General features: G+C 39.3%; 3 protein-coding genes across 3 annotated transcripts; 1 reads left to right on the top strand and 2 right to left on the bottom strand.

Annotated features, from left to right (window-relative positions):
* Positions 1 to 324: 324 nt before the first annotated feature.
* Positions 325 to 41007, bottom strand: pgbd5 (piggyBac transposable element derived 5). Its single transcript, XM_041788908.1, has 7 exons — positions 40356 to 41007; positions 28899 to 29329; positions 22458 to 22592; positions 15642 to 15822; positions 10172 to 10369; positions 8200 to 8305; positions 325 to 5728 (listed from the first exon to the last, which is right to left on the bottom strand). Exons 1-7 carry the CDS (start codon positions 40726 to 40728, stop codon positions 5533 to 5535), a joined length of 1620 nt encoding a protein of 539 aa, XP_041644842.1. The 5' UTR covers positions 40729 to 41007; the 3' UTR covers positions 325 to 5532.
* Positions 41008 to 43277: 2270 nt separating this feature from the next.
* Positions 43278 to 56336, top strand: cog2 (component of oligomeric golgi complex 2). Its single transcript, XM_041790175.1, has 18 exons — positions 43278 to 43421; positions 43850 to 44011; positions 47194 to 47259; positions 47354 to 47434; positions 47659 to 47762; positions 48122 to 48230; positions 48458 to 48637; positions 48739 to 48863; positions 49173 to 49299; positions 49449 to 49588; positions 52042 to 52103; positions 52181 to 52332; positions 52467 to 52652; positions 53184 to 53256; positions 53667 to 53809; positions 55061 to 55200; positions 55410 to 55593; positions 55709 to 56336. Exons 1-18 carry the CDS (start codon positions 43365 to 43367, stop codon positions 55805 to 55807), a joined length of 2190 nt encoding a protein of 729 aa, XP_041646109.1. The 5' UTR covers positions 43278 to 43364; the 3' UTR covers positions 55808 to 56336.
* A 4396-nt stretch (positions 56337 to 60732) lies between these two features.
* agt (angiotensinogen) lies at positions 60733 to 66725 on the bottom strand. Its single transcript, XM_041788884.1, has 7 exons — positions 66540 to 66725; positions 64918 to 65361; positions 64255 to 64621; positions 62392 to 62516; positions 62154 to 62302; positions 61439 to 61595; positions 60733 to 61355 (listed from the first exon to the last, which is right to left on the bottom strand). Exons 2-7 carry the CDS (start codon positions 65335 to 65337, stop codon positions 61182 to 61184), a joined length of 1392 nt encoding a protein of 463 aa, XP_041644818.1. The 5' UTR covers positions 65338 to 65361; positions 66540 to 66725; the 3' UTR covers positions 60733 to 61181.
* Between the last annotated feature and the right edge of the window lie 5364 nt (positions 66726 to 72089).

A 72089-nucleotide genomic window follows, 5' to 3' on the forward strand; every position in this document is an offset into this window, starting at 1 on the left:
CAATCAATGGACTGTGTGCTGCTTTGTTGTGGCTCTCCACTTTAGGATCAGATAGGTAAGTCTGGTACCCCTGAAAAATAGTAGGATGGTAGGGATCGGGTGTTTTGAGATTCTTCTAATGTATTTGTGCATATCAGGCAGAATGCAAGCGTTTGCCTGTGTTTTTTGATCATCAAAAATTATAAATGACCAGCTAATGGAAGCCTAAGACAATCAAAACAGATATCAATATTTTTTACTGAGTTTTACTGGAGTGAACAGAGGCAGAAAGAACAACAGACTCTCAAAACTCTTTAAACTCCTTCAAGAACTTTTCATTCATGTGGAATTTTCCTTTAATCACTCATACAAGACAAATGACGTCTATCAGGCAAGATGGCTTTAAAATGTCTGAGTCTTCTCTGCATTTCCATCAAATGAACCCATACACTTCATCCTATCTTACGTTGTGTATTTAAACCGTGTTTTTACAATGATATGACAGGATAAGGGTGCCTGCTAAGATAAGAAGTGTTATTCCAGGGTGAACAGTGATTAGACAACATTCAATGGTTCACACACACAAGAGCAACAACAACAATAACAACGATGCTTTGGATTAGTGAAAAAGTTAAAAAAATCACAATCTTGAGTCTCAGTGACAGAGTGATTATGGAAATACACTCACAGTAATTTGTAAACAAAATATACACTTAGATATTTGACCTTGTACTCTAAATCTACAGTGGAAATCTTTCAGTTTTGGTTGTTCATTTTCAGCCTTATTTCATCGGCTTTTTTTCATATAGTCCATTAATGATCTATTATTTACACAACTTACCATGTCATATTTTCCATATTCTTTTGGGAGCAGTGTATAGTATCATTGGCTTCAAATAAAAGCTAAAAAGATTATCTATTAAACATCTGCCTAACTTTACAATCTTCTCAAAGTGCCAGACTGTGATGGGGAAAAAAGTGCATGAGCCCTGCAAGCAAATCCCACGAAAACCTTCATCTTACACACAAACCATGCTGATTTAGCGGGCACACATTAAAACCTTTCACTTTAAATCTTCACAACATGATTTCAGCATTACAACAACAAGCAAAGTGGACTGTAGAGTGGGCGTTAAAGCCACAGACAGCAGTGTGAGGAAGTGTTATCTGAAATTGCTCTGTTGATACCTCTATTGGCTGGACACAAATGAATGGGCAGCCATGAGTCTGTTACTTGGCAAAAAACCTGCCTCTAGATCACTGGCTCCCAACCACCCCTGGGGAGAGCACCAAAGATCTCAGGGGGGAGCAGAGCACTGTCTGCTCTGATGTTTTCAAAATTACATGTGCATACGTTTTAATGTACAATGGCAGGACCACCTAAACGATAAAAAATAAACAGGATTTGTTACTTTTGTGAAAAAAGTCACAGTCTTTGCTTTTTTTTTAAAGAAAAAAGCTTGAATTTTTGAAATTATACAGTTGGAAATGTACAAGAAACCAAACTAATTATTTCAGAATTAAAATGGTTATAAATTTATGAGAAAACTCAAAATTTCCAAGTTTCAAAGTTAGTAAATTTTTACATAATAAAATCAAAAATTAAAAGTTTTTAAATCATAAATTGACAACATTATAAAGTTGTAAATTTACAAAAAACCAAAGTAAAACAGTTAGGATAGCCCTAGTTTACAGAAATGTCTCTTCTAATCCAGATGATGATGACAATGTGATGATTCTGGGCTAAAACCTCAAGTATTTCCTTATTGATCAGTCCAAGTAAAAGTATAATTTGGTTAGGCTTTCAGCTGCAGTACTATTGCCCTTAGCTATTTTGACTTTATATTCTCAAAAATTCTAAGTTTTGATTCACGTGAATATACAACATTTATAGTTTAAAGCTGCAGCTATTTAAACCTGAAAATTTTGATTTTTTTTTTTCCTCAAAAATTAGCAGATCCTCTTTATTATTTAACTCTGTGGCACTAAGGCAGCATTGTAATAATGGATAATTTATTCACATGTCCTTTGACAAATAAATAGGTCCATTATGTTGGGATTGTGTCAATGAAATCAGTTTAAATTGATGTTTAATTCTTCCAGATGGGCCCTGGAGAGGCTGAGCTTCTCTCAGATTTGAGAAGGGGGCCCTGAGGAAAAGAGGTTGGGAACCACAGCTCTAGATGAGATCATCATTCATGTTCAGACCAAATTGCATCCATATAATCCATATAATATTTGTCATCTAGGATTTGCTTGTTTTTGCCATGGCATCAAAGCAGGTATCAATACCATTTGATTTTTACTAGTATCATATCTAAGTTTAAAATTCTGTTATCATGACAACCCTACTGTAAATGCATTGTTCTACTCTGAAATAGAAAATACAAATAATAGGGTTAGGGGTGAAAGATAAGTTTCACTTTAAAAAAGAGTTGCACTTTTTAAAATAAGCAAAAAAATGAATAACTGATTTTGCATCTAAAGGTCCTGATGAGTTTCAGGTCAAGGCAGGATCATCATGACCTACATCTGTGAGACAGCTTACAATCCGACACTGATTTTACTTCCTGGACATAAATCTTGCCAAGACATATCATTTGAAATCCTTGCCAACTGGCCAAGATTAAACTTGTTGCTTAGCAACACCAGATTACTGAACTTCCAGTCAAGAATTTCTTTAGTTTCCTGCCATGCAAAGCTAAAGTACAGTGAACTATACGAGTGATAAAAAAAAAAAAATCTTCTGGTTGGGCTGAGGCTCAGGTGCCTTTATTTATGACCTTGTAAACCTGTTTTCTAAGTATTGTTGAATTCTTTTGACACTTTTTGGTAGCAGCTGCTAATGCTGAAAAATGAGGCCAATGCAGAAGTGCAAAAAACTGCAGTTCCAAGAGCGTCCACTTGAGGCTGACTGCAAAGACCCTGAAAGTCTCACACACTGAACAGTTCACATCTGGCTCACATGGAGAAGGATATTTTTCACATATTGCTTTTCTTTTCTTTTTGCTTAAGTTATAAGTATTTTTTATAACTGGGGACATCACTGTTCACTGTTTTATACAAAATATGGATACTAGGAGCTTCTAAATGATTCAATCTACATAACTTGATGAGCATTTGCATTAAAGAACACAACTTCAAGTAACTACCTCTATGGATCTATCAGAAATTGCAAACTTATTCTTACACACTGTCTCTGTTATAAAAATACATTGTCAGAGTCAGGAGTACGCTTGCAAGTTTTGATCATTTTACAGAAGATAGATATTGTTTCTGTTCTTGTTCGCGGTATTGTAATTGTTTGATTATCATCAGTACCACACTGCAGTTTAAACGTCTGGCTATTAAAGCACATGAGTACAATATTTCTGAAACATTTAGCAACTACTCATTGAGTCTTTTTATGGTTGGGGCTCTCTCTTCACCCCCTCAAACTGGTATGTTTTCAAGAACTTTTGTGCAACTGTTAAAATATCTATTTCAGCTCTGTCTTACTGAGAACACATTTTTAGGTTTAAATAAATGGAACTCAATCACTTTAAGTATTTTGTACTCAATTTTTTACAATAATTCCTTAATCTGCAGATTGTTTTCAGAATGCCTTTAGACATTAGACAGTTTTTCACCATGAGTGAAACTACTGACTCAATTAGAGAAGTCCCACCTGTAGAGAAAAACCTCAACATAACAAGGATAATGATACAGAATTTTGTGAAAGAACACATTCTGGATCAAAGTGCACCTATTGGACTTTCCCTTTAAAATTGAGCAGTTAACGGTTGCTGAAATAAAAATGACTTTTGTGAACTTATAATTCCAGGTAGTATTTCAGTTCTATATAATGCAATTGTTACTTTTAGGGAAACACCACTCAATCACTTAACATATCTTATACTCAAATCTTTGACAATTATCCTAAATCTGCAGAGTTTCCCAGAATGCCACTGGGCATTAGACACTTTTGCATCATGTGTGAAGTTACTGACTCAGTTAGATAGCTCCCACCTGTGGGAACCAACCACAATACACAATGGACAGTATACTGAGGGGACTTCCTGATTCAGTGTGCCCCTTTTAGCTGTTGTCACTTGTAGTCTCTTGAGTCGGCTTACCTTGTGTTTAAGATTAAAGCACATGATAGAAACAAGGGAAAATTGCAGTGGATAAAAAACATGTATCTTTATGAAAAGTACTTAAACATGTTGATTTGTATTTTGCAGTGTAGTTTAACTTACCAAAGTTAAGCCAACCCAACATGAATCTGAGTTAAACTGAACTTCAATAACTTAAAAAGGCTAAGTACCTGATTTTGTTTTGATCTGTTTTTTCAATTACTTAAAACTTTTATGTAATCAGTGGCCTCTGATGTTTCAAGTTCTTTTAACTCATTGAAGGTGGAAGTTTATATATTTAAACTTGAGTCTACGCAAACAAATCATTTCCACCAAATTAAAAAAAAAAAAAATCCTAATCAGTTTCAACAAGAATTTAGAGTGCTGCCGAGCATGATTTTCAATATTTTCAGTAAAGTCTGATGAATGTTGTGGTTTTAAGTGGTTTCCATCTTCATGCAATCTATCAGATCTTATCAAACCACACCTATAGATAAGCTAAAACTTGTTTCACTCTTAAGCTGCAGTGGGCGTCGAAACGTTTTGCACCCTAGTTGCACCTTATTAAAACTTATTAATGTTGTCTTTTATTGAGAAATACCCAAAATGGCACAGAGTCTGTTTTTTATTTTTCCTTGAATTTTTTCTGAGAGGTTTTGAATCTGTGCTACACTGCTGGCTGTGGCTTTACATCCCCTGACAGTCTTCCTTGAGCAAAAATGTTAAACAACAGCACAACCCATCCCGATCACAATAGCTGTACATTTACATCCTCAGATTCACAAATTTTCAGGTCCACTTGCTAAATACAAACACACACCAAACAAAAATAAAAGTTTTAAAACCCACCTTGAGCAGAAATCATTTTCACACTGAACAACTGAACACTACAATCCAGATTCTTCATGCATGCAGCGTGTGAACACACCAGAGTCCTGGTTTACTAAGCTTTGTTACAGGTGTTTCAGCAGAGTGCAGATATGGAGCTACATGTAGCCTGTTGACTACATATTTGAACTCTCACAGTGGAGATTCAGGCTCATATCAGGGATTTCACTCTGTGATAGGAGTTAACTTGAAGCTGACATCATTTAAAGGGTGAATTTATCCCTTCTTCATTGTTCTCCATGTTCCTCTGCATGTGAAATATTCCTGCTGACAAATCCTTAGTAAATCTGTGTGTAGAAGTAACAGTAGAGGCATGTGTGAACAGTCCCATGGTTCATGATTCTCTATTGCGTGGTGTACAGTGGTGTGAATGAATATTTACAGTACCACAGAAACAACTAGAGGAAGAGAGACATCAGCTTGGCACTGCTTTAGTTTCATCACATAGACACAGACTGCAGAGTCTGTACACCAGTGTATATGTGTTATAGTGTGTAGGGGTTGTGTTTGTGTGTTTTTGTGTGTGTTCCTGTAGTCCTCGTCCTCCTCCTCACTGTGTGGGGGAGCAGTCGTCTAAATCCAGCAGCTCCCTGACCAGTCTTTCTCCAAACTGCGCTCGGCTGTAGCGTTTTACCGTGTAGGCGTCAGACATCTTGTAGAGGATGTATGCGTTGTTAATGGCGATGCTGATGCTCAGCCAGAACACCTGCTGCCAGGTCTTGTTGGGTTTATGGAAGATGAAGTACCTGTGGGAGGAAACAGCTTCTTACTACAGGGAATTTTAAGTCAATGACTTTACAAGTGAAAACAGCCACTTGAGTCTGAATTAAATTCTTTAAGAGGGACCGAAGAACTTGCAATGGATGAAAAACACACCTGTTACTGAATTTGTCAAAACTCTCAGGTGTCTGTTGCTTTTAAGGTACAGTTCTAAGGCTAGATAGATAGGACCAACACATTTTTATGGGGTACTGTGGGGTAACAAAATGTAACATTAGTGAAAAAAAAACATGAAAGTGGTAAAAAAAAGCACATATTCCTTTTGCTAACTAGGGATGCAAGACACTAGATTTTAACTACCTGCAAGACAGCCTGGCTGCACACTGTTCAATTCTGACAGCCAATCTCACAGACCATTCATCTGAGACAACGTATATCTCAACACAGGAATAAACTTCTAAATAAAATCAGATTTTACTTCTGCTTAGGTTTATGGTAAGTTTTAAGTTAATGGTTAGGATACCAAAAGTTTTAAGTTATAAACCTGACCTGCAAAACCTAAAAACAAAATGTTTAATGAAGCCGAGTATACAGTCTGCAAACAGGAAAAAAGCATGTCCTCCATGAAAACATTCCAACACAGCTAGCATAGTTTACGTAGCTTACGTAGCTCCATTAGCAGTGTAAGCTACATAGATACCGGAGCTGATGAGCTAACGTAGCTTAAGCTCAACTAACATCATTGCAAACGTTTTTTTGCCTATTTTTACCTTAAACTTGCTAAATTATGTAAGGAAACGACACCTGTCTGCTATGCTGTATAGCCTAGCTTCTCCAAACTCATCCTGTTTAAAGGGGAAATGCTCACTGAAATCACTGCTACTAAGGTACTTGCACTACCTTTGCCAAGAACCTGTTAAAACCACCGAAATATCCCTTTAAGTTGAGAAGAAAACTTTTAAAGTCATGTTTTCTGAATGTAGTTCAGCCCTTTCTGATGCAGTGAGGGAATCTAACCATGTATCACACAAAGCACCAAACAGATTTATGGCTGAAGTTAAAATGTTTAATTTATAATTGATTGTTAGCTGTGCTTTGATTCAGGGTTTTGTTTACAGAGATGAATAAATCATCATAAAATTATCATTGATGGGAGCTGATTTGTCATCTGCAAGGACAAAGAAAAAGTTTTGCCTGCTTGTTGTTGAACACATTATATGTACACACCAAATCATGCCGATGTCTAATTGGTCAACACAGCTCAAACTTAAACTTGCAAAGCAGATGGATAAGCCTATTTCTGTGTTTCTCACTGGCGAATCCATCTTGCAAAGCTCCCATCTGAACCGTTTGGGCCCGGTTAGAAAGTGACAGGACCGATCAGCATCCAGGGGCAGTACTTTGAGACACGGCAGAGTCGTGACATAAGCGAGCAGCAACAGGAGGCCGGTGCAATAATTGCGGAAGATGTTAGCGTGGATGCTGCTAAAGTGCCAGTTTTATCAGAACTTGACAACATTTCTTCGTTAAAAGACAAATAAAGAACAGCACTGAGTCGTTTTCTTTTCAAAAACGACAAAAGTCGTGTACTGACATGTCTACAGTCGCCATGGTTTGCGGCGTTATGCAGTTCTCTTTGGAGGTTACTCCTTTGGTAGGGGTGCAGGTGCGCAGCTCGGTAGCAGCTACATCACATGTTTTTTGTTGCTCTGATTGGCCCGTAAAGATGTGACAGACAGAACGTTTATCCAACCACCCTCCAAGTTTTTTTTTTCAAAGGCTCTGCCCTTTCCTAAACACTGTGTACGAGTGGTTTTCCAGATGGATGTGTGACACAAATCCATCTGGCATGCTGGGTTAGCTCAAACTTATAATGTACTACAAACAAAACCAGAGCATGTAGTGTCTGACATCTCAACCTTTATGAAGAATCTGTAAACCGAGATCACTACAGCTATTGTCCTTGTCTCAAAAATCTATAACTGTCAGATGAAGACCCCAGGACTGAAGTATAGTTTGCATATAGTGATGCATGATCTATGTCATATTTCAAGTATAAGTACACGTATTTGTATATCTGTTTGTCTTGGTTTTGAGGGATCTTCTTCAACCTTTGCACAGATGACTCCTCTTGCTCAAGGATGAACTGAATACATTTGACAAGTACAAAGTCAAAGGACCTCAAATGTTTTCAGCACAACTGAAAGGATTTAGGAGAATAAAGATTGTTGTGTTCACTTCAGTTGCTTTGTAACTAAAAGTTTATTGCAAACACACACCTACGCGTTTAAAGAAATAAGATTTCTGTCAATCACACAACCACACAAAAATCACCCCTGCCCTTCTTCTTGACCCAACACTGTACCATCACTGTCCATTACTGTATGTGGTCCCTTGCAGAGGCATATAACCACCAGCTATATTAGCTCTTATCACTATAAACCTATTGCATGAAAACATGCTGAAGGTCACAAATGACTGTAAAAGTCCGACGTACTTGCTGTACTTGTCGTCATATTTGCAGATGTAGCTGAGGTGTGCTGCGAAGGCCTCAACCGCCAAGGGACACGGGATCTCCCCACTTTTCCTCTTGATGATCATCCCTGCCATAAACACAGACACAGCAAAGTGAGAGTGAGACGTATAGCAGAATAACAAGGTCCCACTGAAGGGACTAATTTTCTCTGGACTCTCAGGAGAGGATCATTGGCACTATTTATTCTCTCTGCTGGTCTTTTTCTTTTGCGGTCTCAGGAGGATCTGCTTTGTTAAAAAAGGCTAAGTACAAAGCACAGATGTAGCAAATAACAGAAAGATCACTGCATACATTTAAGTCCAAGACAGCAATAATGAAGCATGCACCATATCACAATCTTTATGCTTGAGCATGTAAATGGAAACATCAGTTAGTGGAAGTAGTCGCCTCTCTGCCCTACTTTTCTTGACTGTCACCAGCCTCTACTTCAGATTTATGAGGAAAAAAAAAAACACGCCAGCTGCTCAGGGAACCTTAAATTTCTCGAAACATTCATGAGTAAATCTGGGGCATGAATTCATGATGCAGTAACAAAATTATGCTTCATTTTACGGCTGTAATCCAGCCGTGACAGGAATCTAGACTCCAGTATACCTAATGTGTATGTATCCGCCAAGGCTAAACTGGATGAGTCTGTTTTTAGTTCCCATTAAGTCAGTTCCATTATGTTAACTTCATAATCTAATATTTAATTTTTTTATTTGACACTCGAGACAAAATTATGTGGGCTTATTTTGCTCTCCCTTCTAAGAGTGAAATGAACTTGCATAAAAACTCATTAGTGTGCACATAGAGTAGGTCAACAGATTACTTTGTTTATCTCTTCATTTAAAGAGCTGTAACACAGAGCAACCCTTCACTAGGTTTAACAAATCTGTTAAACGGAGAGAGGATTATTCCTTAAGAGGGGGAGAATATCATGATCCTGTCACCTCCTGGAAATGGATTATCTCGGATTAGAAGCTCTCATTGATTTTCCCTCCCACAAACGCTTAACAATGTGCCAATTTCCCTGCTGCTAAGTTAATCTGATTTTCACTGAAAACTGGCACATTAATGGTAACCCATAAAACATTCTTGCCTCAATTAAAAGAATAATAATTATGGATGCCCTGATGTTTTTTTTCTGCTGCCTGCTCTATCATTTGAACACATACGTATTTTTGATTTTATAAATCATAGTCAATAATAATATGGCATTTTTTTTTAGCAAAAACTTCTTTGAAGCAAGCTTTTTTTTTTAAATAAATCATGATGATGTTTTAAATACCTTCCCCAAATGTCATTTTACTAAGCCAACATTAAAAATATTATGTCGCCTCTCTATGTTTGCTAAGCAACTTTTATCCTGGCCTTTTCAACATAGATTTCAACTTACAAGGCTAAGAACAAAATTTGTGGCTTTATGCTGCTGCTTCTAGTGAGGACTGATGGGCAGTGGCCACAGCAGCAGACAATATGGCAACATTTTTTCAAGCTGAAAGCATTTCAGTGTAATTTGATTTACAACACCGGTGTGCTCATTGGCTAACAGTTCAATTATTTAACTACACTGCACACACAGTGTCTCTCTCAGCCACATAAACCTGGGTAATAATTAAGTGATTGGATTAGTGGATACAAGCGTTTAATCTGATCTGGATCAGGCATTTTCAATACAAGCAGGCCAATAATGATCAATTCTCAATAGATTCGGGCAGCTTTGCTTTTATTTACAAAAATCTTAAACACAGTAAAGAAATAATCCACCATTTTTGCCATGTTTCCTTTGTCTGCTTTGTCCTGCAACCAACCGTCACTTGAGTACATGTGCTGTGCACTGCAGACTTTGTGCTACAATGCATATTGTATTCACTTTCTTATGATATTCAGTAGCCACAAGACAAATATGCTGTTGCAGATTTAGTAATGGACATGTCGCAGCATTGTGTACCTTGTTTTGTGGGGGAATAAGCGTTGGTCAGGAACCTGAAGTGTCCCTTGTTGTACCAGCTGATCAGCGACATGCTGCCTTTCATCATCACTCTTGACTGTCCGCGCTGTGCAGGTGTCGCACCGCAGACCAGCATGCTTTGTGGTAATCCGGTACAGTCGCTCTTCCTGGTGCTCAGCAGACCACAGCAGTAGATATCTGGAGGGAAATACAAATATATGTCAACATCTGTAAAAGCAGCTCTTTTACAGAAAGACCTAAGTAGTCCAGTAGGCGAATGTACTGTAAAGGAGCCTATGTAATATAAACGAAGTATCGCTGTCTAATTTGAACGAGAGGACAAGTAGATTAATCAGTCAGACAATCATTACTAGATGGAAAACCATGTCAGCAACCGGTTAATCATTTAAGGGTTTTTAAAACAAAAAAATCATAAGAATTTTCAGGTTCTAGCTGATGCTTAATATTTTCTTTTCAAATGTATTTGAGTGAGTCACAACTTACAAGAAGATAACAGGTAAACTACTTTTGACTCATGTTTCAAGCAAAAAATTCCCTGATTACAGTCACTCAGATCTCAATATTTTTTGTAAAATTCTTCATAAAATTTAATGTTGAACAAACAAATTCTGGCTTTTCCCTGTTGAATAGATAAAAAATTATGACATCTTACTGGGCACATCAAAATTACAAGAAGCAATGTTCATTGTATTCAAATTTTTTTTTAACTTAACACTTCCAAGAAATAAATGTTTGCTGTGTTAATGGTAGTCATGGTAGCAAATGGTAACCAGTGTCTGCACAGCTGACATTGACTATCCAATGGCCCCCACACTTCTCCTCGCCTTCTCTTCCCTCCCACCACCTTAATCATCGGAGACAGTCGTCAGGAACGTCCGCTTCATCAACGCCATCACTCTGTTTTCCTGGTGCCACCGTCCCTATTATTCTGGACAAACTCCTGCACCTTCTCCCCTCACTCCCCCCCTCAGTCACAAAAATAGCTTTGCATGCTGGAATGAATGACACAACCCATCGGAAGTCTGAGGTAACAAAAAGAGATTTTAACCTGCTTTTTAACATTTTAAAGGACACAAGAGAGACTGTTTTTATCTGGCCAAATCCTCACTCTCGGTTGCGGGGCAGAGCGCTTCAGCCGTATTCTCAGTCTAAATACCTGGCTTCAATCCACATGGAAATCCTTAAACTTTCTGAAGAACAGTCTGACTGGTGGATGGCTTAAGTGTTAGCTTTAAAGCTCAGTTTGTCATCAAGGTATACAAGTATTCCTCTGTAATCATGGGGGTTTATGCCTTCTCCTCTGATGTGAGTCCTTCTTTTTATCTCTCTCAGCTCTGCTGTTCAACTCCTCATCTTCATTCATCATCTGTCTTTCAGTTTTTCAACCCATTTCCTTCCTTTATTTCCTACATGGCTGAGCAGTGCTGAAACAATCATGTGGCTGACTATGCTGCTGCTTTTTTTTTAATGAGAGATTTCTATCTCAAGTTTTTTTTGTGTGTGTGTCCATAGCGAGTGCTACGGAGCAGTTCAGCATAATTAACTCAGTTAATTAATCCAGCCTGATAAATTTGGAGGAAAACTCTTAGACAATTCCTTCATAAGCTCAGCAGTGGATATTTCTGGCTGAATGCCTTGTTGTAGCTTCATCTCATTAGGATGACACAGTATTGATTATATCTCCAGACTTGTTTTTCTTGACTTGTACTGCAGCTCTGCAAGGTTGACTTTTCAATTGCTCTATTTAGTTAAAGAGCTTTTGTGGGGACTGAAGGTTATCAAGCTGTGCAGATGAAATAATGAAAGGAGCTTGATTTATTTTGTCTTTTTGTTTTCTTCCTGTCCCCCTTAATAAGTCTTTAATGACATGATATCACACTAATATCTGCTATTATTAGCACCAAAGAAGATTGAGGCCACTTGAGAGAATTCAGATCATACCATAACAGTAGCATTGTACTGTCAGAATGTGAGAGGATTTTGATATAAAAATAAGAGATCTGTGGAAACCAGTGGAAAATAAATGATCAGCTTCCAGTATCAACCTTTTCTAGCAACAGCATTTTAAAGAAACAGGGTGTTAGTAAGTCTTAAGGGAAACTTTGGACTGTATGCTAAGATTAATGGATCCAAAGCTGCCCGGGAGTGAAGCCAAAATATTTAGAGCTCCCCCGGTTGACTAGCTGCAGTATAGCTCATAAACCCTGCCTCGTCCATGTCAACAGATGGGACATGAGTCAAACTATAAAGTCTAATTACAAGTCAAAATTTTCTCAAACTCAGATTCTTATTATAGTTAGTTAATATCATGCTGCTGAATGCTTTGTCTAAACAGTTTTGTTTTTATTAGTTCTTTAAAGCAGAAGAGCAGATGTAATGCCCTGATTGATAGAAATGTGTCTCCTAGCAGAGAGGAGGCTGAAAGGTGAGCAAAAACATAATAAAACTAACAATATAGTCATTGAACTTTCCACAACAGTGAGTGTCTGCTCCAAACCAACACAAGACTGTTCTGCTGTGGACTGAACGACCAGAGGGACCTTTGAAGCTTTATTAAACGTGTGCTTCAGTCAGTTAAAGGGTTGTTGTGTCAATATCGTGGTTCTACCAGACAGCTCGCTTCTGTGTTTGCCTCAGCATCAAATTACATTAGCAGAGCAATATTTCAGTGAACATCATGGGGTATTTTGGCTTTGCTTTTGCACAACTTAAGGAGAAAGAGATGTGAACGCCGACATTTCCACTAACAGTAATGAGACGACAGCAGCATTACCATGTGATAATGACTGTACCTCTCTGTAGTCATCATTTACTGCCATGGAGGTTACCACGATTTTCCTCTGGTCACATTTCATCATTGATTTGAAATTAACAAATATGTTTATGATCTAATGAGAGGAAAAGCATCAGCAGTGACTCATAAACCCTACTGTGCCCTTATGAGTTACTCCCATAAATCAACTTAGTAGACTGATGTGCAGAAAGAGCCAGGATAATCCAGTTGGTCCTTTGACACCTCAGGGAGGCTGGACAGTGAGCTCTGGTGCCTCAGATCAAGCTCCCTCTGTGCTGTCTCTCACTGCCCACCATATCCACACTAAGCGTTCTTTATCTCACCAACCACATGGTGCTTACAGCCCAAACAGCAAAGCCACCTTCAATAGACCCAGGCTCTGACACTGGAGGTGACAAGGCTGATACCTCCTTCTAGGGCTGGCCAAAATGATAATCAGTATTATTTTTGATCAATATTTGGATCATGATTATTATTCAGAACTAATTTCTCAATTCAAAGAATTTTTCTAAATTCATTGCTTATTTTATTTATTTTTATTAAACATTATTTCCTGCTACTAACCTCTTTCCAGAGCTACACTGAGACAAAAAATCTGCTCTGGCAATTTTGCCCCTAACATTTGGTCAAATATGGCACAGCAGCTGCCCTTGTATGCACCAGCTGCTCCCCTGTTTTCATCAATGAGAAAAAACAAGACTAAAATGATCCATATTTCTCCACTGTGCATACAAGGTTGTCACTTTTTTCATCAGCATAGTTTGAATGAATTACACTATTAGTATAGTACAGTTTTATCATTGTTAGAAATTGGTTTGACTTAAAGTAAAGACTAAAGTGTAAGACGTTTTATCGAAAAAAAAACCATACTAAAATGTTTTTGAGAATGTCAACTAAAACTAGACAAAAACTATAGTGGTTTAAAATGACTCAAATGTAACTAGAACTAAAAGACTGAGACTAGGACAGTTTAAAATAGCTGAAAAATTAACACTGATCAGCAGATTTGAACATTTCTGCCAATATTAACTACAATATTGTCTGATAATATCATCAGTGTGTACCAATAAGTTAGACTTAACAAGACTTATGTTCTAGGTCTGAAATACATATCAAAATATTGGTATGGATACTGGTATCAGCTAAAACGAATGAGTAAATATCAGTATATCTGATACCAGCAAAAATCCAATACTATGCATCCATAATTATAATGCCTATCATATTCATCAAATTGCCTTTTTTGATGGTAGTGGTGGGACTTTTATCCCTTATTCAGATAGGACAGCTGATAAAGTTAGAAAATGTGAAGAGAGAGGAAAATGACATGTGAGAGCAGCAACAGGCAGGATCTGAACCCTGGATGCCTACTTTATAGGGAGCATATTATGCAAAAACCCTTAATCGGGCTTACAAGCTGCTCTCAGATTTTCCCCTCATGATGTCATGTAGGGAGTTAGCCCCGCCCCCATGTTCCGTTGGCCCTCTCCGCTTGGAAGAAAGTTCTGCCCTCCTCTCCTGATCCTCCTTTCAGCTGCAGAGTCGGGGGCAGTGTCAGACAGCTCAGTAACATTTAAAGCCACAGACACAGAAACAGCTTGTTCTGAGCAGGGCTTTAACAGGGTTTTTTTAGACATGCAAAAATCCAATACTGGAGGGATTTTTTAGCAACAAACTTCCCAGGCAAGTTTTGGTGACCTCTGAGACCAATATTAACTTGTCTTAAAAGGGTAAAATATGTGACCTTTAAGGGAAACAGAAACTGCACGGGGGATACATGGACAGGTAGGTAACCACTTGTTCACCTGCACCCCATATTGTTGTTTTTAAATCCTTTTTGCTGTCTTTATTTTCCAATATCACAACTTATCCACTATATGCATATTCTTCTCTTCCTGTGAGCTGCTGTGACAAATGAATTTCCCACATGGGTGATCAACAAAGCCTGTCTTATCTTATCTGATGTTGATATACAGTTACTGGGAGAAACCATAAAACCTTTCTTAGTGTCAGTAAAATTAGTTTTCAGATGTTAAATGGCGTTCCACTGAGGTCCACATTACCTATTAATCTAATGAGCTGTGACAAGTTGAACCCCTTTCTAAAGGATTTTATCAAATTTGTCGAGCAGCAGTCAGGTACAGCAGGAAAGTTGGGGTCAAAATTGTTCAAGCAGCACAAACAAACTCAAAAAGGTTGTACCAATACATTCTTTTTAAATTAAGTGATGTTTTTCACTTGTTTTCAATTTTAAACATTCCCTCTACATTCTTGGCTTTGAGAAAAGGCAGATTAGAGTCAGGATATGTTTTTACAGATTTATAAGTGATGCGCCTCAGATGCTTGCTCTTATATACATTTCCTATGTGTATAAGATGTTTCACTGTGTGAGCCCAGATCCAGAATAAAGTCTACAAGATGCTTAAAGCAGAGCTGAGAAGTATCATCTAAAGGTGAAATGCAACAGACTGCAGCCCTCTCTGCGCTGTTTAGCCCGAGGATGCCATCACCACAACACGATTAAAGATAAATAAACAGATAAATAATGTAGAAACAGAGGGACATGAGCAGAGATTATGATCAGTACTTCAAATTAGAAATTCAAAGGGAGATGACAGGAGATGAAAAGGTGGTTGATGAGGCTTGATTGAGCACCTTGTTTGCTGAATTCAGTGAAGAGGCCGAGGCTGGTGATGGACGGGCCCGTGAAGATGATGGTGTTCTTGCCAGAGATGTTCTGGCAGAGCTGCTTGGCAACGAGGCTGTGGAGCTGAGGCTTGTTCTTCAAGGTGGCCAGAGCATCTGTACCCTGGCCCTCCTTCAGATGGACCGAGATCTGCGGAGTAGGAGTAAGCAGACGGCACATTCATCACATACACATCTACAAAACTGTTACTTCAGTTTACCTTATAATCTCCGTTTTACTGTCTTGATCAAAGAATGTGCAGCATTTGAATAAATCTTTACATTTCAGAGCCTGTAATGTCACAAAACTGTGTACAGGAACACAGAAAGAAATTCTTTAAAAAAATCTAATTCTCTCTAGATGTATTTAGACTGGTTTACAAAGATGATAAAGACTTCTGGTTGGCACAGTCTACTCCCATCAGTGCTTCATGGCTCTGCACATTGCTATGTGATACAAATCTCACAAGAGCTCTGCATCTATAGAAATCCATTATCACATATGTACAAACTAAAGCGTACACCCACAAACAGCCTGGTGTCCTTCAGGCACTTACATTTCTTCAGCTGTTCACGAGCTGAACGACATTAGCCTGATTAGTCGGCGTCTACGTCAAGCCCTCAGCTATTAGACTAAGTGGTCAGTCTATGCCTGTGTGTTTGCTGAGCTCTGGCTAATGGAATCTCATTGATTCACTCCATTAACTCATTTTATTTCTTAGATTTTTTTCTCTCCCTCGACACAATTCATTTAGAGAGAGAGGATCTGATTGCAGAAACAGCGGCATGCACACAAACACACATTGTTCGGGGGGTTTGGTAAATACAGAGTGACTGCCAAACAGCCACAGTCACCATGAATGATAATGGTTATATAAACTGTTTGCCTAATGGATGGGATTAGGACACATGGCTTTAAGTATCAGTCTGTGATGCTTTTAAAACACAATTTGCTTGATCCAAATGATGCAGGAAAAATAATTCAAAGTTGGACTCATTAGGTTAATTGAAGAAACAATACCAGAAGAAGAAAATTCTGATCACGCTTCTTCCTGTCTTTGCTAATGTCTTCCTGGACAACTTCCAGGCTAAAGATGGAAACCCTTCTTCTGCAGCACAGTCTTTGGTCTAAGGTTTTATATATTTATTTGCACTAAAAGACTATTTTACAATGTAGTATCATTGCACTGCTGTACTTTCTTGCCAATTTCTCCAAAAGCCTGAATTAAGTTTTTCACTGAGAAGGTCAAACTTCTCAACCTGACACAAGTAAAAAGAAGCAAACTTCAATAATACCAGTTTTTCTTTTTTATATCATGGAAGCATTTGATGCATATTTTATGCTTTTTTGTTTCAAGTGTCAGAGATATTGGTTTTAGCAAGAAAGCCATGAATAAACTAAGGGCTTGTTTCACTAGGGAAGGATTAGTGCAGCTGCTAGCATTTATTTCCGCTATCTGCTCAGTTTCATGGTCTAACTCAGAGAGTAAAGAGCACTTATGCTCTTCAGTCAAAAACACACCCTGCTCCATTGAGTTTACTCTTGTTTTGAGTCTGAATGTTAAAATAAACTATCTACATCCCTTGACTCTGCATGTAGCTGTGCTGTAATGCTGCCAAGGCAACGTTTTGGCCACATAAGGAGGATGGGCTTTGATTTAAGGGGGACTTAATAAAATTTATTGTGAGGACAGCTCAAAAAAAAGATGCTCCCTGTTTGCAGCAAAAATTTCTACTTAAATTAAGCGGGTAAGGACAACCTAAAGAAAAAAAAAACAGCACTCAACAGCACCATTCTTCTGCATAACATGTCAAATTGCTGATAGCCCAGGGCTAAACCAGTGTTAACTTTGGCAGCTATTTAAAATTTTAGTCTTATTCTTTATATGAAATGTCTTAGTTTTAGTTACATTTTAGGCATTTCTACCCTTTTTAGTTTTAGTCAACAAAACCTCAAAAACATTTTAGTCTAGTTTTAGCCTAAGCATTTATTCTGTGGCCTAGATCTGATACCAAATCATGGTTGTGTGTTCTACGCACCCTGCATAACCTGGGGTCCCTGCTTTCTACAGCCTAAAGGCAGAACAGCTATAGATGCATTGTTTTGACAGATTTAACCACAGTGGAGAAATAGCAAGGATTTTGAACGTCCAACGAAAACAACATTATATTATAGTCTAGTTTTTGTCATGCTGTGAAAACTAATTTTGTCCATTTTAATAATCACAGATCTATTTTTGTTAGTCTAGTTTTCGTCATGGAAAAAAGGTTGTCGACAAACATTTTTAGTCATAGTTTTTTTTTTTTTAAAGATTTATTTTTGGCCTTTTTTCCTTTATTTGATAGTATAGGACAGGGGATAGAGTCGGAAACAGGGGAGAGAGCGGGGAGAGACATGCAGGAAATAGTGCCACGGGCCGGATTTGAACCCGGGTCGCCTGCGTATATGGCATGCGCCTTAACCACTCGACTACCGGCGCGCCGGTCATAGTTTTAATTAATGAAATTAGTACTGGGCTGAACTGACCCACAGTTATATTAATAATAGGGTAACACCTTATTTTAGTGTGCCCTAATTACCTAGTAATTCCATAGTAATAAGTGTAATTATCTTGTAATTTCTCAACAATAAGGTGGTAATTACTCAGTAATAAGTTGGCATGTTACAAGTAATAACTTGATAATATTAAGGAAGTATTTACCTGGTAATAATGTATTACCATCAAGTAATTCCTTTTGATATTGTGGGATTTCTCTGGTAAATAGGTGGTATTTTACCCCACCCCTAACCCTCACCCTCTAACCCTGCTCCCTCGTGATACTGTGGTAACTCTCTAGTAATAAGCTGGTATTTTATTAAGTAATTTCTAATAAATAAGAGGATAATTTACTTTATACATTTCTTGATAATCCCCAAGTAGTTTCTTTAGTTTGGCCCACCTATTTGAAGTGAGTCCTTCCTGAATAATCTCAGTAACTTTTAGGGTTAAGGTTAGGGTAAGGGGTTCAGTTAGAGTAAAATACCAGCATATTTCTGAGTTATTACTTGGTAAAGTACCAACTTATTACTTGGTGAAAACCACTTTATTCTGGAGGAATTATTAGATAATTACCACATCTTACTGTGAAATTAGTAAGTAATTAGAGCCCACTCAAATGAAGACCATTTGCTGACTCTCAAATTTTTCTTTCATTTTTGGTCAGAAACATTACTGTATAACTGAAAATGACTTTATATCTCTCAGAGACAAGTGATCATATGCTCAGAATATTTCGGTGCTGTTTCTGATTCACTTTCTTATCAAAGCAAACATGTCACATTCAGTTTTATCCCAAAACGGGCCTCTAAAGAGTTTAACAGCCACTTGTATGCAACAATTAATGCACCATGATTGTTGCTCTTGCCACTCCAGTCCTTTATTATCTTTTGACAAGGAAATGTGGACCAGCTGAGCTGTTTCTTCAGGGTAGCAGTGGAAACAATGTGTGAGTGTGGGTGGCTGGAGGGAAAAAGTCCTGTACGATCTAAGTGTACAGAAATACAAGAATAGAGAATCACTATAACAACCGGCATTCTGGTTTACAGCTGTGTGCTATTATCACAGTTTTCTGGGTATCCTGTCCCACATATACGGGGTAGTACTAAAGAGGTTTCACCTAAATCACCTGTCACAGATTTAACACTATCGAATAAAGAACCACAGTCTCTCTCAGTTGTGGTTTGTAATGTTCTCCCTGTCCTCTGCAGTAGTCAGAGTCGGACAGGTCCGTCTGTCAGGGCTCCTGCAGCGCCGCGCTCCCGTTCAGTTGCACTGTTATATAATCATGGCAGGTTACATCAAGGCCAAGGTTGTTAGCAAGACGAGCAGGTTTGCCTGCCTGATGCGATGTCTCAGATTTGAACATGAGCTAGTAGAGAGATATTCTACTCTAAAGCAACATCAAAAGAAAAGGCTAAGAAAATACTAATGGAAATTGCATTTCAGATATCAAGATGGATGTGTTCTTTAAATACAAACTTTGATTTGTCTGTATGTAAAGCCAAAAAATATTCTAGATGGATTCATGAAATTGGGTTTTTCTTTTTTAGTGTCTGCCTGTAATAGAAAGTGAGACAAAATTGACAACCTAGGGGAGGAGCTCAAAATGTAGGCAAGATCAAAGTCTGATGTTTTATTAAAAGTCTTTTTGACTTTAGGGAATTTTTTCCAATTTTCTGTGAAATATTACATATCTGCCTCTGATTTTTAAGCCTCTGGGTCAGCAGTAGTTGAGGCTGGAGGTATTTTGTTTTCAGGTTGTCCGTCCAAGCTATTCCTTGGAACGCAATATCTCAGGAATGCTTTGAGGGATTTTCTTCAGACTTCACACAAATGTCCACTTTGACTCAAGGATGAACTGGCTGGATTTTGGAGGTCAAAAGTAAAAGGTCAAGGTCACTGAGCCCTGTGATGTTTTGTTAGTGAACACATTATGGCTTCAAGGGATTTTGTTCAAACTTTACCCAAATGTCCACTCTCACTCAAGGATAAACAGATTAGAAGTTGAAGGGCAATGGTAAATATTTCAAGGTTCTTTTCATCCTTTACTTGTGAACATGATACTTCAAGGTTACTTTTTTTTTTTAAAGATTTATTTTTGGCCTTTTTGCCTTTATTTGATAGGACAGTGGATAGAGTTGGAAACAGGGGAGAGAGCGGGGAGAGACATGCAGGAAATAGTGCCACGGGCTGGATTCGAACCCAGGTCACATGCGTATATGGCATGCGTCTTAACCACTAGACTACCGGCGCGCCCTTCAAGGTTACTTTTGAATATGATACCTGTACACCTTGAGGAATCAACTTCAAACTTTGAACAAACATCCACTCTTACTCAAGGATAAACTACCTTGGTTTTGGAAGTAATAGGTCAAAGTTTTTCGGCCTCTAAGGTTTCAACAAATCACAGCACCACAGCAACCCCCCGACCTCATGACCCAACATTGTACTTTCATTGCCCAGCATTTGTAAACCTTGCTGAGACATATAACCGCCAGGTGGTAATTTGAGTTCTAGTTTAAAAATAGAAAAATAAGTCTTATATTGTTATTACTAGAGCCCAACCAATTGATTGGTGGGCCGAATAATCGGGCCGATTATAGCGTTTCACAGATCAATCAACATCAGCCAATATGTAGCTGATATTTTAACTTTTTTGCTACACGGGGATTGTCTCTGCTCCTGTCACTCTGTGTGTCCTGAACTCAGCCTGAGTGCCCCCTCAGATGCAGAGTTCAGCAGCAGCTCTCCCCCACTCAGTGTTGCCAACTTAGCGACTTTGTCGCTATATTTAGCAAGTTTTCAGACCCCTCTAGCGACTCTGATTCAAAAAAAAGCAACTAGCGACAAAACTAGTGACTTTTTCTGGCGTTACTGGAGAGTTTTGGAGACTGACGTGAAAGCACATATCGTTGTTGCTTTTCTCAGTGAGCAGCGGGTGCTGCCGTGGGACCCTCCCTGTCCTGAAGCACTCATAGGCAGCCCCGTCCTCGCGCAGCTTGACTGCAGCAGAGTAGAGGACTAACGCCCGTTTCAGTCTGGGATCGTGTTTTGCTGCTTGCGTGTGCTGCGCGTGTCTGCTCCGGTTCCTGCCAGTGCGGCTTTCACACAGGCCTTGAGTTTTCTGCGTGTCTGCCGCATCTCCCTGCTCTCAAAGCCCTGTCCTCAAAGCGACTTGATTCAGTGTATAGAGGAAGTGTGTCGGGAACTATTCAAAATAAAAGCATTTTGTACAAGTGGATGGAGTTTCTCTAGAGAAATGCTAAACCGGGCTTTTACTATGAAAAGCACAAACCAGAAAAGCATTCATATGGTGTTTATCTTTCCTGTGACATATTCTACCAGTGTGGAGACAGAAAGTTTCACTAATAGTAGATCTTTAGAGAACAACTTTATAAAACAGGCACATTTAAGCTTGTGGCCTTCCTCAGGGTTATCAGAAAACACATAGTAAACATTTTCTATGTGCATATTTGCCACAACGATGAAAATATGGCTCTCCATTTATCATTTTCCTGTCTTCTATGGTCCACAGCCACAGTATAAGACTATTAAACAGCGTTTTAACGTCGTCTAAGTTGCATCTTTGTGAAATAAACAAAGATAAATGCAACTGTTAATTCACATGTCCACATTTGTGTTCATGTACAGTATATATCCTATTTATATCAATGTTCTTATTTCATATATAGGCCAAAATATCGGTTATCGGCCAATATATCGGATATCGGTCGATATATTGGATATCCGCTTTTTTTAGCCCCCAATATCGGTATCAGCATTGGCCCCAAAAATCCCATGTTGGTTGGGCTCTAGTTATTACTACTAAAATCTTTCCTTCAAGCTTTGGGAACTGAAACAGCCATGATTCTGGTCACTGTTGATAGATAAATCCCATCTTTAACTCTCAAATAGCAATAAAAAGTGTGGTTCTAGTGCTGATGCTCAAAGCAGGGAGGTTCCTGGTTCGACACCCATCCAGGGCCTTTCTGTGCAGAATTTGCATGCATAGGTTCTCTCCAACTTCCTCCCACAGACCAAAAACATGCTTGTTAGGTGAACTGGTGACACTAAATTGGCTGTAGGTGCGAGTGTGACTCATTTGTCTCTTTATGTCAGCCCTGTGATTGACTGCCGACTAGTCCAGGGTGTACCCCGCCTCTCGCCCAATGAGAAAGGCTCCAGCCCCCTCGAGACCCCAAACGGGATAAGTGGTGAAGAAAATGAATGGACAGTGTGGTTCTACCTGACAGATGAATCCAGTGGAGGTGCACTGTCGAACCCAGAGGCTGAACTTCCTCTTCTTCCTCTTCCTCAGCTCTCTCTCTGTACAGGTGGTGATGAAGACCGGATCCTCATCTATCAACGGCTCATGAAGAACCTGGAAACACAGAGGCACAGTCTGTGTTACTGTACATGTGAGTTTGTCTTTTTTATGTAACCATGTCACAAGTACAAGAAGACGTGTTACTGGAAAAGTAGTTGGCCTCAACAATGGAGAAAGCTGCGTTTTTCTGTGAGAGACACAAGTGAGGCTGTGAATGATGTAACATAACAATGTTAGAAAGAGAAAGAAGCCAATAAAGATCTGTACAAGTCTTCAGTGTGTCTGGAAGTAAAAAAAACACTGCTCTCAGCAGGAATACAATCTCAAATGTGCAGCTTTGTCTTTAAAGAGGGAAAAAAGCCCTCTGTTTTGTTAGTTTCATCTCTATTGTTTCAGTTTGTGCTTTGTCTTTCATTCTGGCTTTAATTTCCCTCGTAAAGACTAACTAAATCTTTTTCCATACCAAAAATAAACAAAGTCAATAAAGAGCCTTCCATTTTCTGATACTCTATTCTGAAGCTACACCAGTTAGAATAGTGAAAAATGGGGCGCAGGTGGCCTAGTGGTTTAAGGTGTGCCCCTTGTATGCGGACGGCACAGGTTCAAATCCGGCCTGAGGCCCTTTACCGCATGTCTCTCCCTAACTCTCATCCCTGTTTCCAACTCTATCCACTGTCCTCCTCAAAAAAAGGCACAAAAATGCCCAAAATAAATCTTAAAAAAAGAATTGTGAAAAATAGATCAAAAAGAAATACATGAAAACACAGACACAGCTAGACTGAAACTTTGACCTAAAAGAAAGAAAATTGTTTATTCCTTAAGATGTCTATGCATCAGAGGGAATTTGCCCAATGCACTGAAGCTATTTGTCCAGGTGGAGAAAGGATCTGTGACAAAAAGGTTACACAAACATCAGTGCTTCTGCCATTTACTTAACATGTTGATGACTGATCAAAATTTAGGCACCAACAAAAAAATTAGAGATGGCAAAAATCAGGGCCAATACTGAAGTGTTTTCAAGATTTCTCTCACATTTGAGCACAAAAACAGATCACAGTGTCATTCAGGAACACTATCATCCTACATTTAACCATCTTATTGCAAATTGGATACAGTTTTACTTGGCAGAGATGGCTCTGATATAAAGATGCTCCCTGGGTTAGTCAAGCAGCATGCTTTGAGACGAGAGCAGGGCTAGAAACTCCCATATGGATAGATACATTTATGAATGAATTAGTTTAAAAGCAAATTATGCAAAGTAGAATGAATCTGAATGAGTGTGCAACAAGCTTTATGCTATAAAGGAGGTAGCTGGGGTGGTGGAGGTTAAGCTTCGCCAGCAGCAGCAGCATGGTAGATTTGCATTAATGCAAGCTGGGACTAGTGACAAGTATGTTATATTTAGATACACAGCTGTGTTGAGAGAAAGAGCTGTGATTGGATGTGGGAGCTGGGAGGCAATAATTAGGATCAGCTGGCCATCAGCTGACCACAGCTGGGCATATAACTTCCTTGTCCTCTGTTCTACACATAAAAAAACTTCTTTAAATCAGTAGCTGTTGTACTGAATGCCATAATTAGATTGACAGGATAAAGTTAACATTTGTCACCGATGTTCCTGCATGCCACTGTAGCTATACACCAAAAGGCTGATGTTTGTCAACAGAGCCAATATTCAGCAAGTTTCAGGGAGTTGATGGGGAGCTTAGACCTTCTTTTTTGCCTTTTTAGTTTATTTTGTTTTTTTATTTACTCAGTAACTGGTACTTTTTTGGCAAAGTACATTGTTCCCCAGAGTGAAAAGTAAACTCAGTGATTTTAAAAGCTACTTAAAAAATACAAATACAGTAAAAGCTTTTCAAAGGAAGTAACATGAGTGAATGTTATTAATTACTTACAACCCATTGTTACACCTATAAACATAATAACTGCCAACAAACATAAAAAAACACAAACGTAAACAAATCTGTAGTTTTTAATGTAACAATCCCACAAATGCAATAAATGTCCCATTAACACATAAGTTCCAGAATAAATCGCTAGATTAATTGATAACAAAATGATCAATAGGGACAGCTATAACGATTTATAGTGTATTACAATGGTGTGATTATTTCATTAAAAGCTGCAGATTTGTATTACGTTTGTGGGCAGTTATTATTTTGGCAGGTGGTACAGCCCTGCCATGCTCAAGCTGCAAAGGAGGAAAAGGCTGTTTCCCCACTGATCTGTAAAAACTAAAGTTAAGATGGGTACAGCAACAGGATGGCAATTCTGCCAGTATGACTTTATAAATAAAAATACACTAATGCTTTTGTTTGTAATGACATCCAACCTACCGAATCATGAAGAATGCTGTGATTTGACAGATTTTGCATTAATGACGGTTGGTTAGATTTTCTTTAGCCCCTTAATGAGTGTTTGATTGCTCTTTGGTGTTTTTGATGTGTACTGAATTAATGTCTCAATGATTTGATTTTTGTATATTATTCATGACTGAAGAAGATCTGATAACCTGCTTCCCCTTGTTTAAAGCACATTGAGCTCACTTTTTAATGAAGTGTGCTCTACAGACAAAATGCTGTCACTAGTAATGTTAAGCCAAAATCTAAAAATTGGCTTGTCCAACTTGCCAAATGAGAAACAATGTTTTCTATTGTTTTTCTATGATAGGAAACTGAAAGTCCTAACAGTTTTTTTGGCTGTTGTAGACTGAAAGTCTGACTGGCTGTAGTCCCTGCAGCCGCCTCCTTTAACAGATGGTACAGACATCCAAATTTTCCTCATGCAATAATTACAAAAATGTCCATGTATTTCAAAAGTAGGGTAAATCATGCCATCTTCCTCTTGTACATTTTTCCACCACCACGTCTGCTCTCTTTCTCTAAATAGATGATGGGTCAGATCAGATACAGAGGATTAGTGTCCCGGTGGGGATTAAAGACTGTATTACAACAGGCAGACATCCACAAATCCAAACACAAACAAACAGAAGCCTCACCATAAAACACACATAAAACCAAATATTTTCAAACCCCTCCTTTTGGACAATGAAACCAATGCCCCACACCTACAACCAGGCCAAACTCTCACTGAGATGCTCTCAGCCACACAACTTATTTGCATGTCAAATTTGCTTTCCCATCCTCTGGAGTCTTCCCCTCCTCCTCCATCATGATTTGACTAAAGCAACCAACAACTCTTCTGCTCTATACCGGAGAGCAACAAGTCATTTCCAAGCCAAATGTTGAGTTATGGATTAAACAAGTGGAAAATTAATGAGGCGATTTAGCCTTTAGATGGATGACATCACCCAAACCATAATAGCCTTTTAAGAGATATTTCATCCTGTAGATGCCTCATTAGCACAGCGGTACACTGCTTTATCCTATCAGCCCAGGACAAGGTGGTTACATTTGTACTTGGGTGCTTCGAGTAAATCATTTGCATGGCTTCACTTATCCTGTAACCAACAAAGAGATGAAGAAAATCCATCAGAGCACTCACATGCTGTCTTGCGGTGTTTGCTCGATGATGGCTGGGACAAATGCTCCCAAAGATTTTACACTTGCAAATCAATACAAAGCAGTGTCAACAGATTATTGTCGGTGACTGCAAAACTGCCAGACAGACACAGACAATGTGAAGCACAGCTTTCAGAGGGTGCTAACAAACATGCTAACATCTAACTGTGATAATGGTCTGAATAATGCTAAGTGACATATAAATCTATGTCACACAGGTTCACATGTGAAAAATATCCTGGATTTGAAAGAACTACAGATGCCCTGATTATATTGATCACCGATCACCTTTGAATGAGATCGGCTGATCGGCAATACTGATACGGATCATATCTTGTGTTTTGATATTGCAGGTAACACATCTCAGAACATTAAATCTGTGGCATTACACAACCGATGCAAATAATTTATACTGCTACTTCTGATATTCGATCATATATTTAAAAAAAAAAATAGTGATCAGTTACAGATCAATTGGGGAATCCCTAGAAAGAGCACAATGATTATTCTGTTCCCCTCCCTTCAGGCCCACTACTAAGATTTATGGTCCAGAGAAAGGATACTGCACTAGCCCCTCCACCGAGCCTCAGCCAAACGTCTGATAAGCAAGGTGCGTAAGATTTGGTTCATCAGAACTTGCAGGTTAAGCCCTGCATGCTGTCTCTGCTAAGGAATGTATCTGTGAAAAATTTTGACAGTGTGCTGGTGTTTGCCTGCATTTTATGGTAATCAAGAACAACAAATAAATCTATATTAAGCAAGGGTGTCCGAACATAACCTTGCAAAGCAGATGGATACGCCCGTTTCTGTGTTTCTTGCTGGCGAATCCATCTTGCAAAGCTCTCATCTGAACCGTTTGGGCCTAGTGAGAAACTGTCATGTTATTTCTGTAAACAAACATTTTGACAAGAAGAATTTATTGATGTGTTGTTTTTGATGACTTAATTGAGATGACAACGATGTAACAATGTCTGTATTTATGATAGCCTGATGGATTACAGCAGTGGGAGTGGCACTCATATGCTCCTCTATCTGTTCAAACTCAGTATTTAATTTCCCCTACATGCCAAAACCAAAGATTTCTTCACTAATATTAACCTAATTATTACTGAGTTTTTGAGTGTAGGTACTGAAAAGGTCAACTTTTGCTTTTTGAATTTTTAATGGTATTTTTCTCTGTTTTCTGACATTTCACAGACTGCACAAATTAATTGTGAATACAAACAATGCATTTATTGATTATTAAAGGAGTCATTATTTGCAGCCCTATACAGTGCATTAAACTCTGTAATTTCCTCTACATTTCACAGCAAATGGATAGATAACTTTTCCATCATCAGTGGAGCAACAGATTCAGTATGTGCCACTCTCACTATCTGGGCCCGCTCTCTGCCCCCGGCACAGAAAACTAACAGATAAGACAAACTGGCCTAGATACACACAAACCCTGTCACTGCTAATAACACACACACATAAGCTGTCTGAAGGCCGGCATGCCCTCAGTGTTTCAGTTTAGTCATTTCTAGATTAAAGTTGTGACGTGAAACAGTTCAACAATCCTTTATTTCTACACAATCAAATTCATGCAACAAATTGTAGATATAGCCTAAAAAGATGTGTAGTGAAGTGGTTAAGAGCTTCTTTTCCCAGATGCATCACAGCACTGACATCATCTTTCACACTGAGGATGATGTTAAAGCAGTAAAACTGAAGAAGGCAATTTAATCAACTATTTCCCAGAAAGCCATTAATTTTTAAGAGCTCAACATCGGCTGCAGGGGTGTTTCCAGATCCCCCTGGAATATGATTAGCCATCCCTGGAGCTCTCCTCCTAACCATACTGTTAATATGCACACTTTGTCTGTTATTCTTCTGAATAAGAAACTCACTAAAATAACAGGAAAGCTGTGGGATTCAGTGCCTAACTAGACAGTTCTAGGTGAAAGGTTATTACTGTGCAGCTTTTGCGTCAACTGTTTTGTGCATCAGTGGATGATTAAAATTAAACTTAGAAAAGGCTGCGCAATCAGCGGCAAATGACACACCATTATTTCTTTTTCTATTGTGAATTGCCTGAACACTGTTGTTAATCACACATAGTTCATGCTTGATTTTCATCAGGATGAAGAAAACAAAGATGAGTGAGTTACGCTGTCTCTGCGCTCAAGAAAAACTGATTTTTTTTCCAGTTTTCTTTTTTTATCCTCACATCTAAATGACACAGTAATCAAGTCAGACAAGAATGATGTGAAAGTTCTAATTAGATTGAACCGTTTAACTTCAAAATGTCTGTGTTTTTGAATGCTTTAGAAAGTTTCATGGCTGCTGTTCATCTGGAGAGGAAAGAAAAGTAGGAGTTGAATAAACTCCAGCCCACCCAAAATAGAGTAGCAAGGCTGGCGCTCCACTGCCCCAGTTGCATTAATGTCGATCTAATGCATACAGTGCATCCGGAAACACCAAGTTAGAACTCTTGAGGGGAGGTCTGTTCAAAAAATGAGTGCTGTACAAGAAATACTTGCTGTGTAGAGGCTTTGCAGGAGCGTTGCAGGTGCTTTTAGTTGCCCCCTTTCTTCAACAGTGAATTCCTTTACATTTCAGTACAAAAGATGGGTGGGAACACCATGGAAATAGCATTTAAATGAATGCAAACAGTAAACGCATTTTTAACCTGATAGCCAATACAACAGTGATTCAAGGAAAAAGAAAAGGGAAAGGAAAAATGGTATTTGAACATCTCTACTCTTTGGGCAGGGTTGGAATAGCTTTTCTCACATACAAAAGTTTGGGAAGCCCTGCTCTACAGAGACACAAGCCCAGGGAACAGTGCACATACCTGTGTCTGTGAAGGTCTGAAGGTGCAGCCAAATGACTGCTGCAGCGAGTCCAGGAATGGCTGGATCTTGTACAGGCCCTGGTTGCTCCCCTGAGACGGCCGGAAAGCCACAATATGGAAGTACTTGAGGATCTTCTCAAAACGAGCCTGGCTCATCTTCAAGGCGATGCTTCGGTTGCTGAAGAAGCCAGAGCTCCAGATGCTAAGTACCGACTCACAGTGGTGCACACTGGTGGATGTGACGAAGCCCAGGAAGGCCTTGATCTCCTGGGCCGTGACGGGACGCCAGCCTTCATCTGAGCCGAAGCGCTCCTGGAACTTCTTGGCATACATGTTTGTCTGGGTAACCATGTTCTGGATGCAGTTGTCTGGGACGAAGAGCTGGAAGAAGTCCAAGGCAGTGGCGGTGGCTGACATCTTTTGAGCGGGGCCTGGATGAGGATGTGGGGAAAAGTGTGAAAATCGTGAGCAGACTGACAGATAGAGAGTCCCATATGGACTAACATGAGTTATTCCCAGTTCTTAAACTCTGGCAACTGGCCTATAGTTTGATTGACTTTGCTGAGAAAAAAAGCCTCTCTTCTGACATTGTAAGAGGCGATAAAATTAGATTTCTTGAGCTGTCACTGTCAAGTCTGTGTGAGATGAATAACAAACTATTTGTTGCTTATATAAACCACATTGCCATCTTGTAGTACAGAGAAAACTAACAGAGAGGACAACCGTTAATGCAGGAATTTAAAATTGTTTTGAAGTGTCAGAACAACATAACACATGAATCCCTGTTCCTTTTCATGCTGCAGCCAGAGCAGCTTTCGTATGAATGTCACCAGCCCAGGGCAGCGGTTAGATTGTTTACTTAACATGACAGCTGCCACACTGTGAACCTTGTCATAGTGAAGTGTTTTTGATGCTTATGAAAGGTTCCTGTAGTGGCTCTTTTGTCTTATGGCAGACAGTGAGTCAAAATCATGCTCTGATGGGAGTCAGTACAGCAGGGACACATGAATTAAGGGGGTCTGATGTTGTACTGTCAGTAGAAAGGACATGGCGTTTTACAACAGCATTTACACAAGCACATGTCCCGCAAAACCTGATTACAAAACGTTAAATGAAGCGGAGTAAACAGTCTGTTTACAGGAAAAAATGTTTTTCCTCCATGAAATCATGCTAAAACAGCAAGCACAGCTCATGCAGCCCAGGTAGCTCTGTTTGCTGTGTAAGCTATGTAAATACCATAGCTTTTGCAGCTTAACTCAAGCTAACAAAGCTTATGTTAAGCTCACAAAAAGGTGTACGTAGCTACGTCAGCTTTGGCTACGTTTGCTAAAGCCCATATTGCTAAAGCTAACTTAGCTACACTGACTTATGTAGGAACATTAATTGTGTAGCTAGAATAGCTTTGTAAGCTTTAAAGCTAACACAGCTAAGGCAAGCCACCATTTTTAAACTCCTACAATAGATCTATACATAGTTTCATCCCTGATTACACCTCTATATCTTTCTGTGTTATTTCTGAAATGTGTCTTAGTCTGTAATGTTTGCAATGTGGTTATGTCATGAATGAAACTGCCATACTTGGTTGATGAATAAAGCTGAGATTAAAAAAAATAAAATTAAAAAATAACCTAAAAGGTTGCACTGGCAAACGACGGCACTTCCGTTCTGAAATAGATGTTGTCTCAGATGAGCAGTCAGTGAGAGTCCGTCAGAGAAGTTGGGTCTGCAGCCAGACTGTTTTGGAATTGCGGTCAGATTGATTTTATTGGGATGAGATGCTAAGTTGCACTATTATCATACTGACTCATACTACATATTACTACTAACTTCTTTCAGATTCACTTGAAACATTCCATCTACTGACTTCTTATATCCACACACATCTTCTTCTTCCCCCATCTTTGTACACCCAGTACCGTGTCTTACCCCTCTCTCCTTCTTTTATGTGCCAACATAAAAAAGTCACATTCATGATCCTATTGTGCCATATCCCATGTATTTATGTTAAGACCTAACAGCACACTGATGCAGTGCGCCAAGTACCCAGAGGCTTTAAAATAAAGGAACCTTAGCAGGCCTTAGAGCCTGGACTGTCTGTAATGCACTTTAGACCAGTGGTTCTCAATTGGTGGGTCAGGACTCAGGACCCAAAAGTGGGTTGCAAAGCCCTTTCAGTAGGTCGCGGATGCGTGTCTGGGAAAAAAAAAACGTGCCAGATTGTCTATGAGACTCTATAAACATGCATGTTTTGCAATGTTTCATTGCTTTGTTACACCTGTTTTACTGTCCTAGACCCAAGCTCTACTATTTTTTATCAAAAACATCTGATTGACCAAAAAGATCTCCAAAATTTGGGTCACATTCCTCCTTAAAGAGTTGATGGTGGGTCCCGTTACCAAACCAGTGGAGAACCACTGCTTTAGATGATTAATTAAAGTAAAGTTTTCAAATGTTTTTGTGTCCCTTACCTAAAATGTACCAAACTGTGACTTCAAAACTGAGAAATTTTCTAAATTATTATGTACTTACATCTCTAGTACTCTCTACAACTCTATAATAGTAATCATAAGTAACTTATTATTTAACTCAGTCAATATGCTGTGGCTTACAGTGCATTTTCTATTTTATATATCATACATTCCTGTGTTGGCAATGGGAGTTTATATCTTTCATACATCAGAGTATGATTAAAGTGCCTGTCTGAGGGCCCTCTTTCTATCCTATGAACCTTTTTTATTCTTTCATGTACTGACATTTACTTGTGACTGACATTTACCTCCTATTTAAAAGCTCTCTGTGCTTTAAGGTGTGCCGTTCAAGTCAAACTGTCAGTTCACAATGCAGCGACTGTGATTGCTGTGTTAGCGTAGGTTAATAAGAGATTTACTCAAAGGTTTTGGGATCTGTGAGAGAGTATTTAGACACTGAAGTCAGATGACTTTTGGCTAAATTAAACAGCACCATCTCATTATCTCTGAACAGTACAGAACAAGGCTGCCTCTCTCCCTTTAGCCTTTTCCTAACCCTTCAGATGCCTTCAAGCAAAATAATGGAGGACTTTCACTTTTCTCTTTAAAAGTTACATGAAAGATACATTGTATTAGACTTGAACCGTCATTGCTAAAGCCTTATGTGGAGGACAAGATGAGGAAACACATAGAAGAGTACAAGGATGCCCATAAAGCCCGTGTTTGCAGCAAAGCTGCTATTAGTAGTTGGTGCAAGGCTGTCTGCTCATTTGCATACCACTGGACTAAATCTAAATCAAGCATGACATCCTTAAGAGTGAACCACTATTCGATTAAAACAGAGATTCAGATGGAAACTCCAGCGAGGATAAATGACTCACCTCCAGCACATTTTGAAATTAAGCCAAAAATATCTCAGAAATAGACCACATCATTTTTATTGGAATTAGAACTGGTTTAGTGCCATAGATTATTCTTCGCTTAAGTTCATCACAGTTCATCTTGAGTCAAGCCAACATCCCTTTGATAAAACTGGCTTAACATTTGCAAAATTATTTTTGGCTTTTCTTTTTTTCACAGGGGTAGCTTGATGTCACTCACTGAAAAACAGCACTTATGATGCATCCAGACAGAACAGAATTATAATGTACTATGAATAGACAGAAGAATAATCCCTCTTCACATTTATAGTAGTTGTATTGTCAGAGTACGAACATCTGCCAGATGGAGCCTTTATAGCCATGGATTTAACAATGAGAGATTACATTGTTACCAATCAGATCCATTTGAAGAGAAAAAGGCAGTAGCTGTGGGCGAGGTTTAGTAATACTGCAAGACTGTAAACAATAGTGGCTGGTGAAGAGACTAAACGATTGCCTGTCAAGCTACTGTTGTCCTAAAGTCTATCTGGCAAGTCAGGTTAGAAAGAAACAAGGCTGGCAATGGATGGCAAGGACATCACTCAAAATCTTAATGGCTACCCTCATCCAAAAATCATCTATTATAGTCCTGAATAATTAGATTAAAACAATGTTGCTACTCTGTAGTGTTTCTTTAGTATTTTTGCAGAAGTATATGGATTTAGGGGTGCACCGATTGCAATTTTCTGGCCGATCACCGATCACCGACCTTTAAAAAGCCTGACCTGCCGATTCCAATTTTGGCCGATAACGATTTTTTTATAACTGACAGCATACACCTTCAATGTTCCAATCTTATTTTATTGAATAACATTGAACAATACCCATAAAACAATACAAACTTGTTGTTTTAACTGCACATGAGGTTGTTCTCTCAAATATAAATAAAAAATTTAAAGCATTGCTGTCCAAACTACTAAATTATATAATTTCCTTTAGTCTTTCATTTTTCACATTTTAGTAGGTAGAGGCATATGAAACCGATCTTATCCACCGATCTTATTTACAAGGATTGGCCAATCGCCGATCTCCTAAAATTAAGGAAATCGACGCCGATACCAATTTTGACCGATCGATCAGTGCACCCCTATATGGATTCTACTGTTCAGTATCTAATGGCCCACAAAATAGGCAAGACAGCAAATTCCGTTATTGGTGTAACCCACCCAATAGACTGTTTCATAAATCCAATGCATGGATATATAAGACATTCATCTGGGAAACCTCCCACAAAGGAAGGGCAGGACTTTTCAAAAGAATTTGCTGAGGGTGATTGGTTCTGACACATTCATGACGAGCAAATCGGAGCTACAAGACAAAATGAGGTAGTAGACATTTGCAGCTCCAGCGCTAACCGCTATACACGCTAGCCATAGTGTAGGAACAACAGAGCTTGTTGGTGGCTAAAATTCATACCAAAGCCTGCTGGGAGATGTGTAAACATCTTCTCTGCTAAGAGAAGCTTTCAGTATGGCTCTTTGCTCTTGTTTTAATAGAGCAATGTGGTTGAGGTCTGATTAAACTACTGCTTTTCTACAGCTACCTCCAGGCTAATCACTCTACCAGCAGCTATTGTACCCCCATCTTTCAGTACAACTCAAACCCACTCGTAACAAACGTGAAAACTCATGCTGGCAGAAAAGAAAAAAACATTTTTTCTGCCATGAAAAGCTTCAGTGTGGCTCTTCGCTCTTGTTCAACAAAGAACTATAGTCTAGCTCTGATAAAGCTGCCACTGTGGCTACATCTGAGCTAAATGCTACACCAGCATCCAAACCTCACACCCCCCACCAAGCTCATCTCAACACTAGTGGCAGCCATTGCTATTGGCTCACAGTACAACTTAACCTCACCCATACCTACAGTCTCATTCTCCTAGAATGAAACGGATTGATCGGAACCATTTTCAGTTTAGCACAAACGTGTACATTGGAGTTTTGCAAGCTGGATACAGATGGATGGCAAATCCATCTGCTTTACAAGCTTATTATTAGTCTGCCTGTGTCTGAAAACATATCTGACAGTCATGTTAAAGTCTGCACTTATTGTGATGCCTCAGTTATCTAATTATACCTACCACCTGGTATCTCCGCCCACGGATATAGAAGAAAATTGCGGTACTCATGCCGGTACAGTCCAAGGAAAAAAAAAGGGCCGGGTGAGAAGAAGCTCTTTTGCATTTAAAGAGACACTATGGGCCACAAAGGACTCTTCTGAGTGAGGCTGTTTAGAGCTGGTTTAAACTGGGTCAAAATTTCTTTGCAGCTTAATCCAGCACTGTGTGGACAATTCAATTAGAAAACAGGAGACTGTTAATCAAGGTGGGAAAGGGGTAAGATATGTCACCTATAAAGCAATCTGATATGTGGAGAAAGAAAGTGTTTGTCGTTGATTTGTATGTGTGAGTACACTCCACACTTAAGGTTACTCTTGCAGTCAGGCACCAAAGTCAAAAAGAGTCTGGCTCTGCTATTGATTACATTTTCATTTAATCTAATTCTACCAAAGAGAAATTTTCTTAAAGACTGATGCAGGCTTTGTGGTGCTGAATATGCTGATATTGTACCTTAATTAATTATTTCTAGATGCCACGTCCATCTATGGAGGTAGGTTATTGTACCAAATGTTTTCTTTTCCTGCATTTCTTTGCTCTGGTTTTCCATTTAGATTCTAAATTAATCACATTTGAGAGTCCGGGAAGCTAATTTTTTTTCCTGCAAATGACTGCAAGGAGAAGAGGACAAATGCAGTCAAGACAAACTGTCAGAAAAACACGATCACTGAGATAACCCAACATATGGGCAGTGGCAGTAATCTATCAGATGGGTCCCGCGAAGCGAATGAATAAATAGCTCTTTAATTCCCTTTGACATCACGATAAGGTGGTTATATAATCTGAGATGTAGATCTATGCTTCATAATCCTCATCCTGATCCTACACTCCTGCCTCCATCCTCTCATAATGCAGGGGTTGTCCTAAGGTAAACCACAACTGAACGTGGTTTACATCTCTAGCACCTTGCTAAAACTAGTAGTATTAGTGTTGGTGTAACTGTAAAAACAAAATAAAACATTCCAGTTGGAATGTTTGGGAGTTTGCATGAGGTCGACTCGATGCTTTCTGGCAGAGGCTGATGATTTATGTACGGGCTGCACAGTCTCTGAGGAGTGGGGCTGTCACTTCAACACTGTGTTTATGTCAGCACTGTCACTGCTAAGAAGTCAGACACATAGAGGGACAGAGGAGTGGACAGGGAGATAGACAGGTGCTAGAAAAAAAATCAGCCAGACAGGTTTGCAAAGAGCTAGACAGAGAAATCCAGACCCTGCATGATAAAAATATCGCTGGTTTTATTTCCACTATGGGCTGACTTTGTGAAAACCTCATCAGGCTTAAGCAGCTTCTCATCCCTTGCCATTAAAAGCAGTTGAGAGACATATTTATGTAGATATGCCTGTGCTCAGGATGTTTCAGGCCTTAGGCTGATTAAATCAGAGTTCACCCTTGAAGACTCGAAGTGTGGTTACACTCCCTTGCAGTTCTGAGTCCATCTAGTTGGGCAGCTCTTAATCATCACAACCCTGATGCAGGATGGCGGGACCACACCCACGCTGACTGAGCTTGTGCAAACTGTTGCCAGCTGTATCTTTGGAAACTAGACCAGACTGTACAAAGCAGACAGAGACACACCTGCTGCCTCTCAAGCTTAAGTCAACAAAGCAAATAAAAAATGCAATACAATAGAATGGGACAAAGCAGGATATGGATGGTAGAAAAAGACATCCTGTAATCTTCCTATACCAGACTGCATCCTTATGTTACACCAGCTCAGTTTGGTTCAGATTATTTTGGATAAGCAGAGAAGGCTGAACTTCTTATCTGATCCCTGTCTCACAAAAAGCAGGATTACAGCAGATAGCCAGATAACTGGGTTAGGCTTTGCACATACTGAAAGATCTTTACTGATCAACTGATTTGAAAATGGAGCGACCTCACACATGACAACAAATAATGAGAGATTTAGCACCTTTGTGTTTATAGTGTGGTAGTGTGCAATGAAAGACCAACCATGCCCACTCCAAAAACTCTCAGTAAAATACGACTTTAATGAAAAACAAGCTAAATGTGGCTACCTGCTAGCTACCTGGTGCATTCACTGTGGTAACAAATTTGGTCCTACTCCTTTCCTGGTCGGCTCAATTCTGTTGTATCGTCACCATGGCTGTGATTGTTGTGCTTCCTTATTTGGTTAGCTTGCTTCTTGATTAGCTATCATTGGCCTGGATTGTCTTTTGAGAAGATTGGGGAGGGAAACTCACTCTTCACACACCTCAAACCAAAGGACAATCTGGCTTTGGGGGGCAAGAGTGTCCTGATTATCTTGCAGTATGTTTCCCACTTTAAATGGAGGCCCTCCAAATCCTAAACATGGACAGAGGTAAATGCTAGTCAGGGTGTTTTTTTGGTGTCCTGTGGCCTGTTAAACCAGATCCAAAGTTCAGTATTAAGCTTGGGTGTTAAGTCAACACTAAACCCTATATTGAAACTAATAGATTGTAACTTGGTTGTGCCAGTGTCTTTTTGCACCACAGGTATGCAACTTTCTTCTACACTAATAGAGTGAAGTGCCACACTACTTGATAAAATATTGGTGCTGAAACTGTGTTTTGAGGTTACCTGACTACTCGTCTAAATGCAACATTTGTTACAATGTTATCTCATATCTCAAACAGACACAAAATGTATAAGACATGCCAAAGTATCATGATAAGATTATTTAATAACCTACATTCTTAACTGAGGGCTAATGTAAAAAAACTGAAACAATGAGTTGTGAAATCTTCAACTAATCTACTCGACCAATAAATCACACTCTATAATTGGATAAATAAAACCATGTCAGCATGTCATGTCATGTAGAAACTGATGCAAAAGTGCAATATGGAGTCATATTCATACATCATACATACATCACCAAGTGCAATGCAAAGCGCCAGATGCAGTGGTGTAAAGCACGCCGCCACTGGACTCTAGAGCAGTGGAGACGTGTTCTCTGGAGTGACGAATCGTGTTTCTCCATCTGGCAATCTGATGGACAAGTCTGGGTTTGGCAGTTGCCAGGAGAACGGTACTTGCCTGACTGCATTGTGCCAGGTGTAAAGTTTGGTGGAGGGGGATTATGGTGTGGGGTTGTTTTTCAGGAGCTGGGCTTGGCCCCTTAGTTCCAGTGAAAGGAACTCTGAATGCTTCAGCAAACCAAGAGATTTTGGACAACTCCATGCTCCCAACTTTGTGGGAACAGTTTGGGGATGGCCGCTTCCTGTTCCAACATGACTGTGTACCATTGCACAAAGCAAGGTCCATAAAGACATGGATGAGAGAGTTTGGTGTGGATGAACTTGACTGGCCTGCACAGAGTCCTGACCTCAACCCGATAGAACACCTTTGGGATGAATTAGAGCAGAGACTGAGAGCCAGACCTTCTCATCCAACCTAAGTGTGTGACCTCACAAATGCACTTCTGGAAGAATGGTCAAAAATTCCCATAAGCACAGTCCTAAACCTTGTAGAAAGCCTTCCCAGAAGACTTAAAGCTGTTATAGCTGCAAAGGGTGGACCGACGTCATATTAAACCCTATGGATTAAGAATGGGATGTCACTTAAGTTCATATGCGAGTCAAGGCAGGTGAGCGAATACTTTTGGCATTATAGTGTATATCGTCCTATAACAACTGTGAATATCCACCATTATCGACTGCCAGCATCCTCCTATACTGGCTTGGCTATAAATATCAGCAGTAAATATCTGCCTGTATTGGCTGTGAATTTTAGTCTACATTAGCAGTAAATATAAGCATACATCAGCTATAAATAACATCAGCTGTAAAAGCCTGCATAAGCTGTAAATATCAGCCTATATCAGCCATAGCTATTAGCTTTAATCCGCTGTAAATATCATCCTACATCAGCTGTAAATATCTGCCTAAATTTGCTGTGATATATTAGATATAATTACATATATCATCTGTAAATATCAGCATACATTGGCCGTAAATGTCAGCCTACAGCATATCATCTCTATACATATCGTCCTATATCAGCTGTGAATATCCACCAATATCGGCCGTCAATATCCTCCTATACTGGCTTGGCTGTAAACATTAGCCTATATTCAGCTGTAGATGTCAGCCTGTCATCAGAAAATATCAGCCAACGTATATTTCTTTAATTTCTCCTATCCACAGGGGCCTACGTTGTGCCCAAGAACTACCAAGGAATCCCTAAGAAGCATCCCCAAATAAATTTCAGCCAGACATTAAACATTACCTAAAAATCCTTATTCCAATATGATTTTTTTTAAAAATTGTCAAACTGTATCCTGTTGATCCTGTTGACTAGCACCAATACGTTTCAATGTACACCAGACAGTGAGTAGTGTTTAGGTTAAAACTGTCAGTCTTGGGGGACATGTTGCCTTGTGGTTCAGTTCCAGACAGCAGTACTTCACATTATTATGGTTCAGCAGCTCCATTTAGTGATGTAAACACTTCAGAATCAGCTATCATCTACCAGGTAAAGCCCATAACCAGGTGAATATCTAGCAACCGTTTGGTAGGAGGATAAAGGACTGCCTCAGCTCCACCTCTTTTTTCTAGGTTGACCAAATTAGACAGCATTTATTGCAGCTAATATTGCAGCAGCCATCACTGGGCTCAGACATGCAGCTTTAGATGGGTGACATCACTAGGCCTAGTCTATGTTGTGTACTTTTTATACTGTTTATTCAGCAGTTAAGTATCACCAGGTCAAAACTTCTTGTGCAATTTATCTTTTACAGTAAGAACTGAGAGATGTTGTCTGTGAATGGATTGTTAGCTGCACCTACATATGCAAATGTCTGTCTAGTGATTCATAATATTAAGAATACCTACTCTTAAAATAACAGCCAATAGGTGCCAGAATAGCTTAGTAGCAGATGTGGTCCTCCTTTTTCGCTCTCCAAATGGACTCTTCTCCAGATTTAGAGTCAAAACTAGTTTACTACTTAGACTACAAATGGAAACCAGAGTGCTTCTGACAAGAAGAATCTTATCCATCACCCACAGATTCATTTTTCATGTGCAGCATCTGTTCATAGAAATCAGAGAATCTGCTGCTTTTACACAGAATGCTCCAGCGTGTGTTTCTAGATTTTGTGGGAGCAGATAAGAGCTTGGTTTCTTTCTTTTACAGCCATGTGCTGGTTCTACTCCTTGGGTGCAACATGTTGCAGTAGATAGAGGATGGCATCTCTGCCATCACATTTGCACCACCTGAGATGACAGAGGATGAAAAAACAGAGACTGACAGAAGCTTGCATTCTAAACCTGGACCATGTTCCCTGCTCTCTACTGTACCACTAAGTGATTAAACTGTTCTGCAGTGACAGTACTGACAGTCAGGGCACGCTTAGCAAGCAGAGGGTCAGAAAAAGTGCAGGAATAATTTGTGAGAAGCTGATTTTTCTCTTGAAGACAGAGCCTTGTTCTTGCTGTCACGATTCAGACACAGGCACATATTCATGGAAGGTGTGCAACCTAAATCTGGGTGCATGTGACTGCCTCTGAAGATTTGTAATGAACTTGGCGCAAGAGAGAAAAAAAGCATGTGTTCATTTGTGCACGGATTCTGCATATGGTGGGACGTTCCGTGTCTGTAGAGTCTCCATGCTGGTTCTCTTAAAAGCAGCATGTCTACCTGCTCTGCCCTGCAACGTGAACACACACAGGAAGCTGTGCACTAGAGCACTAAGGTGGGAAGTATCAAAAGCTAAGCGTTTCCATTAACTTAATACAGCATTTAACAATGCACTGTCATGCTTCAGTCACGCTCAGTGAGGATGCATGCTCACATAGGCATACTCACACAAACAGAAAATGCATCCACGCTTTCCAGAGCTGTCCTAATGTGCTGTTTTGCACATGATTACTAGCTGCACTATTTGTCCATTCAGTCACCTCACACCACCCCTATTCTTCCCCGTAGAACAAATGACCTTATTCATGGTGTAGCGTGCATCGTGTCTCACCGTATGTCTCTTTGTACGGCGGCACCGTGACATCCTGCAGAGCCTCCGTCCAGCCCTCCTCCTCCGCCTGACTCCGTGACAGCGAGCCCGGAGGACCGGTTCCGCTGCTCCCGCTGTGCCCGCTCTCCTTGTCGCCTCGTTTCTGGTGTTGGTGGTGGTGGTGTTGGTGATGTTGGTGGTGCTGCTGCTGATCCTCCTCCCCTGCCTCGGCTATGTAGTTATCAGAGTCAGAGTCTCCGGAGGTGCTGTAGAAGGGATTGTCGCTGCTGTCGTCCCCGGACTCACCGAACACGTCGTCGGATATCTGCAGGCTCTCATACCGGGAGCGGGCCGCCTCCAGGAGAGACAGCGCCTTCCGCCCGCACTCCGCCATCTCTCTCTCTCTCTCTCTGTAGTGATGCTGCTCTGCTCCCCTCTTCTGCTCCCTCCTTCTCACCCTTCCACTACTGCTGGTCACGATCGTGCTAAAGTGGGGAGGTGATCGCCTTTAATGTGGCGGGTAAACCCTCCCCCAGCTCAGGTATCTATTCTGATCCTTCTGCCCACCAGGCTCGGATGCAGAGCCCCGGCGCTCAGACGCGTGTGGACCCGGGGAGAGCTGTCCGCTTCAAGGGTACTGAAATATTTCCGCCTCCCTGCTCTGCCTACAGCGCTGCGCACTGGGCGAAATTATGGATAGTTGTAGCACAGCATCCGGGTTGAGATAGCAGCGATCTCTCCATACAGAGAGAAACTAGAGAGAGTGGTGGCTGCTGCCGCATCACCTGACACCACAGCCTGCCCTGTCGTCCAATAAAAAGCATCTCATCTCATCCAAATTTGGAGAAAAGATGCTGATAGGAGCAACTGCAGCTAATGCCACTGACTGAGAATGTGTATGCCATCCTGTCCTGTTTTATAACTGTAAAAATCTGTCCAGTTTAATTTTTATTTTGACTGTGAAGAGATTAAAAAAGGGTGCATTTGAATCAGTTTTATTTAAATAAAAATTCAATTCAACAGTTAAAGCTGGGCTTTCACAAATGGAAATTAGTTGAATTACAGTTTTCAGTGTCATAAAATCACAACACAGCACTTTCAAGAAATAACAATAATGCTCAACTGCAATGCAAGTCCATCCACAGGAAATAATGTAGAATCAAATGCACCAAAAATAAGAACAAGCACTTAACCCTTTGTTGTTAAAGCTCCTGTGTGGAGTTTTAAACTGGTAATTAAACAGGCTTAAATTGGTGCTGATGTCTATTTATGACCCTTAAAATTAAAGAGGATGATCAGCAACAAGATGAATTATTTAAATATAATAATAATAATTACTAATGCCTATGGTGCCTCATAGGTCTCACCATTCGCTCTAAGAAAAAGGCAGGGCAAGACATATTTTTTTAAAAACATGATTCAGGGGTGCAGATGGCTTAGCAGTTTGGTGTCAGCCACATGTATGCAGGCATCCCAGCAGGGTAGGGATTTTGGGCCCCAGAAAAGAATATTACATAGGGCCCCCCTTAGCCAGCAAGCCAAGCAACAAAAGTTGCATAATTTTGGCAAATATCTATGCATTTACATGTATTTCTGAACCATAATTTCCCGATGTATGAGCAGTATTTTTTACTATGATTAAATTCAATTTACTTGCATTGTTTGGCAGTGCTGGACTATACCATTTGGACATTTATAAGGGAAGAGCAGGGGCCCTCCAATCCATTTAGTTGTTTTTGATTCAATAATGACACTGATTACTATGAAAATAAATAAAAACAAACTTTTTATTGCAGGCTTCCCAAGGGCCCCTCCCTACTGTTGGCCCAGGCAATCAGTACCCCCCCCCCATGTCTCTCCCCTACTCTCTCCCTGTTTCTAACTTTATCTACTGTCCTTCTCTCTAAAATAAAGGCAGAAAAATCCACAAAATACATCTTCAAAAAAACAACAACAAAAAAGGCAGTTTCTACATAGGCAAGACAAAGCAGATCTCAGGGCCCCTCCATCAGACTGATACTGTGAGACACCACATCAGTCATAACAGGAATGCACGCAAAAAATTTCAAAATATTGCCCTGTCTGTAATGTTTGCAATGTGGTAATTTCATGAATGTAGCAGCCAGACTTCATTTATGAAACTGGAAATATTGGGTACTGGGAAATTACAGCATTTCCGTTCTTACAGAGATGTATGTGAGAGGGGGTGTCTGATACCTGCGGTCTGCAGATTGTCTTAACATGACAAGATCAGCAACAACAGCACTAATTGCTAAGTACAGAAAAGAGGTTTATCTAAAATATTTGTGTACATTCAGTGTCAGAGAAAAAAGTCTTAAAAACTTGCATATTAAATCTGCCAATGAAGTTCATCCAGTGAGATCAAAAGCATTGGGGGAAAATTGATTTGCCTTTCCTTCCAACACCCTAAAACAGAGCTATTCAGCTTAATTTAATTTAGTTCTAAAATTAACACTGATCTGTTGTCTGCATCTGTTTTATTTTCAAAGTAGAAGAAATATTTTTGTTCGGCTTCCTGGCCAAGAACATGTCTACAGTGCTAAAATGCGTGCACTTAAATGTTCGAGTGGAGAGCAGTGCATTTGTCAGGCAGGTATAAGATGATAACTGCAACACAGTTGCAAAACAAACTGGAAAATAAATGGGACTGATCATCATACAAATGTGATAAAACTTGCATATTTTGTTTAGAACAACTCGTGTGGATTATCCTTAAGCGTAAGAAGTCTGCTAAAGAGCCCTCTAAAATGACCGCGGAGGCCTGACCCGGACCCAGGGCTTTCAGCAGAGTAGCTTGCCGCAAAATATTCATTCTAACCTCAGGCTGCAGTACATCTACCAGTCACTGCCCCTAGAGTGCAGTAGAGCATCACTGTAACCCCTCTCGTGCTACGCCTGACTCTTCTTCGGTGGTGAGCTTGCCATGTTTGCGGAAGCTCCGTTACAGCAGCTAGCTAAAGACTCGTAACTGGTTGCTGTTACATTACACGCTGTGTTTAAATACCCATCATGAACCTACCTAAAGGACCAGACTCATTGTGCTTTGATAAAGACGTTTTTATGAAGGTAGGTAATCCCTTTAAATTACGCCTCGTTATGTTAAGCCTACGATAGCTGATGCTGTCAAACTAGCTAGCATTAGCTAAGTCACTGTTGATAATGGATGCTCCTGGTTCTTAAACATTTTCCAATTTATTGACTTTAAAAGAATTGAGAGTGTATGCTTGCAATCTTCAGTAACAGTCTGCTCAGCTGAATACGTCTGTTGTTAATGTTGTCATGTGTATATGAACCACCACAAGAGTAACACACGTTAGTAATGAAGTATCTTCAGTGTATTTGCTGTTTAATCTTTCAGTCTCAGTCCCTGGTCTGGTTCGTTCTCTTCATCTTTTTGACAGCAGCATTTAACAGCGTATAATTAATTATATGACTGATTACCAGGAGCTGTTTCTCGGTGTTTCTATGTCTGAACCTGTTCTCTTTGTCTGCAGGATGATTTCGATGTGGATCAGTTTGTGGCGGAGTGTCGGAAGCAGGTCCAGCTGGAGGAGATGAGAGAAGACCTGGAGCTCTACTATAAGCTGCTGAAAACGGCCATGGTGGAGCTCATCAATAAGGACTATGCCGACTTTGTGAACCTCTCCACCAACCTGGTCAGTTTAGCCATGTTGTACATTTTGATACTACTATTACCACTATTAACAACACAACACAAAATCAACTATAGTTTGGGGGGCAGGTGTAACTAAAAACACTTCAGCGGTAAGGGATATGAACAGGCATGCTCATCATCATTGTTGCATTCTTGAGAAATATAATCTTTTAACTTTTGAAAGTTTTACAATTTTGACATACTTGTTCTGTATATAAGATACTACAAGGACTTGCCCCATCTCCATTATTGAATACATAGAGCTGAGAACTAACTGTGGCCAAACCACCAGTACCACTCAAGAGGGGACTGTGAGGGGCCGCTCAGGCACACAACATTTGGACAGACTGTGCTGTTAGTTAGGGGCAGTTACATCTGGAACAGTATAGCACCTGCAGTTTGGGAATGCCCTTCTTGCACCACCCTCAAAACCTGGTTCAAGTCAAACCTGCACTAACTGCTGCAGCATGTGATACATATATGTATGTATGTATGTTCATGCTGCACCAATCTGCCTGACATCCACTTTATGTTTATCTTCTGTTTTGTGTAATGCATGCTTACATTTATGTACAGTGCTTAACAAATTTTAAAGACCACCTGTCATAAAAAGGAGAAAACAAATATTTTAGAAATCTTTCAAAAACTTGTTTAAAACTAAAAATTTTATTGTTATTTATTTAGCAAATAACAAACTGAAACAACTAAATAGTCCTTTTTCACACATATTAACCAAAAAACTTTGTGGCCTCCTTTGGTCTTGATAACAGCTTGCATTCTTGCTGGCATTGTTTTTATGTACTTTTCCACAGTCTCTTTTGTTATTGAGTTCCAAATAGTTTCTAGCTGTTCCCACAGACTTGCTTTAGATGAAACTTCAATCTTTGAATCTACTAAATCCAAAATTTGTTCCATTGGATTCAAATCTGGACTTTGACTTGGCCAGTCCATCAGTTCCAGTACTCCAGATTCCTTTTTCTTGGTCAAATAGTCTCTGCACAGCTTTGAAGTATGCTTGGGATCATTGTCATGTTGGTATATGAACCCACGACCAATCAGATTCAGTCCAGAAGAGAGAAGAGATTCCATGATGCACTAAGATGTTGTGGTAGACGTTCTTGTTCATAATACCATCTATTTCCACTAATTTGCCCACGCCGTATCCACAGATGGAACCCCATACCATAATGGAATCTCCACTGTGTTTCACTGTGGGTGCAATGCATCTGGCATCAAAACGTCCTCTAGCTTTTCTGCGGACATAAACACGACCATGCTGACTGAAGAGTTCAAACTTGGACTCGTCTGTCCAGAGTACCTTCTTCCAGTCATCAACAGTCCAGTGTTTGTGCTCCCTGGCAAATCTGAGGCGTTTCTGGATGTTTGCAGGCCTCAATAATGGCTTCTTAGCAGCTATTCTTCCCTTTAAGCCTTGTTCCGTCAGTCGTCTGCTTATGGTCATTCTGGAGACTTTCTCAGACTCTGATCTAGAAGCATTCATCTCTGCCTGAAGATCAGCAGTGGTCTTCCTTCTGTCTCTAGTACTTCAAATCTTGAGGTGTCTGACATCTGCTTCAGTTAACTTTGGTTTCCTGCCTCTCCCTTGGCACATTTTGTAAGTACCAGTCTCGGCAATTGACTCCAAAGCATACTTGACCACACTGTAAGAACACTTCATGTCTTTCCCTATTTGTCTCAGAGACCATCCAGCATCATGAAGTGCTTTAATGCAGACTCTTTCATTTTCAGTGAGCTGTCCACGTTTTACCATTTTGAACTGGAATGAGGAATTTCAAACTGAATTCACCTTTTTATACCCAAATTTGAGCCGGCTCACTGGGCTTCTCTGAGAAGTCAGAAATTAATCGAGCATAACATTCAACCTCTAAAACTAATTTTTCTGTTCAGGAATGCAAGTAAATAACTGTAATTTGACATATTAATCAAGAAATGATAATGTGCTTTACTATTTTTTCAGTTTTTTTGTAAATCAGTAAATTTGAAAATTCATGGATAACAATAATAATTACATTTTAGCATTAAAAATATCATTTGGGTTAAAGCGCTTCTACATATTGGTGTATTAACCATTGCAGAAACATAAAAAATGATTTTGGTAATTACCAATGCTGTTAATTTAGGGCAGCTGTGGCATTAACCTTTCTTTGGGTGGTGGTCGAATAAATTTGTTAAGCACTGTATGTATGCATGCATTGCACTAGCCTGCTTTATATACTATAACTGCTATATGTATTTTTGACTGTTGTTTTGTCTCTATGCATGACTTTATTGTTGTATGCATGTGTGGGTATATATGTGTCAATGTACCTTTTATGTAGCATCTGTCTTGTACTTGTATTGGTGGCAGGGGTGGGTGGAGTCAACTAGAATGTTTTATTTATTTTTTTTATATCAGCTATAACTGCTACAAGTTCTCTCTTTTATATAACCTGTGGTACCTTTACCTGTGTGTGCAGCACATGCATGTGTAAAAAATACTCCTTGAACTTGGAATAGCACTTGATAACATGCACTCGCACTCTAAGTCATGTATGTTATTTAGCACAGTTTACATTAATCTTGTTATTGTGTGTTTGCACACTGTTAATATTGTTGTTCTATCTCTTTATGTGGTACCTGCCAAGGCACTGAAGATGTAAATTAGCAATTTTAATAACTCTGGCATGTTTACATTTGTCTTTTATGCTTGTATTCATTAATGTGCTCTGTTTCTTTTGAATAAGTAATTTGCTAAAGTACTTAATAAATTAGGACAAAAGATACTAAAAGATGATTAACATGAAATATAATATATGGTTTGTTTAAGAAGCGATTTAAGGTTGAAAATGTTTTTTGCTATCTTAATTTATTCTGCAGAGAAAATTACTGTTCTACAGTACAGGCATTTTGACAGAGAAGATCAACTTTTTATCTTGAGCCTTGGCTGTGGATCAACTCAAAGGCCCTTGTCCAAGGATCTTGGGCAGCAAGCTGGCACATGTAAAGTTAAAAGCCTGTTATTCAGTCAGAGGCCAGAACATGCTGTGCCCAAAAGCCAAACAGTAACAACATGCTCTTATGAAATAAAAATGTGCTCACCACACAGTGCTCATAGTTTAAAGTAAATCTAAAAACATGAGGGTTGATTGTGTCTATTCTCAGAGCTCTGTACTCTCATTGCAGGTGGGGATGGACAAAGCCCTTAATCAGCTTTCTGTACCACTTGGACAGTTAAAGGAGGAAGTTATGGTACATATTTTGATTAACATATTCAGTATGCTTTAATTTATTTACACCATAGAGTTGTTTTATCATGTAGGGATCTGACTGTCTTGTATTGCAGAGTCTACGGTCCTGTGTGAGTGAGGTGATTGAAGCAATAGACAGCCAGCTTTCCAAACAGGAAGACCTACAGAAAAAGAAGGTTTGGTTCCTTAGAAGCTTGTTTAACATGTTTTATTCATTGCAATAAAAGGAAGATGTGGTAGTTTACAATGCACTGTGACTGGTATGGATTTTGTGTTTGAGCCGCCTATATTTAACTCAGCACAGGCTATAGACCTGGTTTAAATTTCTTCAAACCTTATCAGTTTCTTTAACTAATCCAGATTAATACAATTATTTAACTATTACTCTTTCATCCATCAGGTGTGTGTTTTGAGGCTGATTCAGGTGGTGCGGTCAGTAGAGAAGATTGAGAAGATCTTACACTCACAGAACTCAAAAGAGTCCAACTCTCTGGAAATCAGCAGGTGAGTCACTCACAATACTGGCAAACCAAAAACGTATAGGGCTAATAATTTGTTACAAAATGTGAGTAGGACATTTACGAAGGAGATGCAGTTTCATATTTGCATTAGAGTAGTTGCTCTAACTAGTTAAGCGACATCGGTGTATTTGGAGTCCATTGACAGATACGTTATGTATATATCATGTTTATCATCCTATTTAGGTTTGTGAGCAATGCGTTCAATTGTCAATATATATATATACAACTTTCAAAAACATGTAAAGGGTACTTGGCACATTGGTGACTTAAACAATTTAAGCTTGATTACTGTGATGCTGAACTTACATATCCAACTTCCTGATCAAACCTGTGTGTATGCAGTCCCCTTTTAGCAGGACAGATCCTGGAGAGGATTGCGACAGAATTCAACCAGCTGCAGTTTCACGCTGTGCAGAGTAAAGGCATGCCTCTACTGGACAAAGTCAGACCTGTAAGTGGAATCAATTCTGTCAGTCTGACAGCTGATAAACCAACAACTATTCACTTGGTTAATCAGTTTGTCAGACTGGCTGCCTTTCTGCCAATCCATCAATCTTGGCATTATTTGGAAAAGACAGTCATTATATCTGCAGTGTTGACTTTATGTAGATAATCTGTCAAGGTGCTTTTAATTTTTGTTTTTTAGCTGTGTATGTGATATGTTTTTTCCTTTGTCAGCGTATTGCAGGGATCACCTCCATGCTGCAGCAGTCTCTGGAGGGTTTGCTGATTGAGGGTCTGCAAACATCCAATGTGGACATGGTGCGTCATTGCCTGAGGACGTACGCCACCATAGACAAGACTCGAGATGCTGAGGCCCTAGTAGGACAAGTGCTTGTCAAGCCATACATGGACCAGGTAAATGTGCCACATTTTTTTGGTAGAATCTTTAAAACTTCTGCTTTTCTGAAATCTTTAGGATTGCAAGAACATCCTCTCGTATTCTTTGTGTCTCTCAGGTGATAATAGAAGAAGTAGTGAAGTCCAATCCAAATGGGCTCCAGCTGATGTACACGAGACTGTTGGAATTTGTTCCTCATCACTGCCGACTGCTTAGAGAGGTCACAGGTGGAGCTATATCAAGGTACTCATGTTATAATGAAGGCAAAATCACTCTCAGCATGCCTACATTAAGTCTTACAAGTCTTGCTTTACTTGAAAAGCAAATTGTACGCACTCTTTTGTAGAGCTGTTGCAGTCTAACGTGGCATACACACCTTTTATATTTGTTTATTTAATGTAAATATTATATAGGCACTCTGCATACTAACCTAACATATGCTTGCATAAATGGGGTCAAGTTTTCAGATTCTTCCTAAACTGTAACTCCTGGATATGGCACATAAATGACTTTTTATTTGCTTCAACATGCCAAACTTCCTTTTCGTCTCAGTGACAAAGTCGACATAGTGCCAGGTTATGATTTCCTGGTGAACTCTGTGTGGCCTGAGATAATCAAAGGGATTGAAGAGAGGTTGGCCTACCTCTTCAACCCTGGAAACCCTGACATATTCTATGAGGTACACCATTTAAAAAGCTGACTTACATGTGCATTCCTTTTATTCAAGTCATTTCATATTGTATACTGTCACACTATGCAGTTTTGATTAAATACTTGAACCTGTCTATGTGTGTGTTCCTACTGTTAACTCTCTATCTTCTGTTGTAGCGTTACAGTGCAAGCATGGATTTTGTTTGGAAGTTTGAGCGTCAGTGCAGCTCACAGGCCAGTGTGAAGAGACTGAGGGCTCACCCCTCATATACAAGCTTCCACAACAAATGGAACCTGCCTGTCTACTTTCAACTACGGTACGATTTCATCAAGACAAACGTTTCTCCACCTGTGGGACACACTGTCCGTCATTAATGAAACTTGTGTAGAAATCAGTGCAGATTTCAGTTCAATTCAAAACACTTTATTTGTCCCTGAAGGGCAATTAAAAGGCACAGAGAGCAGCAGCATGGACAGACACTCGACATTTAAAACAGAACATGTGCAAATAGCAAGAAATAAATAAAAGGAATGGGAGGTAGTGCCTAAAGACACTCAGCTCTAAAGTGCTATGTGCAGTCAGTGCAAGAGGACAACTGTCTATTATGGGAGAGAGCATCAATGTGATGCTGTAGTACAGATGGGTTAGAGTTTAGGAGCTGGACTGCTGTGGGGATGAAGGTAGCTCTTCTTCTTTGAGTCCTGCAGCCTGGACAACGCAGTCTGCGGCCTGATGGTAGCCACTCAAACACAGAGTGGAGAATGTGTGAGGGATCTTGGAGTGTCCTGAGAGCATTATGAATTGTCTGTTAATCACAAAGAGCAGACAGAGCTTTGACAGGACGTCCAGTGATTTTGGAGCAGACTTTTGTGATGGTATGAAGGCATGTCCGGTTTTGCAGGCTGATTGAATGGAACCAGCAGGTGAATGAGAAAGAGAGTACACTTTCAATGAAGGAGTGGTAAAAAGTCACCAAGATGTTTGAATTAACCCCAAAGTATCTCAGCTTCCTGAGTAAATATTGTCTTTGATGGCATCTCTTGAGGATCTCCTTGGTGTTGGAGGAAAACTTCAGGGAGCTGTTGAAAATTGTGCCTAGGTACCTGCATTCATCCACAACCTCCACTAGCTCCTCCTGAATGGTGGTGGTGGCAGCCTCTGCCAGCTGTCTCGGCTTGTTGGAGAATGTCACAGTGACTTCTTCAGTCTTCTTAGTGTTCAGCTAAAGACAAACGTCTTCACACCAGGTGACAAACTCCTGCAGTACAGGGCCGTGGTGTAGTGTGGAGGCAGGAAGCAGAGAGAGCAGGACTGTATCATCAGCAAATTTCATGAGATGAGTTAGGCTGAGTGGTAGTAATCCTCTCACAGCAAGTTCACCTGGGATTAATAAAACAAGCATATCTCACCAAAAATGGTGTTAAAATGGGCACGTGTTGATAAATACAGCTTAAAACATTCATAACTTGAATAACACACACCTGAATATGGAATGTAATTTTAGCTTACATTTTAAAGCTAAGATCTATAATGATCTAATGAAGTTAAAAAATGATTTTGAATAGAGAAAAAGTAAACGTAGGATGATATTTGATAAGACTAGGTACACTTTAAATGATTTTCACTATAAAGGGACCCTTGTAGTTAGAAAAAAGAAAATAAGACAAAGAAATGATATGTCAAATTATGAATCAGAATCCGTCTCCAAAAATCATAATAAAATAAAACTTGATATAATTCAGTCCCAATCAAATTGCCACTTTTTTAAACTGTTTTCCAATGAAGAAGTGTTCTAGTTGCAATCTCTGCCACAGCTCTATTTCCTTTGTCAGCCTGTCTCTCTTTAAAGCTACTTCCTGCTTAAGATGCCTGGCATGCGCTCTGATTGGCTGCCAGTGGCTAAGCAGGATTTGGAGCATGAGAAAGCAAGATTTCAGCGATGCCATTTTATAATGCTCCTTATTTTATTTCAAGGCATCACATTACTATCTAAATGTACATTTAGAACAATATTATCAATACATTTAAATATTTCTATATTTTCGACATTAGAATGACAGAATCCAGCCATTTGTAACAAACTATATGAGTGTATCCTACAAAATCTTTATGTTATTATATTTTGTTCACACATTACACTCCAACTTATAAACATCCCTTTTTACATGCATGCAGGGTTAAACAGTTAAAATTAGGCTTGTCAGCTTCACTGAATATGACAAGACATCAGTTAAGGTTAAATTTCTGTGCAGCTTGTATTTTTGAGGAATGCCTGGTTTTGCTGTAAGGGCTCAAGAGACAAGCTTTGATTAAAATTGCAGCCTGTCAGCATTTTTCTTGTGAAAAAGAGCACAAGTTGGCAGATGTTCTCCAGCATAGAAAAGCAGCTTTTACAGGACTCTGGAGCATTGTTTATGGGTGTGAGTTTCATGCACGAATGATGACAAGAAGTTAAATGTAAATGGAGTATGTGTGTCAGCGTATTATTATATATAGGCCATAAACATGACAGTGGACCTTGAATTACTGCCTATTGATCAGTGTGAAAAAAGAAGAGCAGTTCTTTTGTTTGTTAGAAAAACACTCACAATGTAAAAAGTACAGCTTGTGTCCTCATTTCACAATACAAACTTGCATGATTCAGCTTCTCTGGAAAGTCCAAAGTTTCCCACGTCACGGGCACCTGCATGTCCCAGCTGATACATAAGATCATTGCAAACTGAATGTTTTGTTCTACCTCCTCCTGTATCTGTGCTGTTTGTTTTTCAGGTACAAGGAAATAGCAGGAAGTTTGGAGAACGCCATAAGTGATGGACTAGGGGCAGCACCAGGTAGGCATATCCTGCCAGGATCACTTACTTTTATTGAACATCTTTTTAAATACACTGACACGTTTGTTTTTACCCAGCTGGTAGTGCCTACCACCTGCAGGTGTCTGAGGTGTTGTGGTCCTGCCTGGTGAGATGTTGGTCAGACAAAATCTATCTGTCACCTCTGGCCCACCGGTTCTGGAAGCTCACGCTGCAGCTGTACTCACGTTATGCCAAGTTTCTTGATGAGGTGAATAACCATGGGAGGACTGCAATGATTTAATTACTAACATAAAGAGCAGTAATTTTACAAAAGTATAAAAGTCAAAAAGCTAATGTGCAGTTAGCTGATTTTATTCTTCATCTTCTTTGGTGTCCTCTTAGGTTTTGACAAAGACTCCTACTCCTGAGGTGACCAAAGAGCCAACCAGGCCTCTGCCAAGCTCAGCCTCCTCCACCTCCAGTCGGACATCATTAGAGGAGGGTGGCAGTGAGAGTGGAAGTCCTGCCTCACTGTCGACCAAACAGCTTGTCTACATCGCAGCTGATGTCCAGAAGCTGCAGGAGCAGGTGTGGGCACAAACATTGTGTTGATCCAAATATAAAGTAGAGCGTTTTCCTTTAAACACATTCTGGGTGGCTCATCTTATATCCACTGTCATGATTTTTAATGTACCAGGCTGATAAATGATGACCACCTGGAACAACATGGCTCAGAAGTAGGTCAAATTAAGCAGGAAAGGCAGCGCTATGATGCCACTTTTAAAGTAATGATTATCAATGCAGCATTTTTTTTTGCATAAGAGCACCATCCCTGATCTAGAAACTAGTGGTCAATCTGACCGGCTCTCCGCTGTATGAACTCATGCGTTGAAGGTGTAGATAGTCAGTGACATAGACAGACATTCATCGTTTATTGTCTCCATAAATGCACAGAAGTATGGAATTTGTATAATACTGTTCCTAGTCTTGAGGGAGGAGTTTCTTACAATAAGACCAACATGACAACTGCATATATTTTTAATTTCCAAACATACATTTAATTTTAAACCTACAGATTAAATGTGCCCATGTGAAAGCTCTTTGCATTTTTTCTTCCAGATCCCAGAGCTGTCAGAGATGGTCAGACAGAGATTGGAAGCAAACGGATTCAAAAACTTTGCTGTCGTTGAAGGTGAGCCATCCATCCAGTAATGTTTTAAGTTGTACAGTTTCTCTCTTTTTTCTGTAATTGCTGGGTTGTACTCTTCAATATTGTTTCTGGAAATGAGGAAAAACTATGCTGGAAGATTCCAAGGCGCTTTAACTCAATAATATTGCCCTTGCATCCACTGTTGACTTAAATGAAAAGTGTTATACTGATGAAATTCCAGTTCTTGATCTGCTTCTTGCTTGAATATGGAGATCATGCCAAAAGACGTGTCAGTGCAAACCCTAGGCTAGTGTTTGCTGACATTTCAAAATGTTATGGTTCAATTTCCATCAGCCTTTTGAAAATGACATCTAAGGACAATATCTCAGCCACAAAATAATCTCAGTCTTTATGTTTACCTTTAAATTTATTGGTGTTTTTTCCTATTCCAGATGCTCTTTCGGACTCAAAGGCTTGCCTGTCAAGTAGCATTCCCACTCTGAACACCAAGATGACCCAGCATCTCACTGAGCGCAGTTGTCGCTTCCTGAAGAGTGCCTCTGAGGTTCCTCGACTTTATCGCAGAACTAATAAGGTCAGCGAGCTGCAAACACAACGCACATTTATATTTTTTCCCTATATGTCATAACTTAAGGTGCCTTGTGACAAACATTAGCCATGGCTGGCCTGCTTCAGACAAAATCTGGAGCTTTAATCCACTGGAAAATGTGAGATGGCTTATTCATTTTTTTCAATGAAAACAATGCCACTTTATTAAACATATTGTCTCAGCTTATGCAATTTAATACATGAAAACATGATTGGGGTACAACTTCTTGCTGTAGAATAATATATTAACAAACTAAATGATATTTTGGTGTATTGGTGGTCACACTTATTACGAAAGTGTCCATAAAAAGGCTAATTATTTTTAAGTCATAACTATGCAGTGTATTACAGTTTCACTCCCTAAAACACACAAAAATATGTTGATGACTCATCCTGCTCTCAGTCAGCAAAAACACATCAAATGACATGCCCGCCTTTAAAATTGATCCATCATTTTCGGATTAGGTGAGATGCTTCTGACTGCTCTAAGCAGTGTCAGCCACATGTCTCTCTCTGACTTCCTGTTTAGAAACACACAACTAAGTGGAACAGGGCAGTGCTCTGCCAACAATTCAGTGGAACTTCAAGGAAAATCACTCATCTTTATTCATCTGTCAGTTTCAATCAAGAAAATATTAAAAAATGAACCTAAGCAAGCAAAGGAAAAGCTACCACAGACACACTATAATGATTTATGATTAGGCACTTTGTGTTTGAAAAGGCTGCAGGATTAAGGAATGAAATAAATGAAACTTGAAATCAATGACCTGAAAAATTGCTTTGGAAAATCATTGGTAGCACACAGTACAAATTCACCAATAATGTTTAATCACCAATGTGATATTCAGCTTTTATAAACAACTATTTTGGCTTTTGATTCAAGGCTAAGAAAATAACTAATCTGATTTTTATTCTTTTTTTTCAAGAGATGCATTTCATACATTTTTGTAAAGCAGTTTTTTAAAGATATATTTTGGGGCATTTTAGGCCATCTGATTGCTGCATAGTTGTGAAATATATCCTGATACACAGTTTTACCTTAAAGGTTTGTTATTGTAGGGATTAAGGTCACATGTAAAATGAAACATTAACAGTTTTTTATTGTCAACATGAAATGCTGAACATTGATAATTTTCTCGAACAAAGCTTCTTAACCCAATCAACTGATGAAATAGAAATCTTTAAAAAAAGACCTGTTTTTAAAGCTTTTCTGTCAATCAACCATTCTGTTGATCAGGATGTGCCGGTGCGTGCCTCAGCCTACATGGACAATGCCTTACGCCCGTTACACCAGCTGCTGACTGATTCCACAGGCCTGGTTACCCCTGGCACTGCACAGGAGTGGCTGAGAGTTACACTGTCTGAGTGCACACAGAGGTGAGCAAACAAATAAACACCTGCAAACATAACTAGGCTGGGATTTAGACCAAGTGTTAAGGAATTAACGAGTATGGCCTGTGCCTACAGTTAACAGAAGGACCTGTTTAAGCTAGTATAAGTGACGGTTGTATTAGAAGGATATCTTTGGAGCTTCAGCTCACATGGTACGTTTCTCCAGCTTACATTTCCATCTTTGTTGTGCTCAGGTACTATGAGACAATCTCTGAGGTGCTAAGCTCAGTGAGGAAAATGGAAGAAAGTCTGATGCGACTGAAGAAAGCGAGAAAGGGTGCAAGCACAACTACAACAGCAGGAGCAAATGGTGGACCCACAGACGATGGCAAGATTCGACTTCAGCTGGCACTGGATGTGGAATACCTCGGAGAACAGGTCAGTGGTAAATGCGCAAACGTGTTTACAAAATGACCGGCAAATCCTGATACTGCAGCGTGATCTCAAACTCAGTTTTTCTTTCTTTTCCTTTTTGTACTGTTATGTTCCCCAGATCCAGAAGATGGGACTTCAACCAGGTGACATCACCATGTTCTCCACTCTCATGGATCTTGTAAAAGAGGCCCGAGAGCTTGCTGAACAGAACCAGTGAAAGTTTTAATGATGACTGATATCAGTGCACATGTTGCACTCATCCCTGCATTTTCTGAAGACTTGAGAGGGAAACTGAAAGATGTGGTGACAGGTAATAATAAACTAGCTGAGAGAATTTTAGGACAAGGAGTGACACTACTGAGATTTGTTTTCATCACTGACATTAAGGCACAAATAAGTCAGCAACAGGAACTTCCTATAAGTTGATGTGTGAGACTGGATGTTCAGTACTCCTACTGTTGGCATGTTAACAGATGGGACTTAAAGGTACCTCCAAATTGTTTTCTTTTTTAAACTAAATGACTGATACCGGCTGCTTATAGTATACTTTACTTATAGAATATTACTGTATTGATCATATATAAGGGATATAAACTCAAATCTCTATGAGAGAGAGAGAATGTGAATGTCTGCTTGGTGAAGGATTTATCAAAAAAAGAGAATCTTGTTAATATGTAAAAATTGAGTTTGTATATTATAAATTCTTTAACATATTCAATAACTTGGGAATAAAATGAAGAACTTTGGGTAAAGTGTTGAATTTCTGTTTCATATTTAGAAGAAATAACAGGCCACAAAAGATTGCCAATGTGACTGTTCTACTATTATATACATTATTTTCAGGATTTAATGACTTCAAAAGGATTTATCTACGGCATTTGGTTTTGACTTTTTTTAAAACAATCATTTTCATTTTGGATGAATCTTTATTTTCTCCACGAGGTGATACATTGTTTGGTTTATTAAAAAATAGATTTAAAAACTTTATAATGGCTGCAAAATAGCACAGAACCCAAAGTAACACTTGCATAATGTTTGCTTTGTCTGCCAAATACAGTAGTACCTATTTTGAACTGATGAAAAATTATTTAAAATTATCTGAACACATCTTACTTATGGTACAGAAACCATTAAAACTTCTGAAAGTTTTTTTCCTGTACATTCTACTACTGATTTTTATTTATCTCTCACATGCTTTCACAATTTTCACATTTTCCTTCAAAATACCAAAAAAGCTACATCACTCTTGAGTATTGTGTACAAGCCAGTAAGTCAGTAATACACGCAATGCAGCAGGTAATTTCAGTTGAGCATTCTGGTTAGATTTTCTGAGTCCTGGTTTTCTGCTCGTTCCCTCTGACTCCATGACCAGAGCTGAGCAAACCCACATGCTCCTCCCTGTGTCAGAGCTGGGGTCTGTTTGCTAGGATGCTTTGACTCAGTATCATGAGAGAGAGTTCTCCAATGCAACTGATTTATCCTCTAAAGTTGTGTATGAAACAATGCCCCGCTGTTTTCCGTCTGAGATAGTTAAACGAGCACTGGATTTCGGCAAGAGATTGTAGCACTTTCGCACAATTCATTAAATTCTTGCAACAAGTCTGACACTTGTAATGCAGGAAAATCCTGCAATCCCTTAATCTGACACGCCAGATGGATTTGTTTCACACATACATCTGGGAAAGCTTCAACAGGAAACGTTTGAGAAAAGGCAGAGGCTTTGAAAGTAACTCGGAGTGTGATTGGGTGAACGTTCTGTCTGTCACATCTCTACGGGCCAATCAGAGCAACAAAACACGTGACATAGCTACTATGGAGCTGCACGTGCGCAGCCACGAGGAATAACGCGAAACATGGCGACTGTAGACATGTAAGTACTGGACTTTTGTCGTTTTCGAAAAGAAAACAACTCAGTGCTGTTCTTTGTTCTTTTAACGAAGAATTGTCGTCAAGTTCTGATAAAACTGGCGCTTTAGCAGCATCCACGCTAATCTCTTCCTCCATAACTGCACCAGCTCTTGCTGCTGCTGGTAATGTCACGACTCTGCTGCGCCTGAAAGTACTGCTCCTCGTCGCTGATTGGTCCTGTCACTTTCTAACTGGGCCCAAACGGTTCAGATGAGAGCTTTGCAAGATGGATTTGCCAATAGAAAAACAATGAAATGGGTGTATCCATCTGCTTTGCAAGGTTAGCAATCCCCCCATCATTTCAAAACTCATTCATCTGGAATCAATAGACTGGTGGACGACCCTTTTTTTCTTTTTATTCCTTGCGTGTATGTTTCTCCTAGCGCCTGATGCTTTTGGCAATATTTTTGACCGTTATTTACGCTCATTAATAACCAACACCAGCAGATGCCATGGCAGCCCAAATCATCACTGACTGTGAAAACTTCACACTGGACTTCAAGCAACACTGATTCTGTGCCTCTCCACTCCTCCTCCAGACTCTGGGACCTACAAGCGTGGAGAGGCACAGAATCCATGTTGCTTGAAGTCCAGTGTGAAGTTTTCACAGTCAGTGATGATTTGGGCTGCCATGGCATCTGCTGGCATTGGTCCACTGTGTTTTCTGAAGTCCACAGTCAACGCAGCCATCTACCAGGACATTTTAGAGCACTTCATGCTTCTTTCTGCTGACAAGCTTTATGGAGATGCTGATTTCATTTTCCAGGACTTGGCACCTGCCTACACTGCCAAAGGTACCAAAAGCTGGTTCAGTGACCATGGTGTTACTGTGCTTGATTGGCCAGCAAACTGGCCTCACCTGAACCCCATAGAGAATCTATGGGGTATTGTAAAGAGGAAGATGAGAGACACCAGACCCAACAATGTAGATGACCTGAAGGCCACTATCAAAGCAACCTGGGCTTCCATTACACCTGAGCAGTGCCACAGGCTTATCACCTCCGTGCCACGCCACAATGATGCAGTAATTCATGCAAAAGGAGGCCCAACCAAGTATTGAGCACATAGAAATGAACATATTTTTCAGAAGCCTCACATTTCTGTTTAAAACATCTTTTTTTTATTGATCTTATGTAATATTCTAATTTTTTGAGACACTGAATTTTGGGTTTTCTTATCTGTAAGCCATAATCATCAACATTTCAAGAAATAAAGGCTTTAAATATTTCACTCTTTGTGTAACAAGTCTATATAATACATGAGTTTCACTTTCAGAAAAGAGTGACAAAAAATATTGAACTTATTCATGATATTCTAATTTTTTGAGATGTACCTGTAGTGAAGAAAGAGAAAATTAGTAGATAAAGTCAGTTGAGGACAACCAATCATCATAAAGAACATTTACCAAAATACATAATTTCACCTTTTATAAATATGTCATATGTTACAATAAACGGTTTCCTGAATAGTTTTTTGGTTATTTGTTTGTTAAATCTTTCAGATGTCAGACTCATTTGCATGTGGGGACGCCTTTTTGACAGCATAGGTCAACTTTACACTTTATATTGGTCTGATAGAGTCCTGAAGTTAGTCCTGATGTGGCAGGACAGCAAAAAATTTCAATTCCAACCCTGTCATTCATACATGCATAGATAGATAGAAAGAAATTAGAGAATCACACATGAACACCATGATTCTTTTAAGTGTTTGTGTTGGTGTCCCCCCCACCCCGAAAAAGCTGTAAACCTAGGGGAACCATTGAAAGGCATCCCATGAGAGCTATCAAGCTGCATCCTCAGGAGTTGATGCGGTGGTTCCAAAAGTGGACTGTTATAAAATCATAACAAAGTTCATCTTTTCTCTGTGATTTCATCCAAAAAGTTAAACCTAGATTTATCACACACACTGAAATCTTTCAGGACATTTCTCAGCTCAACGCTGTCAGCCATCTACCAGGAGATTTTAGAACACTTAATGCTTTTATCTGCTAAGAAACCTTATGGAGTTACTGATTTCCTTTTCTATCAGGGTTTGGCACCTGCCTACACTGAAGCCAAAACTACCAGAAACAGGTTTTCCTGACTGTGGTATTACTATGCTTGACTGGCCAGCCAACTGGTCTGACCTGAACCCCGCAGAGAATCTCTGGAGAAATTTCAAGAGGAAGAAAGAAACCTGGGCTTCATAAAACTCCAGCAGTGCCACGGACTGATTGGCTTGTGACGATCCTGCTGGTTGCCAGTTGGCTGGTTGTGGTGTGTTTTGTTTTCAGGAACCAGTAGGTGTGGCCTGGCGGGCGATCAGGGTCAGGATGCGGCTTGAAAACACCTGGGCCCTGTGTTCTCATCATTATAAGAGCAGGCGGGTCAGTGCCTTCGGTGGAAGCTAGGAAGGAGAGGCTGAGAGACCCTGCTCCTCATTTGACGCCCCCTCCCCACCTTAGTTACATTTTTTGTTAGGTTGCTTTACCAACACTGGACTTTCTTTAATATTATTGTTGCATTTAACTATTTGTTGTAAATAAATTTATTTTTTGTTTCAAAAAACTCCGTGCCACCTCTCGTTATTTGTCATCGGCTTAGAGCCGGCCCTGACAGGCTTCGTACCACATTGCATTACTTCCTGCTAAAGGACCAAGTACTGAGTGAATACGTAGATTGACAGAATTTTCCAGAAGGTCGATATTTCTGTATTATAAATAATTGTTTGAGTGGTGTTTGGGATATTCTGTTGTTTTGCAAAAGTAGAATTTTAATTTTCATGAGCTGTAAGCTGTAATCATCAAAATTAAAATATAAAACACTTTGAAATGTTTCTGTTTGTATGTGATGCATCTAAAATTTGTGGACATTTCACTTTTTCAATTCAACTACCGGAAAAAATACTTTTTCTTGATATTCTCATTTATTAGGATGCACCTGTTCATCTCTAGAAGGACTTTCTAACCATGTGGGGAAAAAGGTGGATATGATTATAATTTAAAAAATTGATGTTTTCATATGCTAAAAATAAGCAGATGTATAGAAGGTGATGAGATATATCAACAACAAGATAAAGAACCAACCTTTTTTAGTTTGTCCCTCAAAATTGCACATCTTGAGGTAGATGTAGCACAAACTATCAGTGCCAGGTTGAATGACCTGTAGCTCATTGTTCCCCTTCTGTCCTCTCTCCTGAGCAATTATTGAATTGATGAATAAAATTCTGATTAGATACAAAAATACTCCATCTGTATTAGGATAAACATGTTTTATTACAGTAATCACAAAAGGTAACAAAACAAAAATAAACTCTTAGTTACAATATACAACGTATTATTCATCATGGTTACTGTACCTACTCTATGGAAAAATACTGTACAGAACTCTGCTACAATACATTTTACTTAAGAAAAACAAAAGTAAGAATTTAACAGGCTCGGTTTAAAATAGAAGGGTTTCATAAATACTGAGTCAGGGAACCATGAGGACTCCTGAGTTTCTGAAGAGAGATTTAAAAACAACACTGTTTATGTCGGTAAATCCTTTGTGAGAAGAAGTGCCTCCTGTTTTGAGTTTATGATCTTAGTGAAAAATCAGCTGAATTATCGATTTCGGCCCCTGGATTAACTTCAAGTTTTACTGTATGTAGCACATTATATAAATCAATCTGGTAAGCTCTATGTCAGAGGTTTTTGGTACTGTTTAAAGAGTAGGGTTGTTGATCTTGCCCAGCATGAGGATGGCATTTGAATTTTCCTCAAAGACAGAAAAGAAGAACGGCCGGTTGATGGACAGTCCCAGTGGGATTCCTTCTTCCTGGATCCTGTCCTGAGGTTCTCCATCCTCTGACATCTCAAACATGACCTTGTTGATCACCTTGAAGGAAATATAAGAATATGTCATTAATGGGTGTAAACACAGTGATTGTTTTGTTGCAGTATAAAAGGAGGATGACCTACCTTATCTATAGTGAAGGGTTTGCTGTTGCTGAGTCGGCTGAACTCGGCCTGAGATCCCAACAAGCTAGACTCAATTATTGGATCCATGTTGGTCAGTAGGTCATGCATATCAGTCACAGAAGACATGGAGAACTTTGGGAGTGTGAGCTCCAAGAGGCTGAGAGGATGGGAAGAAAGGTAGATAGTTGGAAATGTCAGGGTGAAAAATATTTAAAGGTCCTGTGGGGACCAATTACACAGTAGAAATGATACGTAATTGACATATTTTCATGTATGAAACAATTGATTTTTGCTTAGCATGGTGGCTTCTTAAGTCACAATTACCTTGGTCATGATGCTAATTCTGTTTGTTCGTTGATAGCTATTTCTTTTGTGTTAGCACATTATGTTAACAAACTAAGATAAACAACCCAGTCCCAAACTTAATTTGTTAGCACTACATTGGAATCATACAACATGCCAAATTACACAAAGAGGCCTTTAATTTTAGAAAAGGCGATTCAACACAAACTGCTGCATTAGAACTGAATTACACAGTTGGCTAATGGCTGCTAAAATGCTACAGCCAAGAAACCAGTCATCTGATGCAGAGGTAGTCAACATGAAGCCACATAACAAAGGAGTTGAAGGAATTCTGCTTCATCAGTTTGTGGCCTTGTTAACATCAACGTCAAAGAGAGACTATGTTTGGGTTCTTTAAATTGTATAAACTCACCCTTCATGAAGCCTCTCATACCAGTCAGACATGACGTCAGTAAGCAGCTTAGACTCGATGTTATGCAGGTTGGACCCCTCATGAGGCAGGACGATCAGCATGTGGGACCGCCTGCTCAGGGAGAGCTTCACAACTGTGCAACGATTAACCTTTGTGACATCAAAAGAAACAGTTAATTTATCAGCCCACCAGAGAGGCTTTGGGAACACAAACTTACACAAGAACATTTCTAATTTACCTTATCATTCAGGTAATGGTACCGGCCTGTGTGGGTCATAAATGGAGCCGTTACTGTGGTTGTTTCATCCACATGAAATTCCTGCATGGACGTCCTCTCTGGTTGGAAGGCTGTCCTCCAATTTCCTGAACAGACACAACCAAAAAACAGTCAGTAATGCAAAGCTACTTATAGTTTGTGGGACTAGAAATGTTAATAGTTAGGTGTATCAGAACATGAGTCAAACAACATGAACAGAAAACTCCTAGATCTGAATGAACAGAGGATGCACAGGATTTATAAATGATCCAATTTTCATCTTCCCTAATAGAATTTAAAAAAAAAGCAAAATAGTGTAAAAAAGTATAATCCATTCCTGATAAAATGATAGAAGGTATCAGGTTTTTACCAGGCATTGTCCTCAACTGTTTCAAAATGAAGCCATTATTGAAGTACAAAAACTGCAATTCCCCAAATGTCCACTTGAGGCAGGCTCCAAAAGCCCTGGAAACTCCATACACAGCCATGCTGAGATGTACAGTATGCAGACAGACATGAATAAACAGAAATACACATATTTGCAGTCTGCCACAAAAATCAAACTTAGTCCAGATAGATAATTCATGTGTTTGCACAAACTGTACAGGGGGGAATTTTTTAAAATGTCATCTGTTCTGATGAAGTCAGGGCTTAGAGTTCATACATCTGTAGAATTGGGGTGTAGTTGAACTTACTGACAGGCAGGCACATCACAGATATTTCCTAGGAGGTTTAAGGCCGTGGCTTTACCTCACTGATTATTTCCTAGGTTGACATGTTGTTTTGACTTTCTGACTTTTCAGTTTAATCTGAACCTAAAAGATTGGTTAAATAGTTTTCAAATCTCCTCTGGACCATGCCCGGACCAAACAGCCAGACCTTGGTCTGATCAAAAGAGGTGGGACCAAACTGAACCCCGGCCAGTTCTTGATGCCAGCATTATGACATCTGTTGTTCATTTGCAATAACTACAGTTTGAAACTAAAACCAACCGAACCAGATATTTACAATGTAATGGTATGAAACCATCCTGAGGGTATTTTAAATATGCACAATTAATTTGTAAATCTTCAGGTCCCAGAACACAGACCGGGTGTTGCAGCTCAGAGAATGAAATAGGTTAGTTCTGTGCGGATACGGCAGGTGTGAGGTGAGGAGACGTTAAGGATTGTCTTTTCAGCCCTACTTGCTGTTAAGCATTCTGTACTCAGGCAAGTTGCATTCACAGCCATGAATCATGCCCAAGGCCCCCTCTTTGTATTAACACTGGTCAAACGAACCAGATTTCAGAGTGAAGTGTACTTAGAATTGGGCCTAAGCCCCTAATGTGAAACCACCTTGAGACTATTCCCATGTATTATGTAATCGAAAGCTGAGGTCAAACGCCAGCGACCAAACAACACCTCCTTAACAACAAATCACAACCCAACTTTCATAAATATCTACATCATATCCAAGTGCCTTTTAAAAAATTTATTCTGGGCCTTCTTTCTTTTATTAGATAGAGATAGGACGGTGGTTAGAGCTGGAAACAGGTAAAAAAGAGTGGGGAATGACACAGGCTGAAAGAGCCACAGGCTTGACTTGAACCCAGGCTGCCTGTGTGCATGTGGTGCGACCTAACCACAAGGCCATCTGCGCCCAATATCTGAGTGCTTTTCATGAAAAATTGTGGTTTTGATATGAGAAGAAGTGACGTAACAAAGAGTTTGAGACATACCCTTCAAATAAGAGCACACCATATACTTTTTCCACATATTTTTCCCAGGCCCACTTCTGTGAGCATCTGAAAGTCCACTCTTGGGTCCCAACCCACCAAACAAAAAAAGACAAACATATACTGACCTTGGAATTTGAAGGAAGTGAGAAACAGGAGGTCGTTGCTGGGGTTCAGATTATTAAATATGCTGGCCACCTTTCCGCCTGATGTCTTCTCCACAAAGCTGTTCACCGCCTGCTCTGCCTCCTGAGGTTTGGAGAAATCAATGCCACGGATGAACGATGAATCAGAGAAGTCCTGCGTGCCTTGAACAAAGTCCTCAGAAAGTTCAGCGTCCTGGCGAGAGAAGGTCCACACATGGGTTGTGATTTCATCTTTGGGCCCGTCGTCTACCAGGGAGTTGATACTCTGGAGGGTCTTGAGGACCTTGTGTCCGTCAACTAGGGATACACAGTCCTCTGGGTCGGTACCACTACTCAGGCCCAGGAACAACTGGAACAAAAGGAGAGGAGGCAATTGGACAAAATTTGTTTCATTTGTACAGGACCAGACCAATCATTCACTCATTCAAATTTGACAAATTAAAAGTAAAGTTGTTCCAGTATCAGTACTGGTGTGATCCTTAAAAACAGCCCATAATGTAGTAACAGGTGTTAGCTAGTATGCCAGTAAATACCAGAATTGTTAGCTACCCTTAAAACCTACAGGTCAGAGGTTGGCCCATTCTTAGTCCAGGTATCACAACCAGTATAAGGAAGATAAAGAATTGAAAAATCTAAATCAAAAACCTGGATCATCCTTGCAGTCGTCTTGGATGCTCCCAGGTAGAAAGTCATTAGGGATCCAAAGCTGCTGAATGGAGAGAGGAGGGTGTTGTTGCTTTGCTGCATTCTGCTGAGAGCCAGGTACATCCTCAGACCCAGAAGGTTCGACAGCCCTGCCAGAACTGCTGTCCTCTCAGTGATGTTCTGCTTCTGAGCATCCACTCTCAGTGGGTCCCTGCTGTCTGGCATCAGGACTTCAATATCAAGGGGTGCAACTGGAAGTGTCCTGTGAGGCTTGGGTATCAGGGGATGCAGGGTCTCACAGCTGACATTTTCAGCTGCAAAGAGACTGAAGGGATGGACGTAGACTCGGTTAGCGGTGCTTCCTGAGAGGAAGCAGCAGAGTAAGAAGAGGGCTAGATGCAACGGTTGCTGGATCTTCATGGTTACCTTTGGAAAGAGTTCCTTCTGTGGAGGGAGACAGAGAGTTTTAGTTTAGGTTATTTCTCTAGGGAGCTGCCAGTGTTTTGGGGAGGAGGGTGGCTAGTGAATGGTACATTTTCGGGAATCTGGCTGGATCTGGTTTCTGACTCCGACAGGATTGGCTGGCAGGAACATTGGACATAGAGCGGCATGGCAGTGATGGATTGATCGCTCTTTGTTTGTCCTTTCTCTTTCTGGTTGTTGAATGAGAGCAGGCATTACCCTTTGCAGCCGAGGTCGCTTAGATAATGGAGACGTGTCAACTACGTACGTCTGTGTGTGTGCAGATTTGCTTGCTTTTACACACCAAAAATATTTTTCACGTTTAGTTACCGCTTATTTGAAAGGTGCCAAAGTGGAGTTCAGATTTGGGATGCGAAATGAGAGTGCTTTGGATGTCAGTATCATATTAAAACTAAACTGTTACTCCTGGAAAACTGTAACAATTCATGCAGTATTTTCCTGAATCTAAGATGTAAAACATATTTATGTGAGAAAAAAAATCTTATTTCACATTTTCTTTGATGCCCATTGCATCCTGTTGCTGCATGTCCTGAGAACTGCAGAGTAAACTTTGCATATAGTTTGATCTGACTTTTCTTCTTTATCCTTATTTGACTTTATTTGTCAAATTAAGATAGATGTTTGAAGCTGAATTCCATTATGCAAGAATGGAATTCTACCTTTAGTTGGATATGCAGAAAAGTGGACTGATGGACTTTTGGAAGAGGTGAGCAAACATGAAATTTTCCTCTGTTTGGGCACGTACCACAGGACATGGCCTTGGCCCGACCCTTTATCAACAAAACCAGAGCACTCAAATGTTCTTATACACTAATAACCCACCTGTGCATCTGATGACTGAGGAGCAGTGATTTAAAATGAAGCCGATTTATGATCACAGATGTTTTTCACAGGATTTTAGAGAAATGTGTTGTAGGCCTCATAATTGTAATGAAGGAGAAGGTGGTCTAAAAGGTTTGAGTCAAAGACTGATTGACAGAAGTACTTGACTTGACTGTTTAGATTGTGATTTGATAGTTTTGAAGAAAATAGAGTCCAAATCCCACTACTTTTACTCAAATATCCTCCTAATTTCTGGCAGGTTCATACATTAAGCAATCACAGGTGACTACTGCAATAAAGTCAAAGTTGTCTCTTACCTTGTGTTTCTGCTTCAGCAGGAGGTCCTGAATGAGGTCCTGACTCCTCTACTCCCTTATTTTAACCCAGCTGGCCGACCAGCCGGTGCTCCTGCTCTGGTTACTGATTAACCAAAGCAGCACTGAACCAGGGGCTCTGCTGCTGTGACTCACAGCTCGCTTTGCACGGACGCACTTCTGCTAGAAATAAATAGATCTGACAGAGAGGAAAGAAAGACCACCCAATGTCCCCTCCACATGTTGACTTTAGGAGTGATGATGCAAGCGCATCCTGGAGGGGGTGAAAGGAGAGCTCATTTCACAAAAGAGGGGTGGGGAGCGTGAGGACAGGCAGGCTTGTTTGTGTTTGAGTGTGACTCACTGAAATGTCACCAGATTGTGGAGGTGATTATTTGTGAAGGGGGAGGAGTGATTGTGAGAATGCGCACGTTCTTCAATATTTGGCTCAAACAAATATCAAGTAAACAAGTTTCAAACTTGAATAACTTGAATCAGAGTGATAAGAAAGGGGATTGCTGGAAATATTTAGATTTCAACACCCTATTAATTTAGCATGCATGGAGAATTTTATAGAGAAAACACACTGATCAAAATCAAACATTTAATTTCAAACCTTGAAAAGTACAGTATATGCTTTTATTGCAGTTTTTCCACACAGACTCCTCTGATATTCAGTCAGTATTTTCAAGCATTTCACAACTTTTTCAGACTTTTGTTGCCACTGTCTCATCTTTTTTTGGGAAGTGTTGCTAAAATACAAAATGGGCATATAATTTCTGAAAAACAATGACATTTTTTGGTTTCATGTTCAACTCTATGTTTGATGTGTTGCCCACATTTTATTAAATACAAGGTTCAAGTGTTTTGCAAATGATCACATTCTGTCTTTATTTAAATCTTACACCTGTCCCAACTTTTTAGGAATTGGGGTTGTATGACAGTTTTGCAATAACTTGTGAAGTGGTTATACAAGATCTTTGTCCAATGAATTTATGTACATAAATTGCCCCCCGCCCCATCAAGAATCAAAGAATCAAGTGGATCTGTTCATTTTCAAGAGCAAAACTCAAATTTCTCAAGTTTGAGTAGTTTTTAATTTAAATGTGACATTTTTCACTTAAAACATCATAAATGAATGTGAACAAAAATTTAAATTTTTGGGATTATAAAGTCAAGAAGTAAAAAATACAACATCTTTTCCAGTTTGGTTTGATGAATCTTTTTGACTTCACAATGTTGTACATTTATGATTTTAAAAAGTTGAACATTTTGAGTTCTCATTTTGAAATTGAAGACTTTTTAAACACTGTATTTTATATCTTTTTTCTTGTAAATATATGACTTTCAAAAAACTTTCAATGTATGACTGTTCTGAGTTTACGTTCTTGTAAATACACTGCTTTATAATCCCCCCAAAAAAGATTTTTCTTCCCCTAAAATTTCTACGTTTCTGCTAAAAAATGAACAGACCTTCTTAACTTTTAAAAATCTTTTCAGGTTGCCCTAATATCCTGTCATAAATTATGTTTCTAACCATTATTTTTCAAAAATATATGCACATCTTATTTTCATAACATCAGAGCAGACAGGGTCCTGCGACTCCCTTGAAATATTTGGCGCCCCCCATATGGGTGCCCGGACCTCAGGTTGGGAACCACTGATCTAATGCAGGACATTAGTGCAAATCTGTTGTTTACTTAAAGTGAAAAATAATGCTTGTAGACTCATATTAATTGATCAACACTGACTTCCTCTTAAAGCTGCTTTATAAGCTGCTTTTAAAGGGAGAATTGCAAAGTCAAGCAGGAAGAAATCATTTTTAAAACACAGATCATACCTTTTTTATCTCTAAATTTGCTGTGTGAACAATACATAGAAATACAGATGAAAGCAGAATAGTATTTCCTGAACCTATAATGATATCCTCAATCATATCTGCATGTCCAAAACAATGATTTTTGGAGGAATATGCCAACCAGTGAAACATTTAGATTTCACAGTATTTTAACTCCATATAACATGTCTTCTAAATGCAAATGTACAGAACGCTCTAGTCCTGTTCCTCATCCTCACTGTTCTATTGAAGTTATATTACACCTTCAATTTCTAGAGATATCAGTGTGACCGTGGAAAAAAGCAAACATGTTTCATATGTTCTTTATATGCGCGTAAACAGGCGTATTAAGCTGAATGATGTCTTTGCTACTGATAGGCCACATCCTTGAACTTCAAGAGGAAAATCCTTCACACACACCTGATTCAACACGGCACGGCACACAAAAGTTTCTCACCAAGAAACATCAAGTCGTATCTTCTGTTTTATAACCTTTGTTTTATCTTTTATAAACACTGTTTTAGTGATAATGACTGATTACAGGAAGCTGAGAGGTACAGAGCAAAAGTGAAAGTAACTTTATGTGATGTCGATTAATAATAACATGAATAATAAAACTAAACCAGTATTTATATCTATATTATCTATTCTATATTATCTTCTCTGCTGTTACTATTCATGATAAAAATGCATTTTAGCATGTAAGTGGATGCTTGGTGGGCTACAAACATATTTTGGAGCCAAATTCTAGCTGAAGATGATTATGAACATGACAAATGAAAAATAAGATTGTAAAACAATAACAAGCATTGTGAGTTGACTATAATCTGAAATTGAATAGATATTATGTCTGATATTGGCACATTTTTGGATTTTGAATAATGGACTCAAGAGCGATTCATATTTCAACCTTTTATTAGTGTATTTTACTGTGTTATTTGTATGAAGTTTCAATTACAATACCTCATTTCATTGTATTATTAATGTCACGACATCCCATATTACATGGACCTGCCTTGAAACACCACTGTTTGTTTGTGTGTTTATTTCACTTAGCTGTGTTTCTTAAAAATTCAATAATCAGACTTTATTAAAAGTAAATAAATCAATAATAAGCTTTAGATCTTTGCAAAAAAATCTGTGTGAAAAATGAATCAAAAATAAGCATGTGATAACAAAATATATATTTTGTTATATTTTGTATATAAATATATATACTATTCTTCATAAATTACTTCTAAACTGTACAGACACTGACATCAGAGTGAGCTGGTGAATAATTACTGGAAATAGAAGGGCAGCTGATATTGTGATATTTAGTACTATGCATGTCAAAGGCTGTACAAAACAGAAGTTTTTAACCGTGAATGGAATAAACTGAAATGTCACAGGAGTCTGTCAGTCCTGCCACAGGGTGGTGCCAGACAAAGATGATTAACAGCACACTGCCAAAACTCACTTTTGTTTTTTTCTCTTTTCCACACTTAAGGTTTATTGGGAGTTGCACATAAAAAACGTATCATAAAGAAGGATGAGATTCTTTTGTCTGAAACTACTTTCATATGCATCCTTCTTTAATCTTGTCCACCAGAGCCACCAAAATCTAAACAACCTTAAAGTTTCTCTCAGATCCTATCAGTGAAATGCTGATGTCTGTACGCTACAATGCTCACAACAATAATGACGGTGTTTATGATCTACAGGTAGACTGTAGTGTGAAGTTACTATATCAGCATTTCTCAACCAGCCCAAAACACAGACTTGAGTGAGGGGCTCTCTCATTAGATTGGCTCACCTTTCCAGCACAATACCTCTGCGTTTTGATGCCGTTCAGGCAGCTGTGGTGCTGGAAAAAAAGCTAATTGAATGGATGTACAATTATGACAATAATAAAACCAGCTGCCATCGCTTTAATGAAACAACAGAATTAGGTCAACCCACGGTGCATTCAAGTACCCTCTGCAATTTTTCAGTTTTTGTCTGTTGGAGCCTGATGCTACACTCAAAGAAAAACATTTTATTCTTAATTATCCACACTCTTTCAGACCCTTATGTATTTTTTAAAAATAAATATACTGAGTTCTGTGTTCACTTTGTCTAATGGGATACTAAGTGTAGGTTAATGAAAGACTTTTTTTTCAACTGTAGCATCAGGCTGCAACATAAGAAAAACAAAACCAAAAAAAGTGAATAGGGTCTGATTACTTTCTAAATGCACTGTGTTTAATTATTAGTCAACTTTTTTGCACAGGCCCTCCTCCTCATCGTAGATTATGCATTTTAACATATTTTGAAAGGTATATGCTTGAATTGGCTCCTGCAGGCACAATCATCAGTCAGAATGACTTTGGCTGATTCCAGTCAATCGTGTGTATTTTTTATGATCCTCTCATGTACAGGTTTCCAGAATGTGTCATGAAGTTTTACAATGTTTATGAAACAAATATGATAAAATACATCCCAAAGTTGAAGGTAAATAATCTTTATGATGATTAAATTATTAGTCGTGCTCTTTATGATGCTTGACCAGCTGTGTGATTCTCATGACAGTGACACGGACAGAGAGGCTATCACTGTCATTTCTGGTTGGATGTGAACCTTTATGGGTGCTGCACAGACTATTTAAGCTGCCATGTTCAATATCTGCAGCATGTTAGAAGCTGAACACATCGACCATGTGGACTCTTCTGGTTCTTAGCTGTGTGATCCTTTCACACTCAGCGCAAGGTAAGGTTCACTGTTTGATCCTTATTATTTTGTATCAGACGTTTATCGTTTCCTGTTAATTATCAGACTGATTGATGATTCATTGTCTATTTGAGAAGACTTTTGTGGAGGTTGTTGGTCAAACAGCTCTTTGTGTTTGTTTTTCTCATTACTCAGCAGGTGAAGAACAACTCCAAAAAAGTGAGGACGGAAATCCAGAAACAGCTGATTCTCCAGGTACGTCAGCTGTCATCAAAATTAAAATGAAATGAATTATTAGCATTTTAATATATTTTGATTCTTACAGTGTATATCTATACTGCTGATGTGTAATTGGTGTGCTGCTTTTAAAGGTTTTTGGTAAGTTTCAGGTGCAGATGTACCAACAAACATATTAGAGCTAAAAGTCAGAAGTAAATGTTCAGTTCTGGATCAGGGCAGGTCCAGACTGTTTCAGCCTGGGATGGCTGAACTGTAGCACTGACTTATTCAGAGTTGGCCTAAAGTTTGTGTGTAACCACACAGCAATGAACATATTTGATTTACCAATTCTGACTTAATAGATCATATATTACTTAAACTACTAGACTAAACCACACTAAAGTGTTTTAATTACCTTTCCTGTTAATCGATAAAAAAAAACAAAACAAGTTAATCATGTCCTTCGATGTGATTAATCATGATTAATCACAGCATTTTTTTTAAATGGTTGAAGTATATTTTTATGTTTTTATATTTTTAAAGGTTATTATTTTCAAGTGCTTTATTTTTATTCTTTTAGAGCACATTGAAAGTGCAGACCTAAGTCCTTACCACTATCAATACTTTCTAGAGTTTGGTGGAAAGACAAAATAAGGACAAATATTTAAACTACAAGTGGTCTTAGCTGAGTAGTGTTTGAGTTAAAATGCTTTAATTCAGTCTGCCACATATTTTGTATATCCCTCAAATATAAACACATATTCACAACTGTATCTATTAAAGTTTCTCGTCAAAAACTAAATTTTGCC

Source organism: Cheilinus undulatus, linkage group 6 (genome assembly GCF_018320785.1).
Source record: "Cheilinus undulatus linkage group 6, ASM1832078v1, whole genome shotgun sequence".
Classification (NCBI taxonomy): Eukaryota; Metazoa; Chordata; class Actinopteri; order Labriformes; family Labridae; genus Cheilinus; species Cheilinus undulatus.

Excerpts from the sequence above, each read along its gene's own strand:
- pgbd5 (XM_041788908.1), bottom strand. The coding sequence starts at position 40,728 with ATGGCGGAGTGCGGGCGGAAGGCGCTGTCTCTCCTGGAGGCGGCCCGC. Across the intron at positions 29,330-40,355 it reads GCCGTACAAAGAGACATACG|GCCCCGCTCAAAAGATGTCA; the intron begins GTGAGACACGAT and ends ATCCTCATCCAG. Across the intron at positions 10,370-15,641 it reads CACTGAATTCAGCAAACAAG|ATATCTACTGCTGTGGTCTG; the intron begins GTGCTCAATCAA and ends ATTTCCCTCCAG.
- cog2 (XM_041790175.1), top strand. The coding sequence starts at position 43,365 with ATGAACCTACCTAAAGGACCAGACTCATTGTGCTTTGATAAAGACGTT. Across the intron at positions 47,763-48,121 it reads AACTCTCTGGAAATCAGCAG|TCCCCTTTTAGCAGGACAGA; the intron begins GTGAGTCACTCA and ends GTGTGTATGCAG. Across the intron at positions 48,638-48,738 it reads TCAAGCCATACATGGACCAG|GTGATAATAGAAGAAGTAGT; the intron begins GTAAATGTGCCA and ends TGTGTCTCTCAG.
- agt (XM_041788884.1), bottom strand. The coding sequence starts at position 65,337 with ATGAAGATCCAGCAACCGTTGCATCTAGCCCTCTTCTTACTCTGCTGC. Across the intron at positions 62,303-62,391 it reads ACCATTACCTGAATGATAAG|GTTAATCGTTGCACAGTTGT; the intron begins GTAAATTAGAAA and ends GATGTCACAAAG. Across the intron at positions 61,596-62,153 it reads TATGAGAGGCTTCATGAAGG|CCTCTTGGAGCTCACACTCC; the intron begins GTGAGTTTATAC and ends CCATCCTCTCAG.